Source organism: Copadichromis virginalis, linkage group LG10 (genome assembly GCF_057382275.1).
Source record: "Copadichromis virginalis isolate Kocher_CV1m ecotype Utaka linkage group LG10, C_Virginalis_male_GT1.1, whole genome shotgun sequence".
Classification (NCBI taxonomy): domain Eukaryota; kingdom Metazoa; phylum Chordata; class Actinopteri; order Cichliformes; family Cichlidae; genus Copadichromis; species Copadichromis virginalis.
Genome location: NC_140627.1, coordinates 25,720,267 through 25,781,214, shown reverse-complemented (window position 1 = coordinate 25,781,214; position 60,948 = coordinate 25,720,267). Strand labels below are relative to the sequence as shown.

General features: G+C 40.4%; 2 protein-coding genes across 4 annotated transcripts; one reads left to right on the top strand and one right to left on the bottom strand.

Moving 5' to 3' along the window:
- Positions 1-391: 391 nt before the first annotated feature.
- On the bottom strand, positions 392-13,778 carry faxdc2 (fatty acid hydroxylase domain containing 2). Its single transcript, XM_085470829.1, has 9 exons — positions 13,672-13,778; positions 12,619-12,662; positions 10,926-11,023; positions 10,302-10,405; positions 8,983-9,104; positions 6,145-6,350; positions 5,610-5,715; positions 3,351-3,517; positions 392-2,199 (listed from the first exon to the last, which is right to left on the bottom strand). The coding sequence occupies exons 1-9, from the start codon at positions 13,694-13,696 to the stop codon at positions 2,043-2,045; spliced, it is 1,029 nt and encodes a 342-aa protein (XP_085326955.1). The 5' UTR covers positions 13,697-13,778; the 3' UTR covers positions 392-2,042.
- Positions 13,779-21,250: 7,472 nt separating this feature from the next.
- On the top strand, positions 21,251-40,302 carry macroh2a1 (macroH2A.1 histone). 3 transcript variants are annotated; one of them, XM_085470830.1, is made up of 9 exons: positions 21,251-21,391; positions 22,651-22,851; positions 23,361-23,467; positions 23,567-23,758; positions 24,529-24,636; positions 28,095-28,194; positions 32,499-32,588; positions 37,555-37,729; positions 39,841-40,302. In XM_085470830.1, the coding sequence occupies exons 2-9, from the start codon at positions 22,680-22,682 to the stop codon at positions 40,004-40,006; spliced, it is 1,110 nt and encodes a 369-aa protein (XP_085326956.1). In that variant the 5' UTR covers positions 21,251-21,391; positions 22,651-22,679; the 3' UTR covers positions 40,007-40,302. The 3 variants fall into 3 exon arrangements, with proteins under 3 accessions (XP_085326956.1, XP_085326958.1, XP_085326957.1); XM_085470832.1 differs by lacking the exon at positions 28,095-28,194 and adding an exon at positions 30,356-30,446 and having other exon boundaries at positions 21,252-21,391; XM_085470831.1 differs by lacking the exon at positions 21,251-21,391 and adding an exon at positions 21,936-22,422.
- The last annotated feature ends 20,646 nt before the right edge of the window (positions 40,303-60,948 follow it).

Genomic DNA, 60,948 nt, shown 5'->3' with positions numbered 1-60,948 from the left:
TCTACAATTAGAATGTATGCAAAGTCTAAAAAAACTGAAGAAAATTCTTTGATTTTTGGGTTTGAACTCAACCAGAAGTTCATCAAATTCTAGTTAAAAGAAATTATAAAAAAAAATTGCACATGTGCAAATAGACATGTGGGAAGAAGTGTTTCCTGCTGACCTACTGAGTGCTTGTAGCTAATGTTTGCTCCAGTCATAACTTCAGTTTGAAACTGCATCAGACACCTGTGCCTGTCTTTCTTTTTTTTTTGGGGGGGGGGCCCAGAGGTGGATGTCACATTGTCCTGTCAGTGTTATGTTGTTCAGTTTCTTCCTCTTAAATTTAGAGTTGTATTTAAATGCAAAGTGAAGCTGTACTTGCTTTTTATTTTATTTTTTGCCCACCCTCCCCTTTAATCTTTTATCTTCAGGGAGATTTGGATCAGTTTCAGTTGAAACATCAAAGTGTTTACTGGAGAGGAGGAAAAAAATGAGCTATGAAATAATTCAGAAATGAAAACTCATTTCCCAAAGCCGGCAAAGCCTTTGATGTGATCATCACTCGTCTCGGGACATTTGAGGGGATTCAGGTGCTTTGGGAGTTTTCATCCATCTCTATCGGCATTGAACTGCTGCTGTCCATATAAACTCTAGGGGGCGCTGCCTGTTCAGCTGGTCAGAGTTCCCAGCTGTGCGGGATAAAAGATGGACGTATGGAAGGAAGAGAGGAAACTGAGCAAGATGTGATGTCGCTCAGAGGAATATGGCTGGTTATGATGGCTGGAGACTGGGAGGACAAAATTCCATAAAGCCATATGAATAAGAAATAACTGTATATGAACATCAATAGTTCATTACATTACAGTATCCTAGGCTTGTCATGAGGAAAAAAAAGATGAAAACGAGGAAAAAAGGAACAAAAAAATATATAAAATGGAAAAATGTAAAATACTTGAATGAGATCTTGTATTATAACATTTAATATTCATAATATCTGCTTTGTAGGCTGACGTGATTCGCTATTAGTGTTATTTGTAATTTGTAGTAATTATGCTTTTCCTTTAATAAAGAAAAAAACCCACAAAACGCACAAAAAAACCTCAAACACCAGGTGTCATGTGATCATTCCTATTGTCTATGAAACCCACAGAAAGACCACATGCTTTTTTTTTTTTAATACTTTAATATTAAACAGTTCTATCAGAACATTTGTTACATTTGTATTAATCACTTTTTTGGTAATCCAAAAAGACATTGATATTCTGAAAGTATAAGTGCCACAGATATGCAAAGGAATTGCTTGTCATTTGCCAAAGAATACAGATTCTCGTCTGTCCCAGTGGTCAGTGAACGCAACAGAAGAGTCTGAATGGGTGAAAGTGCTTTTACTAAACTTACAAAAAGTTAAAGAATTCATTAGAAATTAACGATTGCATTTAAAACTGCAATAAGATACATCAAACAGGAACATTCACATTTGTCTTGCATGCTCTTGCGGTGATAATATCGCCTCTTTTACATCCATCGAGGGAGCATTTGTTGTCCAAACCAAGTAATTGTAGTGGTTTCCTCAAACGGTTTAACAGTTGGGTACAAGTAAAAATGCATTCAGAACGAGTGCCAGCAAATAGTGAGACTGCAGAGTGCGGTCCACTCCTGTTTTCACCCCGTTAATCACAGAAAGACTTCAAATGTGCTGTAGCTTAAGTCACCGATGACTAATTCAGACTAAACTCAAAGATGTGAAATGAAGCAAATGTCAAGACAACGGACAAGAAAAAGGAAAAGCTTGTTTCCATCCTGACTTCTCTCTTTTTTTTTTTTTTTTATTGTTAAAAATTAACAGGTAACAGAGCTTAAAAGTAAAATCACATCTGTATGTTATAGTGCAATGACCACACACTAGCACATAAAAGTCAGGTGGGTGACTGCAGAGGCTCGGCAAACTTTGACAGTCAAACTTGACTGAAGATTCAAAATATAAAAAAAAAAAAAAATCAACGTTTTTAAGATCGATTGGGAATTACATATCCCCGCATAAGATTCGACCGTTGCAGTCCTCACTGGCCCTTCTTTTGTGTGTCAGGGATGCTCTCGTTCAGCGGGGTGAAGCTGGTGAGCAGAGTGTGGCGCTCGTACTGTTTGGTCTGACGGAACTTGCTGTCTGTGCTGTGGAGCCTGTCCAGGATGCCGAAAACGCCAAAACACTGATTGAACCTGAAAACCGAGACAAGTGAGGGCAACTGTTAGTTATCCACCAAGCAGAATTAGAAACAATTGCCCCAATAATAATAATTTTCAAATTCAGATTTAAGTTTTAAACAACTCAACTACAGGAAACTTATAAAAAGCTGAATAATAGTGGACTTCAGTTTGTCATCCTCACTGCACTGCACAATGAGTGCTGTTGTGTATCAAAGTGAAAACTCAGATACTAATTTGAAGCTTTTACATTCTGCTTTGTGAAGCAAACTCACATTTGCATAGAATTTATAAATGTGGGGAAACGCAGTAACATTTCTTCCTCCGGTCATCGCCTGGTCCTGCAGGACGTTTCTTCCTGTTAAAACGGAGTTTCTAGCTCCCACTGTCGCCAGGTGCTTGCTCTTAGGGTTTCAGCTGATTGTTGGGGAATTCTCTGTATTATTATATTATCTCTGCTTACAATATTACAGCTATAGAGTGCATGCCACAACAAATACTCTTGTGCATTTTCCTGTAATTTGGCATCTTCCCCAACTCAGTGTTACTCGTCTTCCTCTTGATGGGACATTTTCATTGATTTAATTGTCCAATGATAGTGGATTATTCCTACAGTGCTGTCCCACTAACTATTAAAAATCATTTCAGAGTCACACAGTCATACAAGCATAAACACCAAGATACTATATTTTTTACTTAATCTGGTGTCTTGCTTATGCCATATTAAGCCACATGGAAAGACTTCCCAGACTGTACATAATTACTTTCTCCTGTATGAGTAACACTGTGTACAAAGTGCAGTACATAACATTGCCTTTTCAAAGTTATACATTTATCAGCTTCATCTCGTCGAGGTAAAAGTTTTTGGAGTAGCTTCACCCGAGTCTTTGCACACGTGAAGGTTCTGTGTGCCTTCACGGGTCTTATCTAAACAAGATAACTGTACCAGCATCACCGCCTTCCCATCCGGTCGAGTTACTGTGAACTTTGACCTTTCGGATTTGCAAAGTCATCATTATTTCTCTCCAGCAGACTTTTGTGTGACATCCTGTTTGCGTCCAACTGAACATTTGCACCAGTTAAAGAAACTTTTAAGCAGCATTTCTAAGATATCACCTTCAAAACAACAGAACAGGACCTCTGTAAGACAGGACAGGTAAACTCACCTGAGGTGGTGGAAGTCATGGAACTCAGGAGAAGGCAGGAAAGGAAGGTGGTATCCGCAGTGGGAGATGGTGGTGCTGACCAGAGCTACGCAGTACCACATGGAGGTGGTGGATACGTGGGAGCCCAGAAGAACCGGCCCGCTTACCACCGGCAATAAGTTGGAGATCTAACAGCAGAGAACAATCCAGTACGTTTAACAGAAACACACTTACCCTTAGCAGAAGTAAAGTGCTGCGAGAGTTTGAGGTGTGAATTATCAATTCTTCTTTCTTTCTTTTATTCTTCTCTTGCATATTTAAAGATGAAATAGTCTCTGTGATTTACAGCAAATGTACACGTGTGATCTGTATCTGCACGTTTGATCCATTTTTGCTGTTTAACACAAATATCAACTACAGTGGCAATCACTGAGCCAGCAGGGATACTTCAGGGCAGAGGTGGGACCAAGTCATTGTTTTGCAAGTCTCAAGTAAGTCTCAAGTCTTTATCCTCAAGTCAAGTCTCAAGTAATGTCAGGCAAGTCAGAGTCGAGTCTCAAGTCACTGGTGTAAAAGTCCGAGTCAAGTCACAAGTCTGAAACTTTGAATTTCAAGTCCTTTCGAGTCTTTAAAAAAAAAGAAAAACGAAAAAATAATGTTGCAGTTATATGCTAAATGTAAATATTAGACCATGTAATTTTTAAATCTGTGTTTTTCTCAACACATGACAAAATAGTGAACTTAGAAAATATACACAAATTGTGAAATTGCACCTCTATAAAATGCAGCTCAATTAAACCTAGCTCCAAGAATAATTTTCACCGACAGTTCTGAGATAAGCTGCATGTTATTCTTGGATGCGGTTGTAGGACCGGCTTTAAAATCGCATGACAAAAATATCATACACATTAAAAAAAAACTGTATCACCAACGTAGCCTGGACAACATTTGCTAGTTAGATGAAGTCAGCTATCTCATCTTAGCATATTTATATGCATATTTATAATCATACGGTTCTTGGAGTGAGTGCATACACTCATGAAGTTTAGTAACTTCAGGTCACTGCAACAAGCCCAGGTACAGTTTACCGACGGATGGGTGCAGGACCTTGAAATGCACCGTGTAGAACGAAAGACCATCGTACATATCATAAATTTACCAGTCTCACAAATTGTCGTCATAAATACACATTCCTTAACTGTTTATTAATAGGACCTTTGAGCTCAACGGTAATTAATTAGTAGTGGAAATAATTTCTGGTAGCATCACAGAAATGTAGCAGTGACAATAATACTGTATGCTGTAATCGTACTGGGCAATTGGTGATACAAAAAACCTGTTTTATCCTGTGAATAAAAGTATATGTTTTTGTCAATGTACCATAATAACAGAAGCGAAACGCAATATTGTGTCAGGACAATTCACTATTTATGCACAATAAATAAAGGAGCATAGCGCGACCATTTCTGTTCAGCGCCAGACTTGCTTGTAACCTATATCACTAATTATGTCATGAAAATGACGTATTAACTACTAAAAAACACTGACCTTCGTGGAAATGCTTGGAGCAGACTAACCTGTGAGCTGGAGTGTTCTGGGACGTTATATTTGATCTTTGAATGGCTGCAATCCAGTCGCGTCTTTGTTACTTCGGAAACATGGCTCGAACAATTTCTCTTCAACGACGTAATCCGATAACAACCGATCTCTTTACCCGTCGGCTTCCCATGGCTGACATGCGTCATTGTAGTTAATAATACAACAGCTTCTTGACATTTTTTGTGTTTCTTTTTATCGCTGTATAACTGATTTCAATTGAAAACCTGCGTGCTCTAGTACCTCTTGCCACGAGTTCCCAGAATTCTTTGCGGTTCTACCCCTGAATGACGTCACATTTTCAATCTCTATATAATATGCATGTTAAATTTTATATTTGGGGTGAAATATCAAGTCTTTTCAAGTAAACCGGTTCAAGTCCAATTCAAGTCCCAAGTCTTAGAACATTTTTTCAAGTCAAGTCTAAAGTCATAAAATTAATGACTCGAGTCTGACTCGAGTCCAAGTCATGTGACTCGAGTCCACACCTCTGCTTCAGGGACTAATCCGCTCAGCTCTAACTGTGCTAAGAGTGCAGAGAGTTCTTTCAGGATCAGGTCTGACCAGATTCCTAAAGGTATAAATAAGAATCTGTTTTGTTTACGTGAGATAGTTCCTGCTTTGACACTCACAGGGGAAACGGTTCATTTCTTTTTGTTGAGTAGGAGAAAGAGGAAGGCTCACCACGTGCTCCAGAGGATGAGCGTAGATGGAGACAATACCAATGGGAGCGGTCCAATCGTGGTGCTGTTTGTGGTAATGCTTGTAGAGGCTGGGGTGGTGGAACAGCCTGAGGAAAATCAAACAAACAAAATGAACGCATAAAACGACTGCACCCTATCCTGCGTCAAGGTTTGTACTGTGCGCTGGCAAAGGCTCTGAGCTCACATAAGAAAAATCGGATTAACGCTGATAGACGATGTTGCAGGCTGCATTGCTTTATGTAGGGTGAGTCTACAAACAGTGTTTATACGGATCGCACCTAATGTCCATGTCCTGTCGCTAAAAATCTAACATGGTGAATTAAAACAGTATATAACTATAAAACAGAGTGACTGCACGCACATGAAAGAAACACAGATCAGCGTAGTGTTAACATCACAATCGCCTCCATCTCTGAAATGAGGAAGAAATGTCATCTACTGCCAACGATCCACTGATTGCATGTTTCATTTTGATGTGTCATGGGTGTTTAAAGTAAAAAATAAATGTTCTTTACCTGTGTGAATAGTAGAAGAAAATCTCCTCCAAGATGGCGAAGGCGGCCAGCTCCATCAGGGCCCAGTGAAAGGTGGGCAGCTCGGGGCCACAGGGGTTTCCTCTCCAGCTCATCAGGTAGTAAACAACCACAGTCATGGCCCCGGAGATTACCACGTGGTTGAAGAGGACACACTTCAAGGCTTGGCGCAGCTTAGCTGGATCCACCTGGAAGACAAATGAAGAGGTCAAAAGAGGTATCAAAACTATTCAAACTACCAAGCTTCCCTTTCCACTGACAAATGTAATTTACATGGCATGACACTGCGTTCATTTGAAAGACACTTTATTTCATAAAGAGAGGAAAACATTAAAAACTGAAAGCTTCTCTCTTTAAAAGGACGACCAATAACAAGGTCAGACCAGTTCTTTCTATTTGTATCTTTATCATGCATATTTAATCATCTTCACTTAATACTTGATATATATTCTTATTTCATGTCTTATCCTTTTCCATACTGTTGTTTCTGTTTATGCTGCAGAGTGTGTTATAAATAAGTCTTTATACTCATCTGACATCCCCTGTTAGGTACACCCGTCCAACCACATTAATGCACTTATCTAATCAGCCAATCACATGAAAGCGCCTCAGTGCATTTACACATTTATCCATGGTTCAGATGATCTGCAGAAGTTCATTCTCAGAAAGAGGAAGAAAGGCGACTGAAGTGACTTTGAATAAGGCATAACGTGTTTTGAAACCTGCCAATCTACTGGTTTCCAGAGAATGTGTGAAAAAGAGAAAATATCCATTAAGCAGCATTTCCTGGTATGAATTTCTACAGAAATGTGCAGATGGAAGGGTCACAATTCAGTGTAAACAGCATGAAAGCATGGATTCATCCCGCCTTGTATCAACGGTTCAGGCTGGTGGTGGTGGTGTAAAGCCCTAGACGACATTTTCTCAGCATGTTTAGAGTGCCTCGGTACCAAATCAGCAAGATGAGTAGTGTTGCCAACCATGCCCATCCCTTTATGGCCACACTGTACCAATCTTCCAATGGCTGCGTTCGGCAAGATAACACACATCACAAATGGCCTCCACACCAGATCTTAATAATAATCTTAAAAATCCAATAAAGCAGCTTTGGATATGTGATTGAACATGAGATTTTCATCATGGATGTGCATGAGTGATGCAATCATGTCAGCATGGACCAAAATCTCTGCAGACTGCTTCTAGCACCTTGTTGAATTGTTGTCATGATGAATTAAGGCCTTTCTGTTGGGGTCCAACCCAGTACTAGCAAGATGTACCTAATAAAGTGGTCTTTGAGTGGATATCTGTATCAGCTAATTTACCCTTTTACCTCCAACCTTTGGAACCCAGTTATAAACTCATGCCATGTCATAATGAACTTTCCAGAGTGTGAGAACAGTGTGTCTCTGAAGCTTACACTGACCTTTTGTACATCTGTGTGTTTTCCATAACATGCACGCACACACGCTCTCTGAACAGCAGACTTTGTTTCTGTGCAGACTCTTTATCGAATGCTCTTTGTTTTCTCTCTCAATGTTCTTTTATTTGACATCTTTTTCCCTTTACTTGAACCAGCTGCAGCAGATAGCTCCACGAGTGTGGCTCTCTTCCATTTAGAAAGGCCTTTTTTTCTCCCCACTGTTGCCAAGGGAAACATTGGTTCCCTATAATCTACAGGGTGTTTGCGTTATAGTATAAAGTCCCTTAAGATAACTATCATGCTGAATTAGCTGTTTACCTATAGTAGATTACATTGATTTTTTTATCATCTAGTGTAAATAGCTCCACAAAATGCTAATTTTAACATAAATAAATGTTCCTACACTTAGAGATAGTGTGACTATACATTCAAATTTACAGCTCTTCTCATTCACCAGTGACATGCACTTGTTATTTAGCAGTTTCTAAAGCAAATGTGTGATCACTACACATGGGCTCTGACACATTGATCAGATAATTTAGATAAACAGTTACATTACTTGATAAAGTCATATAATTTTATCATTCTTAACCAGTTATATTGCTTTTTAAAGTACACAAGCACTTTTACCCAATTTTATAATCTTGTTCCATTATAGCACATCCTGGTTTGTTTATGACCAGTAGATCCCAAGTTCAGACAGCTATTCTCGATCATTGACCTGCAGTATTTCTGCTCGGAGTCACAGAGAAACACTGTGACAGCAGCTTTTCGCAGATTACCTCATCATTAAAGATATAAAATTTAAGGGCCGCAGAAATATATGTCAAGCTGTAACAGCGGCAAATTCCACTGAGTACATGCAAATCAGAGGAGGAGGGATTTTTGAAGCGATAACACACTCTCTGATGGGAAAACGAGAGAAAATAGGGGGAAAACAATAAACTGGAAGTCTTTTTCATTTGGGTAAAGTGAGTCTCCAGTTTGTGCACTGGAAAAACAATCACTAACAAGGACACTTTTCACAGTAACCCCTGGTTATCAGTAATGCCCCTCTTTATCTCTGCGGTGTCTGACAACATCTGTTAATCAAACACAGTTAGAGGACTTTGGTCAGACGGGCATGTGGAGAGCCCCATCGTTTGCAGATGTTATCAACCACATCTGCACACACGCGCATGGTGTGGATCTTTAAGTAGAGCAGCGGCCTACAGCAGCATGCCCAATAGCAGGACTCAAAATTAAAATGTAATTGTTTTCATTTTTAAATCTCATATTCACTTAAAAAAAAAAGATATCATGTGATCATATCATAAGCTTGTACATTTTATGTAGATGGCATGAAAAAATAAAACAAGTAACAGTGCAGATAAAACAAAATAAAAAATAAAAAAGCTTACTGGGTTGTTCTTGTCCAACTGGATACGGTAGCGGGTGATGAAGGACGGTGTGCCAGTGATGTCCACCCACAGCAGGAGAGCATTTGACCCCCAAAAGGCCAGAGTGGGAACAAGCATGGTCCCTATGGAGATAAATAAGATAACTATTAGAGAACCTTTAACTCAACCGGGGCCTTCATTATGCGTTCATTTACGCACAACTCCAAACACATCAGGAGGAGATTTCAAGTTAAATCCATGGCAAAATCTTCCACAATGACATCATCACTGTGCACCCTGCTGTTTTTGTTTGTTTGCATTAAATTATATCACCAAAGGTGTTGCTCCAGCCGGTGAGGAGTGATTCAGTTTTGGAGTCGATCCAAAACTTAATCACTCGATCTGGAGATTTTTGGAATGATTCACTGAGATTATTATTTTCATTAATTAAAATTAATGGAAACATTCCCTTGATGATATCATTACACCCTAATCCAGGTCCAGATAGCTTTCTTAACAAGGGAATCAATTCATGCGTGGTGTGTGTTGAGTTTTTAGCTTTGATAGTATTTAGTTAATATCAAATCCAGTTCTTTGATATTCTGGATAACTGGTCTTTTTATTATTAATAATGGATTGCATTTATATGGCGCTTTTCGAGACCCTCAAAGCGCTTTACAATTCAACTATTCACTCTCACATTCACAAGCTACAGTTGTAGCCACAGCTGCCCTGGGGCAGACTGACAGAAGTGAGGCCGCCATATCACTTTTTTTTCGCATTATTAGCATCACCTCTGAGCAACACCAGTAGGTGAAGTGTCTTGCCCAAGGACACAACGAGCAGGGGATCGAACCGGCAACCTTCCAGTTACAAGATGAGCTTCCCAACCCCCTGAACCACGGTCGCCCAATTCTTATATTATAGTTGATAATGTTATTATAGTGATGTTATTATTATAGTGTGATGTTATGTGGACTGAAAACACTGAACTGAAAATACATACCCTACCTAGCACACATCCTATGTCCTACATACTCTAGATAACATCTGAATGAGGTAAACCACCTATTGTGCAAAAGCTGCTCGCTGTGAGACAGCAAGTGAGAAATCTGAACTAATGTGTTCTTAGTGCTCCACAAACATGATTTTTCCTCTGTGCTGGCTAATGTGACCTTATGTGTCCAAAATATAGGGGAAAAAATCTATGCATTGATGAAACCACCTAAATGATATGATACAAAAGGAGGTCATTTAAGTTATTTGCATGTTTAAAGCAGTCTGCAGTGCTTGCAAATCCACAGTCATTTGCAATGTTGCACTCTGGTTTTATTTCTTACCCAGGAAGAACAAAGAAGCGTCGTGGCCCTCGTATGCCACGTACAACTTGGTCCACAAGTTCTGCCAAAAATCTCCCGAAGCTCCCCAGAATCTCTGAAGGTGCCTGAAGGAGGAATTACAGCTCAGTTTTAAATTCACAAAACTGACTACGTGTTAAACAAACCTCTGTGGAAACTATTCGTTACACACTTGTCTACACATCTTGTGCTTGCATGCTCTCTCCTTTCCAGCAGCCCCTCCAAACAAAAATCTAACCACCAATAAAAACACCCAGGGATGGACAGTGTGTCAAACAACTGCAGCTACAACTAGTCCAGCAAAGACTCCAATCTGAATACTTGTACACATTACATAATTTCAGGTGATGAAATTTGTAATTTCATGTAATGCTGTGTTCTCGTTACACCCTTTACCAGCCTAACATGTACTGTCCTGTCCTCGTCTATCCAGTCCTGGCTCTGCACCATCCTGCTCTCACTCCTCCCATCCAGTTCTCATCTGTTGGGTCCAACTCCTTGTCATGTAGCGCCTGCCTCTTTCTACTATGCATAACGTAACAACCTGGCAATGCCACTCCTCCAGTTTATGTCAGGGCAAACTGTTGTTTTGCAAATGTGACATACCATGTCAGTGAGTTCCCGAACGCAGCCAAGAATAAGATCCCAGATCCAATGACAAACCCGGCTTTCTTCACAGAGTCCCACAGTCCTCCGGGGCCCTCCTGGGAGACAGAAAAAGAAACAGCGTTGTGTGAAGCCCTCTGTTGCTTCGGCGATGAGAATGCAATCTCATGATGTTTCGCTATATTAGCATTTCCTCACAGAAACCTCTCCTGATACAGAAATGTCTCAAAAACAACAGCGAGACTGTTACTGAAACCTCTATCTCGCCAGGAGGACGAGAACACTGTGGATCTGAGTGGTTCCTGTTGAGTGTGGGGTTTTCAGGAACTGCCTGAAGTTAATAACCCAGAATGCAAAGCAGCAGGAGGGGAAACAGTCAGACTCTGAAAACTCTCTCTGTGTATTTTACTTAGGCAATTACAGTACATTTATAGTGCATTTTCAATCATCATAAAGAGCATCTCAGTTAAAGGATAACACTATTTTACACCTGTTTAGAAAGGTCTAAATATAGCTGTTTACACAGAAAATGTGCACGATGACTCTGACAAAATGCATCTGCACTGAGAAATGCGGATCAGTTCACTCAGCAGGAAGTAAGCCCAAGGATTGATGTCACATTCACTAGACTCTCTAAAATGCCAGCTTTTCACCTCAGCTGCCCTCATCCAAGCCACGACAACAGAGAGAACAATGTCACACAAATGCCGTGCTGGTCTCACGCCTCAGCTGGTCGTTTTCAGAGATGCAATCATGATCATGAAGATGCAAATACACCCATGCTTCCTTGTGCACTTATTGTGACATTTTTGCTTACTACATTTATTACCCATATATTTTTTCTGAAAACTGAGTAACTAAGCTATCGTTTCCCTGTGAGCTACACTCATTTTGCTTTTCTGCTCCACGTGACAACAAAACCCGTCTCTACCGCTTCACTGATCAAAACACTCCTTTTCTCACGATCATACACACAATCCAGTATTTGCTTTTGTCTGTTTGCTGCCTCTATAGATTCAAAAATTAAAAAAAAAAAAAAAAAGGAACGTGCCTATCAGGTCAAGCCTGTTGTCAACAACATACAGCAAAGAGGGCAAGTCTCGGTGGAGTCACGGTTTAAAAACAGCAGTCAGATGGAAAGATTCTTAATTAGACACATCAGGCTGCAGCTATAAAAATAAAAATTAAACCTTTAAAGATGTGATTTAGAAAAATATGCACGAACAAGTAGTGTATGCAGAAAACTAATAGAATAAGCTAAAATTTGACTTGTATTTAGCCCACAGGGAAGGTGAGAAATCCAGATTAGATTTTTTTAAAAGGATTTGCCAAACATCAGCTTCTGTGTGTGCTTCAGCCCCGGGGGGGAATATAGAGATATGTAGGGCAACATGAGACAGGTTTCATTTGAAGCTTTGCACGCATCAAAGTATCTGCAGTTGTTTGGCAAAATTACATTACATAACATACACATAACAACGACCTCCCCAAAAACAGATGAGCAGTAATCCAGCAATTCACATCGGACAGCTAAGAGGGAAAAAAAAGTCATGTAATGTATAACGGATCGAGGGTTGTGCCTGTGTTGTCGATGACTCGCTGTATTGTGTTGCCGCCTTGTCCGTTTGTGAATCTTTTCAGTTGAGTGGTGATAACAGCAAGGTGTTTGGCTGCAAGGACGATCTGTTCTTACCTGTCGGCCGCTGCTTCCTCTGCTCTCCTCAGCTTCCCTCGCACCTGCAAACACAAAATTACATACAAGAGTTAAAACATGTAGATGCTACAGCAAATATTTAATTCAATTTCAATTCAGTTTTATTTACATAGTGCCAAATCACAACAACAGATACCTCAAGGCGCTTATTGTAAGGAACTATGATCTATCAGTAATTGCCAGGGAAGCACATTTTAAAATGAAGAAAAAATCAAACTATGATTCTGGAAGCAAAAACTCCTAAGGAAGTGTACCATCTCAAAATAACTAATTACAGAGCGAAAAGGTTTATTGGAAAAGTAAAGTGGTCTAACTCCAGCTGTCCTTCAAAATAAGACTCTTTGATAACAGGAGATTTTTTTTTATTACATTTTTGTGATTACATTTGAGAGATTAAGTTTCTCTTTGAAATGTTGTCATTTCTCAAAAACATTTACATTTTTGTCTCAAACTTCTTTGTATCTTTCCATTGTAGAGTAATCATCCGAGTGCATGTGCAAATTTGTACCACAGGAGGATTAAATATAATCCTATTATTAGAGTGTGGACGTTTTTAGTGAAATTCTTGGGGATCAGGCTGCCCTACATCCACTCGGCCCATCTCTTTTTGCAGTAACGGTGTAAAAGCACAAACATCCATCCAACTAATAATTACTTTCACAGCAATCATTCACAGACTTTTTTTTTTTAAATCACAGTTTAAATCACGAGCAAATTATGGTGACCTATATTATTATTATAACGCCATTATTCAACTAAAACTAACAGGCATGTAATCCTAAAAAGAAATATTAAAAAAAAATCGTTAATACAACTGAGATGATGCTCAGCTGTGCACCTTACAGGAGTGTAATACAGAGTTTATATATTGCGAGCTGAACTGCGTGTACCTGAACGCACCAGGTGCCTTTGCTTATGCGTCACTGGGCCTACAGGTGAGGAAAAAGACGGCTGTGCCCAGTTTTAGTAATGGCTTTTTCACGCTGATCAAACCTGACCTGACGTTAGCGCTTCAAGTCTGCGGTGACTTACCGCTGGCTGCTGTCTCCACCGACATGTCTGCCCGCTGCTCACAGTCCCGCACCGGCCGCTGCTGTTCAGCAGCTCTGGAAAGAAGCAGTTTATTTACAACAGCCAGCGACTTCTCACTGGCTGACTCCCGGTCAGCTGACCCAAGCCCGGAAAACGAGACTTCTTCCTGCTCGGTGTGTTTTTTTTCTGCGGTCCACGTGAGATCCAGGTGAAGGTTGAAACCACAGCGGAGTCCGGTCAGTGCTGTGATCCAATGCATTAGATAGCTGTCTCATTAAGTGAATACCGCTGTCAGAGTCCTTGGATATTTTATTTTCGTACTTTGTTCAACACGATAAAATTGTCGTCTTTAGGAAATCGTTTTTCATTTGGATTCGCCGAGAAAAACAGAAACCAACCACCAGATTAATCATTAATGATAATAACTGTTCACTGCAGGATCATTTATCTTTATTGCACTTTATTATTAGCAGCTTGTCATAAACCACATCATTTATTCTCATTTCCTCAGTTAAATGTGCAAAAAATGCCAAAGAACACAGTTTAACCGAGCTAAAAATATATTTCTGCACAAGGTTGTTCCCAAACAATTATTAGCTGAAACGCTAATATGCATTTTTCAGCATGGTGTGCGATGTGTCCTCAAAACAAGGAAACTCAAAGAATAGAGGACAAAAAAAGAAATGGCAAGCCTCCAAAAACTATTTACAGCAAACGAACAGCATCTGAAAGTCATGTCCTTAAGAAACAGGAAAAGCTCAAAGCCCACAGGACCTGAGAGATGCATCTGGAATTTCATTTGATCTATCTACTGTTCACTGAAGCCCAGATTTTAAAACAACATGCAATACCATCTGGAAGGCATCTGACTGTCAGCAGCTTCAATTTTCACCATAGTCTGCAGTGATCCCAAACACACGTCCAGTAGAGTAAAAGCATACCCAGATAGAAAAACACACACTGGGACACCAACAGTCATGGATTGGCCTCCCCAGAGCCCGGACCTGAACCTTAACCTGAACAGTGAGATCATCTTAACAGAGAACAGAACAAAAGGCAGCCAAGATCCAAAAAAAGAGCTTTTAATGAATAGGCTGGCAATTAGCTTTCAACAAAAAAATAAAATGAAATAAAATAACTAAATGTGTAAGATCCCCCCCCAAAATGGAAAAAACTGAACTTGACCTAAACCCTTAAAAAATTAATATTAACAAGAACAAAAACAATAATAATTTGAAAAAATAAAGAGCACATATTTTTCTTCCATTTGTCTTCTTAGTTCGAACTCTGTAGACGACCATGACCAAGATGACTGAGAAACTGCAGGGGCATGGGAGCACATGATTTAAAAAAAAAGCATAAAAAACAAACAAACATTTCATTAATGCAAGAAAACTCCAACCATTTAAAACCAGTGCAGCCACGTTCACGCTCACACAGCTCAGTGAACGCAGACCTGGGACTCTTTCAGCTGTGCTTTCAAACTGAATTAAAATCTTCAACTCTTCATTCAGAGCCATGCTCTTTCCTAACAGCGCCAGCAGGCAGTTCCAGTTGACATTCTAGTGGAGATGCTTAAATTTCCAAAGGAGATTTTAGGAAAATGTGTCTGAAGTTCTATACATCAAAAGCGTATTTGATAGAATGGTGCATAAATATTAAATATATTCACATATGGTATGGCTGTGTTTTACTGTAGAAAGCATCTCCTAATAGGTTAGTGGTATGTCTGAAAATGCTGTACTACACTATGGGTCTGTATGCTGTACACATTGTGCTTTCCCTACTGTAAACTGTGAGTTGCTGATCCTAATGTGCTTCACCATTGGTTGTGTAAAATGGTCAGAGGGCCGGTGAGACGTTAGTCTGTGGTGGCTGTGGTCGTACCTTTGCTCCACCCCTCGCCTGAACAACAATAAAGCTATAATGCACAGATAACAGGTAAGGCTTTGCACCGACGGCACCTGTAACTATCCCTTTTGTTTCTTCCAATTATAGTTAAAATATCCTAAAGGCAAAGTATATTGTTATCTAATCACTCAAAGTATTGCTTTAACTCTGAAAGTCCAACCTTCAGTTTGGAAGGACAGTTCTGTGCAACAGTCTTTCTGGCATTTGTGTGATGGTGTGATGAATCTTTCTTGCATTTTGAAGGTCTTTCAAAGGTTTCAAAGGTCCAGTAGAGTAAAAGCATACCTGGTTTCTGTGGACTGTGGCTGCTTTTTCAATCCAATTCTTATATCAGTGTTTTTTAAGACTTATCGCTTAAAACAAAACAAACAAAAAAACTCAAGGGATGAACCAGTGTTATAGCTGGACATAATAACAAATTAGTCAAGAACCCATCTTAAATTTTATCTTTAGACATTTTGTTACTATATGATTTGGTTGTATTTTCTTTAGTTGAACCTATGAAAAATACCAACGGTAACACAGTTTGACAGGAATAAAATAGTGGTTTTGTACCAATAGGGTGATTTCCAAACAACTATTAGCTGAAACTGGACAAGTGGAGTGCAAAAAAAGGGAAAAGACAGACCTAAAAAAACTATCTGGAATAGATAAACAGTATCTGAAAAATGGAGAAAAAAATCCTGCAAAGGCCCTAAATATGACCTGAGAGATGCAGCTGACCCTCCAGTAGATCCATCTAAATCTACAATGAAGCCTTAGTAGACCAGAAATGGTCTAAGTGTGATGTGATGGTGGCTTTCAAGAAGCCATTTTTAAGAAAGGGAAACAGTGAGAAAAGGCTGAGGTATGGCAAATCACAAAAGAGCCAGACTAAAAATCAGTGGTAGCAGGTCTGACGGTGTGATGAATCAAAATGTAACATTTTTGGATCAACACATCAACATGTACGGAGGAGGTCGGGAGAAAGTTACAAGAGTAATCTGTCCCACAGGACGGCTTTGGAAAATGTGATGAAAGGCATAAACTTTAGACCTTTAACTGTATTTTCACAAGTTTTACAGCTTTTGCTACTAATAAAGATCTCCCACGTGATCATTTACATGGCACCAAAGTAATTATGAATGAGATAAACAATTACTTATATATTTCAGGTTTTTACAATGATTCCACAGTAACATAAATAAATAAATGCATAAATAAATAGATAATACATTTTCTGTGAATGACTGTGACTGGGTAGGCTGGTGATGAGCTACCAGAGCTTTTTCTGCAGTTTTAAACATTTATTCATCACAATTTAGGTCCAAAGAGCCATGTTGTTAGATTTCTTTCATTGCTTTATCATTTAGAAAAAAATGAGGCCTCCTGTTAATATTGACATTACAAAATTGGCATGACAGTGATCCCAAACACACTGCCAGTGTAGAAAAACCAAAAACACACAATGGAACGCTATCAGTCATGGATTGGCCTCCCCAGAGCCCGAACCTCAACATTATTGAAGCAGCTGATAGAGAATAGAACACGAGGCAGCCAAGAACCAAAGAAGAGCTTTGGATGTCCTTTAAGAAGCCCGGAGAACTGTTCCTAAACACTACATAAAGAAATTACAAGAAAGCGGCCTAACAAATGTCAGATGGTGACGAAGAATAAAGGTACTAAATATTTACTTTCAAGCTCGTTGCAAAGCTCTCTGTATATGCATTTCCATGTATATGTGCACTCTTTTCAATAAATCTCTAAATCTTTTTAAATTTTCTAGCAAAATATGAACAAATGAGGGGTGGTCAAACTTCACAATGCTGTACTTCCATGTACAACACTGCAGCTTTACAGAGATGACATGAATGTCTACAGGATGCACGTGCATGCACTTTCCCCTATTTTCCGTGCTGTAACTGCTCGTGCAGTTATCATTTAATACTCCCTTATCAAGAAGATATTCAGATTTGTCAGCAACATGTGGCTCCTTTTATTATCACCAATCATTGTGAAACAGGCAATCGGCACACTGTAAAAAATATATGCTTTAAACACTTCTGCGGATCAAATGTAGAAAATGTGGAAAGAGAGGTGACGCTCTTCTTACATCCCGGAGGAGCTTCTCTCATCTGTAGTCTGAAGATTTATTGCTGTTTTATTCTTCTATTGGCTATGATTCTAAATTGTTTAATTAATGCATTTATGACACATTTTATGATATCCTGTACTGATGAAATTGGCAACTGCATTAATTCCTTTGGATGACTCCGTTCCTGTATTACATGACACATTGTGCTATATCAGCAGTGTAGTCTTTTAGTATTTTACTGTTGATATCAGTTAGCCAGAACTAAATGAAAGTCTCGGCAGATTTAATTTTTTAATTAATTTATTATTTATTTGTATTATCAGCCTACACTTTCAGATCCAGACTCAGACCCTCCAGGAGGGGGCGACACATTTCCACTCACTCTACTCCAACCTTCATGGTGTAACCAAATTTTATTCAAGCCATAGGATCTGATTTAATAAATATAAATTTACAGTGCATTTTTAAAAAAATTATAATATTAGTTATTATATTATGTTTTCTGTTATTTCTGTCTTTCTTTTGGTTGGGAATCACAGGAAAGAGGAGACATGATCCTCAGTACTTTTCTATTATATTACACACAAATAACTTAATTGGTTTATCAGAAAACTGAAGTATGCATCACAAGTTTAGGTCAAATAGTTTCACTGTAAATGCTGCATAGCAGACTTTGACGGATCAATAGATTTGTTGTAAAACTCATCTTAAGTCTGATTTAGATTTTTATGCACTAAATGAGATCTAGTCAGTCCGATTTCATCTGGTCCCTGCAGCGTATTTTCACGCTGATACAAATTTACTACACAGCTCAGGTCTGACCTCTGGTGAGAAACTGTGCGCACTGCATCAGTATGGTGCACACATCCATCGGATGTGAGTCCTGCACAGCCTTGACTGTCTTTGAATGTCCTTCAGCTTTTTTTGTTTGTTTATTTTTGTGTTAAATCTCCCTTTTTCAGGTTTGATTTGCACATATACAGTTTTTAACAGTCATGAAGTATTAGATGATTTCTGGTACCTGCCTACCTGCCTAACTACTTACATAAACAGCTGATAAACCTTTGGAAGAAGGGTGGTCAGCAGCATTATCTGTTTGTTTTTATGGTTTTTTCTATGCTTTTCCTGCAGCTTAAATATTTTATTCAGATCACATGGATGGTGGTGGGATTCCACCGTTGGAGTATTAATGCTTTAATAAATGCCATATTTTATTTGGGACTTCTGCCGACAGATTAGCTGCATAACTTTCTCAGCACCAGGAGATGCAAGGAAGATTTAGCTCATACTTGTTGATGACATGTGTTTTATCTTTGGTCTTTGACTTTGATCAGTGTAACTTTGTGCTGAACATTGGGGGGGGGGGGGTCAAAATCTGTGTCTAAAAAAATAAATAAATCTGGGTAAATTCCAGGTGATTAAACATGCAACTGTTTTGCTGGTAATAACTGAAATGAGTAAAGAAAATCAACAGCCTATTTACACAAGATAATTCATAATTTTCTTGGGGAGACAAATGATGAAGCCCATAAGTCTATTAACTGAGCTTCCTCCTTCTGCTGCTTACATTTCTGACAAAGTGGACCAATGAGCTAATCTTTTCTCTCCGTACAGACAGAATCTCAGACTATCCTGTGAGCAAACATTCTGTGGCACTGTGCTGAGCACTGCACCACATCATTGGCTTTGCACACCCGTCTGGTTAGAGCAGCAGTGATGCTAAAATCCAGTGGAGATCTGCAAGTAATATTTAGATACACGTTAGGATTATACAGTTAAAAGTCCATGTAGATCAACTGATATATGTAGCAAATCAGCGCTATATTTTTTCTATATCATCTCTTCTGTCATTATGTAGCATGTGCACATATGTATTGTATTCCTGGACCTACCTTATTACTACAGGCCTCTGGACTGTGCTTAAATTGTAAACTGTATAAGCCTCTGTTGTGTTTTCATATCACACACTGCACACCGGTGTATTTTAAATCAAACACTCAATATGTGATCGAAGTGCAGACTTTAACATTTAAACAAAGGTTTGCATTGACTGTTTTGCAACCACAGCCCTTTTCATTCATACTGGCACAAATATGTGAAAGCAAGGGTGATATGCAGAGCAATAGGAACGACATGGTATGATGGCTCATAACATGAAGATATGGGAAAGAGCTGATGATCAGTAAGCAGCAGTCTGGCTTCACGCAGAGAAAGGGCACTACAGATGTGATGTTTCCTTTGAGAGTGTTGGTGCACTGTGTCTGTGGATAAAGAAAGACCTAGTGGGGTGCCAAGAGAGAAAATGTGATACTGTATGAGGAAGCCAGCAATGGCAGAGAAGTGTGTGAGGATGGTGGAGGATATATATGAGGATGGCTAGACATTGTGCAATAGGAGTAACAGATGGGTTCAGGGTGAAGATAGGATTACATCAGGGATCGGCTTTAAACTCCTTCTTGTTCGCAGTGGTGACAGGCAGGTGAACAGGAGAGTGCAGGCAGGGTGGCGTGGGTGGAGACGAGAGTCAGAGGTGATTTGTGACAGAAGGATGGCAGCAAGAGGGAAAGAGAAAGTAGGGAGACCTGTTATGATTCATGGCTTGGAGACAGTGTCACTGACAAAAAGACAGGAGGCCGAGCTGGAGATGGCAGAGTTAAGGTTTTCATTGGGAGTCATAGTTGAGCAGTTTGGAGACAAAGTTAGAGGCAGGGCTGAGGTGGTTTGGACATGTGGCGAGGAAGGATAGTGGATACACTGGACAAAGGATGGAAAAGAGGAAGACCACAGAGAAGATTCATGGATGCAGAGGGTTGGTGTGACAGTTTCTGTATTTATTAACTAAAAAGCTACTCTATTGGATGACTGACTTTGGCCATTATTCGGTTATCCTGCTACTTCTATCAGAAATCTCCTTATCAATAAACTCTACATGTTTGTTTCCACTGGCAGCCATGCATGCCACTACCATAAAATTGCATCCACCACGTTTGACAGATGATGTGATATGCTTCAGATCAGGAGCAGTTTTTCTCCTGCTCCATGCTTTTCTCTTTCCACCATTCTGGTACAAGTTAACCTGGGTTTCATCTCTCCAAATATATATATTTTTTCTACAACTATGTAAGCTTGATTTAAAATCCACTGTGATGGTGGAAATTTAACTGCCCAAAGGGTTATGAATCCAACAGTACACCAGATTTAAGACTATTGGGGAAATCATTATTAAAAGAAATTAGGTAAACAAGTAAAAGCTAGCTGAAACGTCCAAGAATGATGTCCATGTGGGACACTTATTATAAATTCATAAGGTAGGGTCTTTAAAGGATGTTCAAATAAGTTATTAAAAGATAAACATATTGTAGTCTGATGTAGACGAAAAATATTTGTACCCCTGAAAATAATCAAGGTAGCCTATATTGGATTAATTGGTGTACAGTGAAAGAATCAGCTTAAATCTGCTTAATATTATTATCGATATGCGCGGGAAACGTCCAGTATTTCCACTCAAACCACGTGTTTTTTGACAAAAGTAAAAAGGTGTAAAGGGTTAAGGATAATCTCAGCAGCAGATTCAGATTCAGCAGCTTTGCTCTCTGCTCTCAGCAGTCGCGCTCTGCGAGCAGCGCTGGCTCGCTCCGATATTTCAACTCGCTGTGGATTGTGGGAGACGGGGACACTGCCCAGGCTTGTTACCGGAGACCGAGAGGAAAATTTTTCCGCTCCTCTCTCGCATTTGTAAGTAATCCGCCAGCTTCGCGCACAGCCGTGTCAGCTCTGGTGTTGGCGTTTCGTGTCGATCGAGCCGGTCTCCGTTACCCCGGCTGAGACGTTAACGTTGCCATTTCGTGCTTTTTTTTTCCCTGGCATGGAGGCCGATAGGGAGACCGTGTTGCTGGGGCTGACGGGCAGGAAGGGGAGGGAAGGAGCGGGCAGCTGCCGCCACTCTCGGGTGGAAATAACCCCGGTAGAGCCCGCTGACCCGAGCATTAAAATCGTCCTCGGGTCGTCTGACAGCTCGGTATTTGGCGTTAGTCACGCGCACGGACTGTGGGGGAATTAAACGCACGCGCGCTAGGCATCCGGCGGGCTGTTGACACGCGGAAATAGCTGTCAGTGGCGGTTCAGCCCACCTTACACCTGGTCAGAGTAGAAAAATGCCGCAGATGTTGCGGGAAAAAGCTGAAGAGCCGCGGGAAACGGGGGCTTGGACACTGTATCGCGCGCGGAGTGTTTGCGTTGGGAGAAGGGGTTTTTTTGGGGAGGGGTGGCGTGGCCTGTGCTGTGGGCTAATTGATTACCACACAGCTAATTGGTGTCTGCATCTGGTGCAGCAGCATTGATTTCGCTCGCAGTAATCTTTACGTTTCGTAAAGCGGCGGGGTGACTTGCGAAGTTTTTATTGCCTTACCGCGTGCGTATCACGTTTACGTTTGATGAGCGACCTCTCTCGAGATGTCTGGACCGTAAAATGTCACATTTGGGTTGCGCAATTTCCCCATGGTGACATAAAATGAAAGGCTTATTTGGGTCCTCTGCAGTTTCTCATCAAATGGTCAAAAGAGTAGGAGTCCCGAGGGAAAGCGGCATACTGTGTGTACTAAAAAACACCCCCCCCCTTCTTTAAGAAGCACCCATGACATCAAACTCATTTATGTCTGGAATTTAATGGCTGTTCCACCCAGTCCTTGTTATCTGTGTATTTATTTATAATTTTTACTTTGTAAATCCAAGAAAGGGGCTCCAATCACAGGAAAGTTAAAGCAGGGGTACGTTTTCCTATCAAAGGATTACTCTGTTTATTGGCAGATTGCTTAATAGAGTACTGGGTCTGGTCCACAATGTTTGCAGCAATTTAAGAAGCTGATAAAGATAAATCTTTTTGATATTTGGCTATGGGTATTGGTCTTTTTGTCATGCACAAATTATTGTTTGTAATAAAGGAGATCAGTGTTGTTCAGATTTGTCAATGGATCGTGGCTGATGTGCCCGTGCAGAGCCTGACGCTGGTAGCAGTGACAGCATCATGTCCAGCCGAGGAGGAAAGAAGAAGTCGACCAAGACCTCGCGGTCCACCAAGGCCGGGGTCATCTTCCCCGTGGGGCGTATGCTGCGCTACATCAAGAGGGGATTGCCTAAATACCGCATCGGGGTGGGAGCTCCTGTCTACCTGGCTGCTGTCCTCGAGTATCTTACTGGTGAGATTTATTTTGCAATGGAAGAGAGTGGTTAAATATTAACAGACAGCAACACAAGGACTGACTCCAGAATCAAGACAATAGAACTACCAAATGACTACTTTAAAATCATTTTAGGGGTATGTAAGGGCACTTTAAGAAAGAAAAATCCCTGTGACGAAGCATGCTTTGTTATTTACATATTTGTAAATCTATTGGATAGCAATAGATGGATATCCAATAGAATGCAAAGTGCTGCAGATTAGCTGCTATTAGCGATGGTGATGCTAGAGGATACTGATGAGGAAGCACTGGAAATCTGTTTATTGAGGGATTTCACAGTTCAGAGATCACCCATGTTTGTCCTGATGTTTGCTTCAAATGACATTCGGAGGCACATTTACTCTTTGAAGACCTCATGAAAGTTAATCAGGTTCACTCATACATTCAGCATTCAGGACACAAAGCTGTTTTTTTTAAAGCACCCTTGATTATTTTTTCTTCTTTTTCTTTTAAAAAAATCCATGTAGCTGAGATTCTGGAGTTGGCAGGTAACGCGGCCAGAGACAATAAAAAAGGCCGTGTGACACCACGACACATCCTGCTGGCCATCGCCAACGATGAGGAGCTGAACCAGGTGAGCTGCTCTATAAATAATGATCCTAACTTCCAGGTGGTGCAGGGCATCATGGACATTGTCTTGGTTTGTCTAATTTCACATTTGCAACTGTTTCAGTTGCTAAAAGGCGTGACCATTGCAGCAGGTGGAGTCCTGCCCAACATCCATCCAGAGCTGCTGGCCAAGAAGAGAGGCGCCAAGGGGAAACTGGAGACGCCTGTCTCACCTGCCCCCGAGAAGAAACCCAAGTCGGTCAAGAAAACGACAGCTAAGAAACTGAGTGGGAAAAAGGCAGGAGGCAAGGCTAAGGTATGCCTTAATGTGAACAAGACTGATGTCTTTAAGAGCGACTGTGACTGAATTTAACTGTTTGAAGTGTATCATTAGTCGTTACTGCGCTTAATTGTCGGGCATGTCTCAAAATCAGTCCAGACTATTGGGTTTTTTTTTTTTGTTTTTTTTTTTAAAAAGCATCCATACTGACCATAGTGGCAGATGCTAGACACTCCACTGCTGATTGCAGGGAAGCTATTCCTGTCCAAAGTGCTTGCAGCTCTCCTGCTGATAGCTGTGGAGCTGCACCACTTCACAAACACACGTTTGACCCATTGTGGCTGTAAGAGAGGAAATACACCCTCTTTACACAAACCAAGCAAATTGAGACTAATCAAATTTGGAAAGACAAGTAGGAGCAGAAAACCCCCAGCCTTCAACAAAACATACACAATGTTTAAGCAAACCTTTTTGCCCCAGTTATGTCTGGAGTGGATTTAACACTTCTGGAGCTTAAGTTTGGAACAAAATAATTTGCATTCAGGTAACATCAGGAAATTATTATTAAAAATTGAGATTTCATCCTTTTCCACATTGTAGGAAAATAAAACGGGAACTAATGGCACTGCAGGATTTACTGTTTTAACTTTCAGAAATATATGCAACTGAAGGCACAAAACTGAGGCAAGATATTATTAAAAACTGCAGCTTTAACACAGAGGCAGTAGCTGACCTTTGACCCTCCCATGGTGGGGGCATTATTGCTGCAGTGTCACATGTCAACATGTATTCTGTGTCCTCAACAGAAACAGGGTGAGGTGAGCAAGGCGGCGTCAGCAGACAGCACTACAGAGGGATCTCCATCTGACAGCTTCACCGTGCTCTCCACCAAGAGCCTTTTCCTGGGTCAAAAGGTCAGTCCTCTGTCAATTCAGACATGCACTAACCTCAACACAGGTCACCGCTAATTATACAGAGTCGAGTTCAAGTTTTAGATGGTGATTCATGAGGCTTACGAAGAAAGTCTACACAAATCTTTTATAGATGCAGTAAAACATACGTAGAGCCATACGTTGGATATTAAAGGCTGGTGAGGGTTTTAAGGGGACTCTAAAAAGCAATGCTGAGGTCAGCGTTTAATAACTTTTCATTTAAAGGATGGACAGCTTGAGATAATGTTTTTCTTATTTCAGTTGTGAGTTTTCTTCTGTTTTCAATGTGACCTGTGTTTCTTTAGCAACCAAATGCTCTGTGTGTACAACTCAAATCAGATAAGAAGCAGAAAAGAATCCTTCATGCGCTGCCACAGGGTCTCTCAGGCTCTTGGTAGACTCAATAGACTACAAACTGTTGCCTCCATATTACATCCGACTGTTTTTATTCAGTCTTTTATCTGTGCTGCTCCCTCATGACTGAACTAGATCTAACACGGGAAATCTGACAAAGATGATTTGATAACATCGAAGCCATTCAGTTGGTGTCTTAAAAGGAAGTTTAAGTTTCTGTTTAATATAAGTTTCCTCACACTGAACATTGTGATAGTTTTGTTGTAACTCACGTGAAGGTCTAATAGGCTTAAATTGGAGTATAGATAGATAGTTAGATAGATAAAGATATGAATGACAGAGATATTTTGTGATCCGTTAGCTCCCATTGCTTTGGTCCTGCTGAGCATTAAAAACTGCTTTTTAACCCTTTGGCTGAGCTGAAACCTGAAAGTAAGTTTGCAACAAGTCATAATCAGAATTCCTTCAAAAGATTTTTTTTTTTCCAGAATATACTTCAAGAGCATAAGACTGTCATCAGATCAGATGCTCATGAAAATCACTGGAGGTTTAAAAAAAACACACAAAAGGCACTGAAGTGACACTGTATTAGAGAATGAATGACTCAAGAATGATGCAAGAAGTGCCACCGGTTCCCTTTTTATTAATTTCACACATTGAGAATTGAAGATAACTGCTGATTTAATATGAATCTGACCCTTATTCTTACCCTTTGTGCTAACTTTTTTTTCTTTGATGTGTAGACAAATATTTGAATGAACAGCATTCCTGTTTGTCAACACCAGTCTGACTTTTTTCACCTTTCACTAAATGTTTTGGTACTTTATCACAAATTAAACACACATTAGTAATGACATAACAACATCTGGACACTTTACTTGTATTAGACAGTAGTAGCAGTTAGACCACCACCACACAGAATCACCGATATGAGGCAGGGTGGATCCATGCTTTAGTTTTTAGGCCTAATGTCACAGCAGAAATCAGGACTTATGAGACCAGGCAATGTTTTTCTAGATTCATGTTGTCCAGTTTTGGTGAGCCAGTTCAAACTGAAGCTTCAGTTTCCTGTTTGTAGCTGACAGGAGGGGCACCTGGTGTGGTCTTCTGCTGCTGTAGCCCATCTACTTCAAGGTTTGATGTGTTGTGCATTCAGAGATGCTCTTCTGCGTACCCTAAGTTGTAACAAAAGGGTGTATCTGAGTTACTGTTGCCTTTGTATCAGCTTAAAGCAGTCTTCTCTGACCTGGCTCACTTGATATTTCTTCTTTTTTGGCTATTCTCTGTAAATCCTTGTGCAGGAAAATCCTGGTAGACCTGGAAGTCAGCCACGCCATATTCAGTACCCCTTTTAAATCAGCTGTCTTTCAACCATTCTGATGCTCAGTTTGAATGTCGGCAGGTCATTTTGACCATATCTACATGTGCAGAACAGGTTTACCCAACAAAGTGTCCACTAAGTGTACTCATTTTTATTTTGCAAATTCTTGAATCATAAAATATGTTCTTACACTGTTTTAATGCAAAAAAAATAAAAAATAAAACGCATTGGGAGAAGTAATTTACTTTAAGGTTTCACCTCAGGCCTCAGTCACACAGACTTGGAACCAGTCAGCAACAATCTGGCAACAACCGGTTGCGAAGGAAAAATGCGCCAGGGAGTTGCTTCTCTGTCCCGGTGTGACCGAGGGTTTAGCTTTCACCTGGCAGTTGGCAGCTCTGCATGCTTTGTTCTGCCCTGCGTATGTTGATGCTAATATGTCATTTCATTCTAATTAACTTGACATTTTCTTGCTAGTGAATTAGAATTGATTCTGCCCTGATTTAGCTGCCGTCTTCTGCTACCGCTGGTACTTTAAAAGCATAATGACTCTTGGCACCGTGCTTGTGAATCTTTTATGAGCTGTAACAAAGAACAATGAAGTGCTTGCATTCCTTGATGATGCATGTAGTGTACTGTAGTGTTTTAGTGAAGGATTAAAAAAAATGATTAGATGCTGAAAATATTAAAAGCTTTCAGCTTTTCATTTGCGGATTGGAAATATTATACTCGGCAGCAGCAGAGTATTAGTGCTTGATTGTGTAGCTGACCAAAGATTACAGCAGCAGTTATCATCAGTGGATGATAATTAATCAGATGAATGCAATAAACCTCCCACTGACTATGATAATGAAGTCATTAATAGAAAATCTAGTCTTTTATTCTGTGTGTTTTTTAAGATTCAATTGTTGTAACTGCTATCGTTCTTTCTGATCTTCTTGGCTTCTGTTTTTCTTTTGGCACAATCTGGGCGTTTATCATCAACTCTGACTTTCAAATGCTTGTTGCTGAAATATAGTGTCTGGGGAATAGCAGATGACTATTGAATCTTAAGCTGAGAGGTGCTTTTACTGGATGTCTGTTTGAAATGATAAACATTCAGAGGAATACCTTGACATTTTCAATTCTTTTTCTTGAAACTGTTGGTCCTGCTGCCATGAAATAAAACTTTAAAATCAAGTCAACAAAGAAGCAAATTTATCTTTTCCAGTTAATGCAGCAGGATTCTCCTTTGTACTCTACAAAGATTATTGCAGGACATGTAGGAGTTGGAAACCTTGTGGGACACCACGGGACATCCTACTAATATAAGCTTGTTTTAAAATGCGTTCAATAAAAAGAAGTCATTGCATTTAGATGTAGAATACCATAGGCTGCATCCCCTCTGGACAATATACAGTTGCAAATGAAAGCACTTTATCATGTCATTTAAAGGACCAGTGTGCTTATAGTTGGCTTTCAACTAGATACGGTAACATTCAGCTTTAAAGTAGTGTTTAATAAATGCATATAAGGTTTGCAAACTAAAGCTTTTTCAGGGAGTTTTCAGGTGTTTTCTTGCATGCCCTGTGCAAAATTGGCTTTGAATCTAAATTTAGGAAACAAAGTGCACTGTGTCCATTTCTGTAATTCACCAGAAAGTCAAGGTATCCCTACTGAGCTGCAGTGTTACTCTGGTTTTAATGGCTTTGCTTCCTGACCTCTTCCTTCTTGTCCACCTCCTCCTTGGCATGCCTGCTCCCCCCCTTTGCTCTCCGCCTCGCAGCTCAACCTCATCCACAGCGAGGTCAGTAACTTGGCTGGCTTTGACGTGGAGGGGGTCATCAACCCCACCAATGCTGAACTTGAACTTAAAGATGATCTAGGTGAGCTCCTCAACTCCCTGCCCTCCTTCCTTCACCCCCTCTCGTCCGCGTGGGCTTAGATATTCAAAATCATTGAAGGTTCAACAGTACAGCTTCTTCTAACTTAAATCCTTACTGGGTTAAAAAATATCAAAGTTTCAAGCTTCTTAGAGGGCCTTTTTCCACCCGTTCCATTCTTTCACACTGTGAGCAGCTCGGTTCAGATGGTGGACAGTGGAAGAGATATTTTAGGTTTCGGTTTAACAGAAGGTGAAAATCAGGTTTTTAAAATGCAATTTGTAGCACAACCAGTCTGTAGTTTCGACATTAATTGTATTAAACTGTGATTTCTAATCAGCAGGTATTTGAGATGCATTTTTATCTACATTTTCTGTTCCTTAAGACATTTCTATGCTGACGCTACTGCAAAAAGGCTTTAGTTATGTTCACCCATGGCCATTGGGGGAAAATCAGAAAAGATTTTTATCATTGTTTCCTCTGGGTTGATTGCTTTGAGGTGGCAGGTGGTCCTCTGCAGCAGTTGCACTGTTCAGCTGTCATTCAAAGACAGAGGTTCTTTAGTGCTGTAGCTCTCCAAAAAGGTGATTCTGTTCATCTGGACGTAGCGTTTTGTGGGTGAATCCAAGTGACTTTAGGATGAATGACGAAACGTTTCTCCCACAAAACGCTACGTCCAGATGAACAGAATCAACTTTTTGGAGATTTCCTTCCCTGGATGATTGAGAATGCATCGAGACGTTTAGTGCTGTAGCTAAAACTTCCCTGCCATAAGATTTGTATGACATCAACTGTTCGTCTTTGGTTTGGGGCAAATTAATACTTCAATAGTTTGTTTTTCTGCTGACATTAGGTCAACAGTTTCAGAGAAACTTAAGTAACACTGCCTCTTTTCTGCTACATGGAGAAAATGGTTTCTCCTGTGTCTCCCTCATACATGCACTAAAGAGAACTGTGGGGTAAACTAGCATTTAAAAGTAGATACACTCACAATGCACTGAAATGAAACAAGTGCACACAAATTGTGGAAATAAAATTAATAATCTAATTTTGTTTATTGGTTTCATGGGGAGACACACCGTTTGTGGCAGCAGTCTGAAAACACTGAAGTAATGAAATTTTCTAAATTATATGTAAATGAAATATAACATTATAATTGTATAATGTTCTATTTAATAGAAATAGAAGATCAGATATATTAAAGCTTAGTAAACGCCAAATGTTAGATTAGATCTTTTTTGGGGTGTGGGTTTAAATAACTGCGTCTTGTTTTTATTTATGCTTATAATCTATTTGGTTAATGCTCCTGTAAACGTTCCTTAGTAGACTTATTCGATGCTTGCTGGATGGTCAGCTCCTTGGAAGTAACAGAACTGCTCACAGTGTGAATAAACTATGAGATGCTTTGATTCTTAAAGTAGCCGTTCCTGCTCTTTGACTCGTGAATATAAGAGCAGAAAGGTGGAAATTTTCCTTCAAATCAATAGAAAAGCATGGATAAAATGCCGCTTCTAGGAGAAGAAAGCGATTTCTGTGGAGACTTTCAAGGATTTTCTCAAAGCTCCTCAGAGCAGCGATCCTGCTTGCTCCTCCTGTTGTGTAAATGTGTTGCGGTTCATTCCAGGTTGTCCTCCTTTCAAAGGGCTGCAGGACCTTTTGTAATGCTTGAAGATCAGTGTAGTGCACTGAAGTAGAGCGAGAGAAAACCCGACACGAGCCTCATTTAGGCGCTCACTTCAGCCTGACTGTGAGGTTGTTCACCTGGAGTGCGATCATAACATTCAGGACTCGGGATGACACAGTTGGACGGAATAAATTCTGCTGCTGGAAAACTGTAGGAATAAAAATATTTTGGGGTGTGGTTATATGCCCTGACGATTACACGCTTTTGGATTATTTACTCTATTCTTGTTTTATTTTAAGCAAATCTAGCCAACTGTGCAGTCCTGCTTCCTGATTACATACTGTAACATGACCTACCATTCCCTCAGTTGCCTCCTTGTTCCCTGTGATGTCCTCAGCCAATAAGGAGCGTGCTCACTTTCTCTTTTCTTCTTCTCTTTCATTCATTTATTTCTTTTCTTTTTGCCATCTTATTGCTCCTGGTCACTCACTGTGTTTTTTACCACCATGTTTGTTTGCCTGTCGTTGTTGTTGTCTGTAGTTGCAAGTTGTCCAAGCCGACATTTCCATCGTGGAGAGCGACGCTGTCGTTCACCCGACCAACTCCTCCCTCTATACAGGTGGTGAAGTAGGTAAAGGAACCACTGACACTGCAGACACCACGACTGCCTGTCTGCTCTCCCTCTGCATATCCAGATGGTCAGCGCTGCAGTCTGTGGGCAAACATCACAGCAGCAGCACAGTTTTTATTCTTTAATGAAGCGCTTTTTAGACCACGACCAAGGTCCCTGCTGTTCTTACTGTAAAAGCATAACCACAGAATATATGATCAGAATTGCTCGATGGTTAAAAATTGAAAAGGGAGGAAAAACCATCCTTCATTATCAGTGAAAAATTAACTTGCAGAGGCTTGAAAAGTGCAAGTAAAGGCTTTAAGATTAGTGCAATGAGGTACTTGTGGGTAACTGCCAAGATCTGAAAGTTGGCCGCCAAAAAAATGTTCTGCATTCACACGCGATGTTTTCCACAAACCGAAGCCAGTAGGCAAACAAAATGTGGACACTCAACTCAATTGGTTCATGTAAATTTTGGTTTTCATCTCGACTCAGAATGTTTCGAAACTGGTTCCCGCTCGTTCTCATTCGCAAAGCAGTGTAACTGTAGTTAGCTGGGTGACCTCGAACTCCCACGTCAGCACCAGGGGTCGAAGCGCTGACACTGTGTGAGGTTTATATGTGGATGAAAAGCTGGACTGCCACATACTTCTGTGACAGCTTTTCAGAGATGTATCTGGAGCGTAGTGTGTTATAAGCTTTTTGTAAGCGTGTTCAACAAGCTTTCAGAGTCATATCATATCTTCTGCCTAAATTATTCCTCCTGCTTTGTGAGTCTGGCTCCTTGCCACAAAATCTTAAATCAGACTGCATTAAACGTTCATGGTCTCTGCTAACTTTCAAATCTTTGCCAGTTTATTATCACATCATCCAGGTATTATTTCCAGCTGGCCTGCAGAATGTGTAACAATGAACCTGGGTAGCGCATATTTTTGTGCTGTGCTCTCTCCAACAACCTTTCGTAGTTATTCCCACCAAAGACAATGTACACAATGTTTATGCTTCTCCTAGTGATTCTCTTAGTCCAAGCATCAAGTAATGCATACACACACTTTCTCAGTGTGATCCTAACACAGTGCTGCTGCTTGTTGTTGCTTTGTTCCACTCGACTGAAACGCAGACAGTCTGGGACTCGCTTCATTTCCTGTGACATTTAACCTCTCTGACTGTGCTGTCAGTTCAGACGGTTAGAAAGAGAGAAAATGTCTAAGACGCTGTTTCCTGAAGCTTCATATTAAAACCCGTCAGGGTTGATTTGTGGCAATTTGGATTAATGACTGAACAAATATTAACTAGCTCTTTACCTACGAGGACCATCACCCTTTGTCTGCTTTTCTTGTAATGACTGTTAAATGATTTCAGGGGCTTTTCTTTAAAATGCTGACTTTTACTCTTACTTCCAGACCTTGATTTTTACCCCCCCCCTGCCTGTTTTTAATATTGTTGCAGCCAGAGCATTCATTTGTCTGCTTCTGGTGACGTTAAATTGCCTCCCCTCTTCTCTCTTTAGCTCTGAGTGCATTTTAAAGTGGTATAAATGTCATCAGTGAGACATGAATACACATGAAATCAAGTATCCTAGTTAAACTTAAATTGCTAGGACTATTTTACTTTAAGTCCATTCATCAGTGCTGCAAAGCTTTTACATTGTTAACTATAATATTCGCTCACCCACTTTTTTTGTTGCTATTTTGAGAGTGAAAGAAAATACTCTCCTCACTGTATATAAGCCACTATGGAAGGACAGAGGGAAGTAATTACAGACTGAAGCTTTAATACATTAGTTTAACTCTCAGAATGAGTCATTCTGAAAATGGCAGCTTTGAATCCTTACACTTCATTTATGAGACTTTCCCAGACTCTTAAAATTAAAGTAACAGGAACATGTATGTTTGATTATAAATGTGAGTGCAGAGATTCAGAGAGAGGCCGGGGGAAATGATTGACAGCATCATTGTGTCTGCCTGCCTGTCTGTCTGCATGATCACCAGTCAGCTCTCTTCTTGCTTGCTGTTTTTCTCGCTGCAGTATGTGAGGATGCATTCACCTCAGTCCTCTCTCCCCTCGCAGGCTCTGCTCTGGAGAAAAAGGGGGGTAAAGAGTTCGCCGATGCAGTGCAAGAGCTGAAGAAGAAAAACGGCCCTCTGGAGGTGGCTGGTGGTAAGTGCACAGAGGATTATTTTTATTTATATTTTAGACACAGAAAGTAGAGGTTATATCAGGAGGCCTGAAAGATCTCGCTCGGACTTGGCTGTGGTACTGTAAATAAGACATTAAATCATTCTATCACCATTATTTTAACACCACATACAGATAAACATGTGGAAATGATAAAAATTTGGCAGAATGTTTTTGTTTTGTTTTTTTTCTTTCAAATAAACGCTGGTGTATTTTAGTGATATAAAAAGATAAATCGCCATAAACACAGGGGTATAAAAACCTGCTACATGATGCTAGGCTGGCAACACAGGTGAACTGAAACATCATCGTCACTGAGTAAGAGGAGTATCAGCTGAACAAGGGGAAATGATATATTTTACTTAGAAATAAATACAAGATCCAAATCCAGAAATTTAAAACTAAATGCCTGCTCAATGATGGAATATCCAGATAATCCTAGTGAGTTGTTTTTTTGTTTTTTAATAATTTTTTTAGACATTTTCAGGCTCGATAAATCCTCTGAAGAGTGACAAGAACTCCTATAATTTCTGGTAATGATTATGAGACCATGTGATGAGCGAGCAGGTTCAGAGTTTAGTTTTCTTTGGAGTCTGAAAAAGTTGCTGATTGGATGAGGTCTACTGCTTTAACCTGCCTACACTAACCTTATCCTCCAATCACATCAGAGTGCTCCTCTCACTGTCTTCTTGTTACTGGCTTGTACAGTAACAAATAAGCATGTGCTTCTTTAAACTTTTAAACTACTCGATTAAAAATTAGAGGAACACTTTTTAATAAGGCTGTGGCATCAAGTCATTTAAAAATCTGGGCTATTGATCTGGTCAGATAAATGGCAGAGAGGTTTGTTGCTGTTTTGGTGTTAACAAGAAATTAACTACAGGTGCACCACCTGTGGGCAGGCGAGGACATGGACACCCAAATTTGTGAATGCAATAACTTGAGAACAAAGCAATGTAGGAATTTTAAATTCCTACCATAGGTGCTGCCACTAGTGTTAGTGTCACTACTGATATCATGAGGTGATACCTGGACCCTACAGAGGTGGCACAAGTAGTCCAACTCCTGATACATCAAAGGGTGCCTTTTCCAGAAGGTTTGCTGCACCTCCCAGCACAGAGAAGCAACAGAGAACGTTGTGCTGCCTGTAACATTCAGCATGACTGGTTTGCTGACGGGTCAATGATAGTCGAGGGACGCACAGGCTTCTACGGGCTAGGCGACGGCACCCTGACTGCTGTTAGGGGACCTATCCGATGCTGTCAGATTGCACCTCAGACTGTCCGGCTCCAGATCCCCCAGGACTGTATCCATGACATTGTCTCGTTAGAAGCACGCCCTGATGTTGTCAAACATGCAAACAAACACGTGGGTCCATCTCCATGTCTGTAGAAGTCAGTGATTGGTCCATCCATACAGTAAAATTGACTAACCTGCCAAAATATTTTTTTTCACTTTGATTTTCGGTGTGTCTTTGAACTCAGGCCCCTGTAGGTTGACAATTTTGATTTCCATAATCAAAGTGGCATCCACTTATTCACTGAACACACACAGTTCATGATGTCAGTTGAGAAATCCAGCATGATTATTCAGTTATTTTCTTTACCCTGACGTCTTGTGTGTTTTCAAAGTCTTCCTTTTATTTAGGAATAAACAATCTCTGGCTTTCACACACACTGTGATGAAAAACCAAAACTGTCCATAAAATAAAAATGAATTTTGCCACCTCACAGGATTAGCTTAACATTTTAAGTGCTCAATAACAACTCCCACCTTTTCGTTCTCACTTCTTTTCGAAGTGTATTGTAACTGTTCCTGGGTCCTTTTTAACAATGTTAACAAGTTTATTGTAATTTGGTATCCAGAAACATTCTTGATCAGTGTTGTTTCTAGATTTTTTTTGTAAAAATTTTTTTTTATCTTTTTAATGAAACATTTGGTTTGCTGGAAAGGAAGTATGAGCGTAACACTAAGATGCGCTGAAACTGCCTCTTTTTAAAAATTACTTTAACATTCACACACTGCATCAGATTTTTCCACACTTTGATCTGATTACATGATTGAAAGGGGTTGGAAAAGTGCATATTGATCCACTCGAGCACCACCCAGCTCGTATGACAGTGATGTCAGCGTGTCTCATAAATCTCTCATCTAGCACACCATGCAGAGCAGGGCAGGGTCTTTTTGGCCTTCCAGCTTAAGAAAATGACACTGCAGCCAGGATTAGCTCTTTGGACATGGAAGCCTAGATTTTACACACTTGGACTAATTTATTCTTTACTTAAAAGCTCAGTGTTGAACTTGAAACCGTGAATCCAGGAACTTTTTTTTTTCCTTTTGGTCATGACTGTGATCAAAGACATTTAGCACTGGCACATCGCATCTGTTCTTGGCGACTTTAGTCTGCAGCTACAGGGATTGGCCTTCAGAGAGCAATATTATTTTAGTCCTTAAAGATTATTTTATCTTTCAGTCTGTTCGCTCTTAGTGCCTCTCTTATTCTTTCTCCATCTGTCTCTGGTTCTTTCGCTTTATCTCTCTCATTATTCATCACTCACACTCACTTTTTCAAATGCTGCCCACCTTCAGCCAAGTTCGCTCAGTATCCTAATCCTGCTTTCTATGCGGAGCTCGTAAATAGATAACCAGGTGACTGAACACCAAGCCAGCAGCGCCTGACGGGGATTCTGGGATCGGCCCTGTGGTCACGCTGACCACACCTGCCTCAGGACAGCTGTCCAAAAGGTCCTCAGTGATGTCTTTTACCAACATTTTTGTCTCTCTGCAAGCAAAGTTTCACATTTTAAGTCCAGGCAGGTACTAAAGTGAATTATTCAACCCCAGGTTATTCATTTAGTTTAATATTCTGAAATTACGAGTGATTTTTAGGTGGTAATTTCTAAAATTACTGCTGCTGCCTGCATAATAACATAAAAGAAAACGTTAGCTGAGTAAGTAAAAGCTAATTGTTTTATTTATACAGCAAAGCTCAGAGTGCATGAAATTTCCCTTCATTAGTTTTCTGCGAAGCCTGACTTGCTCTGCTGATTATAGAAGATTTTTTAAATGAGCAGCCAAGATTCTGAATTTTGGATTGAATAAACAGCAAAACTGATAATTTTACTGATTTACAGTTAGCTCATTAAATCTGTAACATTTACTGTTCTTAGAGGATAAATCGATTCATTTGTAATACTCTGCACGAAAAGCAGCAGTGGGTTTATCTATTAACAAGAAGCCAAAACTCGATATGGCTTAATCATCAGTGCCATAAAGCTCCATTGTTGTCCAGCACTATAAAATTGCAGGAATTAACCACACTCTTGCACATGTTCCTGCGTGACTAATGAAGGAACTTGCCACTGCACTTTATTCACAATTAGTCCCACAAACACCATCCTGCTGCTCTAGATGGCCCCATGCAACCCTAAGGCTGGATGGGTCATCCCAGTCCAGCAGAGATGAAACAAATAAGGTCTGAGGGTAAATAAAAAGGTGTTTATGTAATAAAAATATTTAGTGTTTTGTTTTTTGTAATATATGTCAGATGACAGTACATAATGCCAGTCATGTTTCCAGTGGATGCATATAATAATCAACAAAGTTTCATACAGAACTGATGGATGGATTTTGTCTGTAAAATTGAACAAAAATTTAGTTTCATCTTTTCAGGAACCATTTGAATTTTCTCTCTAGCACAAAATGGTTGAGGGATAAGCTAATGTGAAGTGCACGTGGTAAAAGCACATTCTTCTCTCCGAAACATCTGAATTTTGTCTCTAGGAGAAATTAAGACTGACAGACCTGGGGTCAATAAAGGGTTAACATGAGTATCAAAATTTAAATGCACAATATGATTAGCCTGGCCATCGACCAGCAGCTGGCACTGGGTATATATATATTTTTTTTGTTTGTTTGGTTTTTTTTTTAGCCTGTAAATGGCAGTATCAGACCCACAGGTACATGCTGGGTTCCTGAAGGTTCTTGTCTCTTGCAGCAATGTGATGGTGTTCATATTTCAGTGGCAGATTGATTAAAAGACAGCGATCATTAGCGTAACCAGATAAGTTCCTTGCACCTAGATGCAGAAAATCCACATAAGTGTTGCAGGGCTGGATTTCATCATCGTTTGATCGGCAGGTTATGCGCAGTGCACAAACACCACCACACACACTTCCTCCCACCCAAACCATAAAACAAATTGGACTCGGCAGGCAGTCATGAAAACCATAATCATCATCGTCCTTCAACTTTACCTCACAACCAGATCACACATGCGGCGTGACTGGCTCTCGCTCAGCTGTGTGAAGTCTCTCCGTCCTCTCTGAGCCATCTGGAAATGAACTCGTCCTCAGCGTTGACTTCGGTCCAGTCACACATTCGCTGTGGGCTAATAAACTCTGACTGGAGGCTTTTGCACTTCACAGAATCAGAGGCTTTGGCTGAGTTACACTTTTTACAGCTGCTGGTTTTGAGGGAAGACTAAGCTAATTGTTAAACAACAGAGTACAGGCTTCTCTCATTTTTCTTTCTCTTACTTTCACTTCATTCCTTTTTCTTCCCCGTCTTTGCTGTTCTACTTTTCTTTTCCCCCCTTCTTCTCTGCTGTCTGGAGGAACAGCCCACCTCACTGAAATATCCTGGAGATTTTGGAGATTTTCCACTAAGCAGTGATCTTTTAGCACCTTTGGCCTCCAAACAACTTGTAGGTTTTTATTTCTGACAAAACTGAGTGAAAGAAGCTGTGACATTTGACTGTTCTGACTAAATGAATCTCGGGCTGTGTTTCAAAAAACTCATAATTGCAACAAGACTAAAAATGTTGGCATTTTGTGCAAGCATAGTATTTATCCTTACTTGTTTCCCAGTTCTTCTCCGTCTGGTGTCTCGATTTCCTCTCCTCTTTCCTTCATAGTGATTAACCATTCTTTCCTCCCCCTTCTCTCAGCCGTGTTGACCGCTGGCTTTGGCCTGCCTGCTAAGTACGTTATCCACTGTAACAGTCCAGGCTGGGGCTCCGACAAGTGCGAGGAGATGCTGGACAAGACGGTGAAGAACTGCCTCGCTCTGGCAGATGAGAAGAAACTGAAGTCTGTGGCCTTTCCCTCCATCGGGAGTGGAAGGTAAGAAAACACGCAGATGAAAGACGCCTGTAAAAACAAGACACTCTTAGAAAATGTAATGTTATCTGGTCCACATCCTGTATATCACCAGTATGCAGTATGATTATCCACTTAAGGACATTTTTACTTTTACTTTTTTTTTTTTTTGGTCTAAAGCTAAAAGTGTTTTTTTTTTTTTTTTTTTTTTTTTAAAAAGGGGGATAATATGAACACTTTGGAAACCCAAAAAACTGTACTGAGTTCTCCTGAAATAACATTCCAGCTGGGAGAAACGTCTCAGATCTCCTTTGAGTAGCATTCTTGGATCTTCGGCTATAGAAAATATTGTTCATGCTCATGTTTATGTGCGTACCCATACAGTTTTCCTTCTTTTATTTTGTAACTTAAAATGGGGATTGAGACGAATTCTTTGGCAACAGAGGTGAACACATCCAGCTTGATCCCATAGAAAGCACTGAGAGCAGCACAATGAGGTCATAGACTGTATGTAAAAGATGGAGATGACCAACATGACATCCTGACTGTACGTGATGTTGCATTTTAAGCGTTTTTTTTCCCTATAAGGCTGAAACCAAACCCGCTTCTAGTGCCAATCTTCATTTTAGATTTACATACTTGATATTAATTACTCAGAATTACTTTACTGAATATTTGACAATGGTTCAAAGTTCAAACAAAGGTTTGATTGAAAAGGTAACTCTGCATGTTGTAGCATCAAAATTAAGCAATAAAGCAACATTTTCCAAAGTAAAATGCTATGTGGCTTTACATTAGTCAACTTAACACACATTCACATCTGTCTGAGGAGAAATTGGCAAAATTTTTGGTGATCTGCAAACATCTTATGTCTTTACACACTTGTTGTTTTCTTAAACTCTATAAAAGATGAACAGGCCTGCAGAAGTTGACTCCTGCATAGCAATCAGATTGCTTTTTCTGGTCTAAAGCCACATCTTTGCATTTTCATAGAAATAAATGATATTTAATTTTAATGAAGAAATGATAATTATGGCCTCATTTAGAGGAGACTGAGATAAAATAGGTTGTGATTTAATCCAGAGTGTATTCCTTGACCAGTTGCCTATTGGTAGCATGAAATCCTTTGCAAACCTCTGCGATTTCTTTGGTGGTAGTAGTTTACATGGAATATGCTGACTTGTTTGCAACTCAGTCTTTATTTAGCAGGAGTGAAACTCTGAAAAGTGTGGCCCAGGCTGTTCACCTTTTAAAGTAAAAGCTGTGCCTTTTGAAATATGTTTGCCGTAGTAAGGCTGCTGAACGTGAACGTCTTCCAAGTTTCACTATGGCTGGGAATTTAAATTGGCGGATGTTTGCAGACAAGTCGTCATTTTTCCTGCAAACTACAGACAACTGCAGCAATCTGCTAAAGCAATCACATGGAGGTTTTTTTGGTGCTGCACCTTCTTTGCAACAGATTTAACTCAGCTTCACGCAAAAACCTTCAGCATGTACTCCAAACTAGTCAACGTTTATTTTAACCTCGTCGGATGGTCGCACAGTTTAGGCCTGTGTTACTGAGGTCTAAACAAGATAGTTAGCATGAGCTTTAGTTAACCCACACCACCCACTCATCCAAATGTGGCTGCATTCAGTATCTAAAGACCAAAATGCCAACAAGACGACAATTTCAAGACCAGTGGATGATGTTATACTGGCTACGTCTGACTTTTTTAGCTAACGATGTGTAATTAGCCTGCTAAACTTTTTAGCACTTTTACTTTTGTTCTCATTAGCATTTAGCTTGAAACCTTTTTTTTCTCATTTCTTATCTTGATAATCAGAAGCTCAGATTTGATCTTCCCAACCTTTGTTAAGCCACTGGTTGGAAACCAGCGCATAACGGTGGGCAGCCAAAGTTCAGGTTCATGAGGTTTGAACAGCTATAGGAAAAACTTTACCTCGCCATTCACCCTTTTACAGCTTAAAATTGGTGCCTGAGTTGAAAGCAGTAAAACTTGGTTCCAAATTCAATCTATAATATGTGCCTAGTAAATAACTACCTTCATGTGTATCCTTACCACTAACATAATGACAATCTCTGCAGTGTGTGAGACCACATTTCACCAAGTGTGTGCGAACTCTCCCATCAGGAATGGTTTCCCGAAGCAGACGGCAGCCCAGCTGATCCTCAAGGCCATCTCCAGTTATTTTGTGGCCACCATGTCTTCCACCATCAAGACCGTCTACTTCGTGCTGTTTGACAGCGAGAGCATCGGGATCTACGTGCAAGAAATGGCGAAGCTGGAGACGAGCTAAAAGTACGGAATATTCCCCTCCTTGTTTTTACCTGCAAGGAAAGAAGGTGGCGTTTACTAGTGATCGATTAATTTTGAAGAGAAGAAAAAAAGAAAATTTTTTCTTAAGGCTGGGAACTTGTTTTTGCATTAAGTTTGTAAAATTCCTATATTGTTTTTAATTTCCTATTTACTTGTCATCACTGGCATTTAAATGTAGACGTGCACTGTTCATTCTGCGGTCTTTTAACACACAGTGCCACACAAAACAGATTGAACAAGTGAGAACACTCACTCTAAGATTTAATTTTCAGAACATATACGGTTTAAAAAGATGCTATGAGACATTGCTACACCTCAAGTACAAAAGGCTTCCAGAGAAGGCCGATAAATACGGGTTAATGCATGTAAACACAGTACAGTCAATAAAAACAGCTACCCTCATTCTTTCGTGCTTAGTAACACAGGACACTTAATCGTGTGTTGTATTTTTTTGGGTATTAAGTCTACATTTTTGGATAATTTCTGTTGGTATCGCACTGTGTAATGAAAAGCGTAAAGAAAAGTTCCGTTTGGTTTGGTCTTTACGAGATCGGTGTTAAAGACTAAAGGAGTGAGTTTTGTTTTTGTGTTGTGTGTTGCAAATTCCTCTTTTTTTTTTTTTTTTTTTTTTTGCCTTTGATTCCACAGGCAAAAGATGCTTTCGCAGTGTGCTGCAGATGCCTTCAATTTCCAAAAAAAACCTCAATTGGAAAGAGTTTATTGATATGTCTTGACCCTACTTGCACCTGGAAAAATGTACATTTACATTGAATAAGTGGAGATTGGAGGTCTTTGCAGAGCAACAATAGGTTATATTGTGTGTTCCTATAAGTGTTTATATAGATGGAGTATTTGTGAAATGTTATAGTAAAATAATGAACTGTAACATAGATTTTTATTTTCTATTTTAATTTTCTGACCGATTCTAAGTGGCAAGGTATTTGGAAGGAAAAAAAAATGTAGAAGTGTGTTTGTCTTTGTTAAGCCATAAAACATACAGTATGTACTCATTCAGAGGCTGTCTTGCTGTTGCTTTTGGTTTTTGGTTCTTTCCATTCAGCCACCACCAGATGGCGCCCTATAATCACAAATTGGACTTTCCATCTCAGCCATTTTCTTGTGCAGCAGCAGACCTCTTCACACAGACAGCGGTTGATTTGAGGTTGGATTTGAATTGGGACTATTTGAACGTACATGAGGAACCGGACTGTTTTGCTGCATTTAGACTTTTCAACAGTCTAACTTTTTATGGGAAAAAAAAAAAAGTAAGGTGCTTTCTAATAATTGCTACAATTGATGATTGCAAAAGGTCTGTACACACTCCGGTAATAAAATACCTTCAAAAATTCTGAGATCATTTTGTGTTTCATGCAGATCTGTGGGATGCTGCCAGTAACCGTGAGCTTCATGATTAAAAATGCATGTGTGAGCGTGAAGTTTAATTGAAATAGAAGCCTTTGTTGTCCCCTTTGGAAAAGAGTGTGTGTATGCTGGATGTAGTAATAAATCCCTCTCCACTGTTTTAAAGTGAGCATAATTGTAAGTGTTGCAGAACAAATGGCAAAAAGATGACACGCTACATTTATTTGATTTGACTGAGAGCCACAGCGAAAGCCTCACGAATCTCAGCTCATTGAGCATATGCGTGTCTGTGTTCAGGAGGCCCAAACGAGTTTTTTTTACTGGAAGAAATCCTGAGTAGTTTTCATTTCTCTTTTAATTTAATTTAGGGTCACACGTTTAAGATTGGTTCAAGTTGTGCATGAATCCAAAAGACTTAAAGCAACTGTTTTTGGTTAGGATGAGTTTGTCATCGTTGCTTAACTTTTACTTCCCTACAGATTTTTTCACATGAGCTTCTCGCATATCTCCCATTTTCATCAGTGTAAAATGGAACATAAGGAGGCAAATGTTAAAATAATAATCGTAGAAAACCCAAACTTTTCCAGTTACTTATTGCAATTCAAGTTGTTCGAGTCCAATCAATAGCTTAAAATGGTACAAAGGTATGGTTAAAAAAAAAAAAGTTAAGGTTACTCAAAACTGAAAGATAATGTACATTTCAGAATTATACAAAAAGGCCTTTTTCAGGGAACACAATTTAAAGCTGGAGGTTAATCAAGCCTTGACAGCTGGTGCTACCAATTCTTACAGGTGTTCCAACTTCTCTGGATTACTTATAACCCCCTCTGTCTGCATGAAAGCAGTGTTGGAAAACACTGCGGTAACATACCCCCGTGAGCATCAGTTGCACCACATTGTACTGCAGAAAGTAGTGTGTTGCTACAAAAATGGTAAGAAAAGGGCAAATAACAATGGAGGAGAGACAGACCATCGTAACACTTAAAAATGTCGATCTTTCCTACAGAGAAATTTGAAGGAAAGTCGAGGTGTCTGTGAGTACAGCTTCCTTCACCGTTAAAAGGCACTCAGAAAATGGGGTAAACTGTCACAGGAGGAGGTCTGGCAGACCCAAAGCCACGACTGAATCAGAGGACAAGTTTCTGAGAGTTAACAGCTTGCATGATAGGTGACTCACAGGACAACAGCTTTAAGCACAGCTTAATAGTGTTCGTGGTAATCAGGTCTCAGTTTCAACTGTGAAGAGAAGACTTCGAGCTGCATGTTTGACAGGACGAGTTGCAGCAAGAAAGCCACTGCTAAGATGTCAGAATAAGACAAATGAAACACTGCCACTGGACTGCTGAAGACTGGAAGAGGTATTATGAACTGAGGAATCTAAATTTGAAATTGTTACGCAGGATCTTTGCACGCTGTTGAGTAGGTGAAAGGATGGCTCCACAGTGTGTGGCATCCACTGTCAAACATGGACGAGGATGTATGATGGATCCAGGGTCGGTGACTTGAATAGACTGAGAGGCACTCTGAACCAAACTACTACTAGAGGGCTACCACAGCATCCTGCAACGCCATCCAATTCCATCTGATATGCACCTAATTGATCAGGGGTTCATCCTACTGCAGGATAATGACCCAGAACATACGTCTAAGCTTTGCCAGAACTACCTCAGGAAAAAAGAACAAGATGGTAAGCTTGAAAACATGGAGTGGCCAGAACAGTCTCCAGACTTAAACCCCATCGTTCATCATTGGGATGAACTGGACAGAAGAGTGAAAGCAAAGCGACCTACAAGTGCCACACATTCAGATCATCTACCTCCATCTCACCCTACACCTACCATCCCCTTCTATCACACTAACCCTCTCCATGTCCTCCTTCACTACATCCATGGACCTTCTCTGTAGTCGTCTTCTTCCCCTATCCCTGCTCTTCATTGCCCTGCATGTCCAAACCATCTTAGCTCAACCTGAGCTGGCCCTCTGAAATACTCATTTGGTATTTTGAGCAAAAAGCCTCTATGCATAATTATGATGCACCATCATTTTTAAAGTAGTGTGTGTTTTCTGCCGACTCATTCAACAAGTACAAAACATTTGGAGTCATTTAGAGTTGTGTTACTTGGCACGTGGTGAACAGGTTTAATATTCACTCTACTTTTTAAACTCATTTTTTCTCATCTGTTTTTCTCATCTCCTGACTCTACTGCTCAAGGTCTCTTCCTATTAAAGAGGAGAGTTTGTTTACAGGGGACTGTCATATAGTTGATGTTCTCACTCTTATATTAAAAGCTCTTTATAACAAATTCATTAAAACGCCTTGAGATGACTGTTATTTTAATCTGGTGCTATATAAATAAAATTTCAATTAAATTCAATTAAATTGAAGTTATGTTCTCAACTGATTTCAGCCACCAGGTGCTATCTTGTCTCTAGCTTGTTTGGTGTTGGGCATGTAGAGCAGGTAAAATCAAAAATTAGCTGAAAGATGAAAATAAGGAAACTGGGATATTGTACCACCATGTGATCCATTGTTGATCTACAAATGTTGCTGGTACAGTAGTAATAATATATTTGCAACATAAAATTCATTAAAATTGCTGGTAAAAAATTGTGGTATGTCTCAGTCATACTATAGTGAAAACAAGACGACAACTTCCTTGTACCTAGGAAAAATCGGTGGTTGCTCAGTGATCGCACTGAGTGTTTTTCACAGTGACTCCAAGTGGTTGCAGTGACCAACTGGTTGCCCAGAGTTTGAGCGTGCAACACCCCCAACAATTGTGGCCAGACTGGGAATGGCTGCAATCACTCTCAGACAGATTGGTTAGGGTTTGGAAATAATTTGGGTCTACGTGATAAACACAGACAGATTGCCAACACAGTGTAATCAATCTGAGTCAGTATGGGCTGAGCAGCTTGTCTGTGATGTGTGTCTTTGCAATACGGGACTCAACAACTGGTGGTTTTCTGGTTATATTCCTGCATGAAAGCAACGTTGCAGATTGTCTATGAGTTTAAAGTTGAATCGATAGTTTCTATAGTAACTGTTTCACTATTTGTGAAGGAATCTCTGAATTTCAAATCTGTGAGCCTCAGGCTGGAGTCTGAATGTCAATAGTTAATGTTAATTTTGGTATGCTAAACAGCAAAAGATTTGTGATTTTAGCTGGTTTATCTCAGTTAATGGCTGTATTATCGCAAACAGACTGCATATAAATGCCAACTTGACTCCATTCTGTTGCAAATTCAGTTTTATTGCAATTGTAACTCTGTTTTGATGCCCAAGTTGCTTTGAAGACAGCAGCTGATGGTGATTGACTACAGACCTGGTACCTGTCACTAAAGCAACCTTGTCATAGGCAACATTGCTCACAGTTGCAGTAATTTGGTTGCGCTGGCGTGTCCAACCACTGGCTTCCCTCGTATGATTATACCATTAGGCCTCAATGGCATAGGCCTGGAGACCAGTTGGTGGCAGTCTGGCAACCACAGGAAAAATTGGCATTCCCCGATTGAATGGTTGCTGTCCCAAGGTAAAGCTGGCTGACGTGAGGCATACGGTTCTGTACCGAAAACCGCTGTGTGATTGCTTTGGAAGACACAGACTGGTCTACCAACACTTACCAATGGTTCTATAAGCAGAGAAACTGTAAGAGAAAAAAGATGTGACACAAAATTGACACAAAGGTCAAAATTGTGCCTCAGTGCTTCAGCCAACACATGTCAACACATTACATTAGGCGAGCGTCCTCTGTGTCAAGTTTATGTCATGCTTTTCAACCTCATCTGTATATTATCTGTGAATCAGACTTCTCAAACCAACTGTATACTTGTGTCCCCCCTCTTATTTACATTTAAATCAGGCTAAGTTTAATAGTTTTTGGATCATTTCAGTCATTTTAATGTCGGTCTTATTTACTGAGGAAAATTGCTCCAACAAAATCAAACAGGCTGTCTTTTTTCAGTGATTTTCCCAGCTCTCAGTAATCATATTGTTACTTCAGATAGAAATGATGAAGAAAAACTGTAAAAACAGTTACACTAAACCTGAAGTCTTTGAAGGTATAAAAAAACATGAAATAAACATTCTATATTTGGTGCACCATGCAGGAAAAGGTGAGCCGGCTGGTTATTGGATAGAGCCCAGGCCTTGGTCCTGTCCTGGGGCTACATGCTGGTAGGGAACAGGGAAGACCATGGAAGTCAGATGGGGGTCAGTTTCCCAGCCATCCAGGGAGGCCGGGACCTGAGACCTCCTCTGAGGGCGCCCATCTGATGCCTAATCCCCAGGAAATACAGGCAGGTTTCAACCCCCTTCCAACCCCTCCCATCTCTTTTCCTCCATCTCACCATCCATCCCTCCATCCAACCCCGCTTCAGCTCGCAGGCAGAAAAGCCCCATAAATTCAAAGCATCTGTACGGGCAAGGGCCAATCCGATGGTCGCCTTTCCCAGAGCCCGCGCAGATGAAATTTTATTCTTTGCACGAAAAAATTACAGGGGGAGGGGGGGGAAGGAAAAACAGAAAATAAAGTAAAGCAAACAGTGAGGAAAGATCAAGGAGTAGAAAGATGAGGGGTAAGAGGCTGGTCATCAGAGATCTGCCCCGCTTTTCATTGTATTCATAAGACGAGAGCAATATTATGTTCTTTATAGCCATGAGTCCTGACTGGAGCCTAATAACAGCAACAGTCTGGTTCCAACTGCTACTGGTTTTGGACATCGAAGTGTACGTGTTGGCACCGAGATGAGTTGAACACAAGAAAGAGTCATTAATAGAGGGTCAAAGAAAAGGCTAACAAGTGTGTTAAAGGTGTTATCACTTTGATTATTTCATAAAACTGAAATCAAAGAGGAAGAAAATGTTATATTTCTATTCTTTTAATAAAAACAGTTTCCATTAATTGGCCACTTTCGGACTCTGCAAATTGCAGGATGTTCTAAAAAGCTAACATATGTAGCTTACAACACAAACACCCCTACATACAGATCATTCAGTGGCATAAAAAACATAAAACCTCCAAATAAAGAACTTCATCAGCAGCATTTATTGGTAAACTACTCTGGCTTCTTTCTGATGTCATTGTCACTATCTTCTACAGTTTTTTACATTTCAGCTGCAACCTCCTGCTCCCCCCCCCCAAAATGAAACAAAACTGTACATTAACATAAACTTAAAGAAAAATTATTATGACTATTTTTAAAAAGCATGTTCAGTTTGGTCACTTTTCCAGTGTAAATACACAGCTTACGTTTTCATGGTGCCTCTCAGAGCTCCAAGGACATTTTGAAAAAACCTGTGTACCAGACTGCTTCTCATGTTTGAATAAGTTAATAAAAACCTCCTAAACCCTCTGCGGTGCAACTGGTTTTTAAGTCGAGCAGGAAATAAAGCCTCTGTGAAGTATATTTGTGAGCATGGTTGGTGTTTTGTGCTTCTCTGAGACGGTTTAACAGTAGCCTTTGGTTGTTTTTTGGTCAAGCTGGGGTTTCATGTGGTCGAGGACAAAAGCACGGCAAGAAATTTGATAATTTCCAAGAACTCAAGAGATGGATTTACACATGAGCAAAAAAATATTGCATCTGACCTCATGTGACCCAAGTGGGTTATTTTGGGAAAACCATGGAATCTGGGCTTAAAGCAGACCTAACAAAAGACTCACTTTGAATCACTTCCTGTATACTGTAAATTTTAAACTCTTTGGAGGAGCGGATGGTCCCAGTTTGACCACATAAAGACAACAGGAATTGTGTCCAAAAATGACAAACTTTAGTGTCTAAAGAGCTCTATTTTCACATACTTTCTTCTACTCCCTGGCATCATAGCAACAGGGGTGAATTTCATCTAAGATAAAACTAAACTTTGGTTTCTAACAGTTACGGTAGTTTTAAAATAAAAAGTTGTTTTAATACAATAAGGTTGTAGACCATGTAAAACATTAGCTGAATCGTCCAGCAAGAATTTGTGTCCAATCATGTGAAAAACCCCATGTACACACCATGACTGATTAGTTTGCAGAACCACTTTCAGCAGCAATAACTTGACATAATCGTTTTCTGTATGACTTTATGAGCCTGTCACATCATTGTGAAGGAATCTTGGCTAAATTTTCTTTCTTTTTAATGTTGCTTCAGTTCATTCAGTTCTCTTAAGCTCCTTCGATCTGAACCTTGATTGGGACATCGGAGCGCTATGATTTTTTTCCTTTGCAGTCTTTTTGTTGTAGATTTGCTGCTGTGCTTGGGATCGTCGTTTTTTTTGCATGACCAAGTTTTGGTCAAGCTTTAGCTGTTTGTCAAACGACCTCACATTTGACTCTAGAATACTTTGGTATACAGACGGCTCAGTGAGAGCTAGGTGCCCAAATAATCACCTGTCCATTGCTTTGCTTGACAGCTGGTATAAGGTGTTTGTGCTGATAGGCTTTGCTTGGCTTTGACAAAAGGTGGGGCACTGTGCTTTATGGCCAAACATCTCCACTTTGGTCATGTTGTCCAAAGGACATTGCTTCAGAGGTCTTGTGGTTTGTTCAGATGTTTGTTTGTTTCTTGCATTTTCTCTGAGTGCTGGACAGTTTGACCTTAGAGTCAGAATTTGCTGGGAAGACTGTAGAATTGTATTAACACACAGCATAACCTCCTTTATGGAGGTGCTCACACTTGTTTGATGATCTGATTTGATTAGCAGCTGTAAAGATGTTTTCACAGGACTGCACAGAGTCCTTTTTTTTTTTTTTACTGAATATTTAGCAGTATTTGAGTTAAGCATTTGTTTGCTAAACATCCAAAATGTGAAAGTAATTGCAGTTTTGGGGGGTTATAACATGTGACTGCTTTTACTTCTGCATTTTGAAAAAACCCCACTCACTTTACAAAATGTTGATATTGGCTGAAATGCAAAACAAGTATCATTGCCAACCTCTTTAAAGGCCAATTTTGCTTGTTTCACATGATAGTTTTCTAAATTTGTTGTTTTTCTTGCGCTAGCCCCGTCGGTTTGAAGTGAGCTGCGATCTTTGGGGAAATGGCAGATGTTAGCAATACTGGAATCAGAAGCTGATGGCAGTTGCTGCTGTTTTCTTTTGCCGCCAGGAAAATGCCACCATCAGTCAAATGTGATCAAATCACACCCACACAGTCCTGGAGACGCTGTCCAGCTCTTCTTCTTCTTCTCCTCTATCTAACATACTGCTACAATCTTTCAATATTTAAAAAGTCTCTTTAAACTACACTTAAGGCTACTTCAACTCTATATTTAGTTAAACTGAGCTGTATCGTGTTACACTAAACTCTGTGCTTTTCCTTATCTAGCTTTCTATTCAGAAATAGCCTGTATATATATATACTGTATTAGTATCACATTTAGCTGAAGTTGTTCAGTACTGAATTGCTACAACTATAATAGTATGGTTAAGACTTAAGGATTTATTATGGCAAACACTGGTTCATGTCACAGGCGAGATATGCGCAGTATTATATGAAGTACACTGCCAGACAGGACTAGAGCCAAGCTTTCATTCAACATGACAGTTTTTATATTCATGCTTTCTGTCCACAGAGTCTAGCTTTAACATAGCTGAGATTTAATTTATTAACACTAAACTCTGGTGCGGGTTAGATAAATAAAACACCCAGTTTTCTTGGTTGAGGAAAAGCTTGGGAAAAGGTGAAAGGTGTGGGTCTGTAACCGGGTGAAAATGCTCGCATCCGGAACGAAAGCTGAATGCATCACACATACTTGCGTTCCAGTTTTGTGTGTTTTGTGTTGCAACAGAGCAATAGCAGCAAATTCAATTGTGAGGTAGAGAAACGTCCTCATGTTTTTGCCTTACTTTATAAAAATCTTGTGTGGGTACTCAACTGGATTTAAAATATGCCGCGCTGAATGATCAGGCTGGTATTTCAACAGTTTACTAAAAGGGAGGCTATGCCGAACTCCTGTGACCTACTGTGAGCCTGTGTCCCTTAATCCCATGATCCGCAACCATTAAACAGGGCTAAAGAAGGGATCGCCAACATCTACCAAACATTAGGAGGGAGTGCCATCCTTCCACACATGGTGTCACCTTCAGTACACACAAACAAGTCGATGTGTTTCTCAGTCTGCAGCCTACGATTGTCGGGAAAGAAATTAGTTTGGACAAGCAAGGCTGCTGCCTCTGATGCTTGTCTGCCACCTCGAAAGGGTTAAGTTGGATCCCAGACTGGCCACATCACACTGTTGGACCATTTAGTGCAGGAAACCTGATAGTTTGGTTCCTTTTGATGGCCTGATTCCCAGGCTTAAGAGAATAAATTAAATGCAATCCCAGCCTAGGCCTCAGCTGCAGCAGCAGGGCATACTGATTTAGGATTTTCATCTGGGGAGCTTTTCCTTCTCTTCCTGCTCTCCTTGTCCACAACCCCTCCTCCTCCATCAATCTCCACCTCAGTCAGAAAAATGGTAAATACATTTTAAAATATGGCTTTTTGTGAAAAGCTTCAGTGCAGCTGTCAGTCACTGCAAAGAGTTTAAGAAGGTGAACAGAGGTATGACTGCACAGAGGACAGTGACGGAGATGTGTCCCCAAGTGGCTCAAGAGTCTGAGATTCCAGATATTCAGTCTTTATCCCCAGTGTCTTGTTCCAGGTTGAGGGGCTTTAGTAGAGCCGCCAGTCTTATGGACAAAGGGGAACAGGCCGGTTTTATACGTTTATTCTACCGCTGTGAGTCAATGTCACCCATGACTCTGAACAGCAGAGCAACACGGGGGCTTTGAAGGATGATAAAACAAGAAAAAATAACAGTGGTTGAGATGAGATTTTTAAAACTGCATAAGCTAATATTATAGTGTTTACATCCAGCTGGATTAGAAAGTTTTAACCCTAGTAATAGCATTAATGTGTGTAATGTTAATGCATATTTGTTGGTAAAATATTATGAATCAAGTAAGTGTAGTCTAAGTAACACAACACAATTCTGTGTCTGCTTATATGTTTTCTATTTAGATCTGTGGAGGCTGCAGCTTACTGCAGAACATCACTACGTCCCGTTATCTGCAAGGAAGAGTAAATATAGAAGAGGGTATAAAAGCTCTGGCTGACCATACCTGCTGTAATCATCTGTTTTTATCTTTGATATCAAGTAATTCATTTATTGCTTTAATCCATCTATATTTTGTCCTTTATATCTGTGAACCGTGAAACATTATTTCCTCAACAGAGTATCACATGCTGACTGACGGCAGCAATAATCCTCGGTTCTTTTGTCAAAAGGGACAAAACTCCCAAAGAGCTGCAGTTTTACAGCTGTGATACTGCATTATGTCAAAGAGAGGGGAAAGAAGTACTCATTTAAATTAAATTTTATTTATATAGCATCAAATCACAACAATGGTCACCTCGAGGGGCTTGATATCGTAAGGTAAAGACCCAACAATAATGCATAGAAAACAATCAACAAGTGGGAACCAAAAACCCTCTTTTAACAGGAAGAAACCTCCAGCAGAACCAGGCTCAGGGAGGGGCATCAGTTATGAGGGGAGGAAGACAAAACACACATTGTGGAAGAAAGTCAGCGATTAATGATAACTAAAGATTAAAGGCAGAGTGGTGTATAAACAGATAGAGAGTGAAGTGTTGAGTGAAGATGAAACACTTGGTGCATTATAGGAAGTCCCAGCAGTCTAGGCCCAGCTCTAACTGTAAGCTTTATCAAAAAGGAGAGTTTTAAGTCTAATCTTAAAAGTAGAGAGGGTGTCTGTGTCCTGAATTCAAACTGGGAGCTGGTTCCACAGAAGCGAGTCCTGAAAGCTGAAGGCTCTTCCTCTCATATGGTCCTAAAAAGACATGTTTGAGACACACTGCAGTCACATACGTGACTTTCTATACATCCATTACTCCAGGATGTTTTTATGTTAAGAAAAGCAAATCTTTTGCCTGTATTCAGATCTGTGTCTGTCTCTGTGAATGAGACCGACAAGAAAGCTGAATCAAAAACTAGCTTTGGGGTGAGGAATTACAGCGCAGCCCAAGGCATCCATGTTGAATTACAAATTTAAACGAGTCATCAAAAGCCAGCCTAATATGAACGTGTGGACGGAGACGTAGAGTAGGGCTGGCTCTCGGGTTCTTTCTCGCCTTCCTTCTTGCTTATTCCATCCGTCAGCGGCAGACAAACAGACTGTGTGCTGTTCTTGTGTGATACATGAGCAGCTGTGGGTGGCCGCTGTGATGTCTTCATCCACCGTTTGGTGAGCAGTCAAACCGGAACAGAATTTCATTATAGTGGAATAAAGCGAAACCAGTTTTGTCCACCGAGGACATGAAGCCTCTGGGTTTTAGTGCAAAGAATGCTGACCTTGTAGCTCCACTTTCAGTGTTGCTCTGTTGTTTAAAGGGACAGCTTTATAACTTTAGGTTCAATTAAATGCCTTTACTAACTTATTTCGAAGAAAACAAAATGTGCAATAACCTCAGTAAAAATCTTCTGTTTAAGAATTGCGGCTGGATCTTTCAAAATAAACTCTGCTTCACGTTGACATTTGATAACAATCTGAGGATCATAAACTTTATCACTGGCTTAAACGTTAACACACAGCTAGGACAAATCTGTTACCATCATGAGGCTTTCTCTTTACTGCCAGGCAAATTAGCTTAACCTTTCAGTTTTAGCACTAGTCTGAGAAGGACACGCTAATGACGGGGCAATCAGATGTACTCTACAATTTGAACATATTAAACATAATTTCTGAACATTTTTAACATAGTAAAGAACAAATAGTTCCTTCTTAATACCATGCTGGGTTTTTAACAAGACCAAACTATTAATAAGAACTTCAGCACTCACCATGACGTATATAATGCATTTATTACGGCGTGGTAGTGGAAAAAACTGACCTGTTTCAGCCTGTGGCTTACCTCAGGTCTGAGGAAATTGCGAGCGTTGAAGTTATAATCAATATTTTGGTATTTTATTGGCTACACACTCATTAGATTGTTTAATTGCTTGGAGTTGGGCATGCGTTTTTTTTCTCCAAGACCAGCCAGCTGACCAATGCCAGATTAACATGAAGGATGAAACATTGCTGTGCAATTTGCAACATGTTGTTAGTAACTAAAAGGTATTAGTTACTATTTAGCACTACAGGAAAGACCTTGTGGGCATGAAAAGCATCACAAGTCCTGAGTTCAAATAAAGACTTTAGCTGCACAAGCTGCAACAGTGTCCAAAAGTTCATCCTCTGGGGAGCAAGAATGTCAAAAAACACAAGTCTGGCCACCAAAACCTTCTGGGGGCCATGGATATTCTGGGCTTGGTTATATTGCAGTATAATCAGGCAGAAAATGCTAACATGCTGATAATTTGTTGCTTGGTGCAGTGATGCAAACGTGTTCTCCAGTAGCATGATGTGATTAGCGAGAGTGATGCTGCGCTGAAAATGCAGTGGAAATATTTTTAGAACCTGACGTTTTATGGGTTCTGTTTGTTGAGCGGTTTTAGGCAAAGAGCAAATGAGCGATCACTTTTGAATGGGCTTTCGTTGTGTGTAGGTAAAGGGCTCATTTATTAAGCAAAAGGGGAATTGTATCTGCCAAAATGTAATCTCATCTTGATCTTGATAGTTTGACAAGTGAGAGATGGACAGAACTGAAGTCTTGGGTCTGACAGATCCTGTCTACACTGGGAGTCGACCCCTCAAAAAATTGTATATACTGCCCTCAGTAGCTAAGTCAGCAGGCTAGCCAGTAGGTTTAGGTGCAAGAAGCTTGCCCATTCAACTTAGTGCTTGAGGGGGCAGCAAAAACCTGTTGTTCACCCTGCTATTCACTGTTTGATTAGAAATAATCAAATAAGCATATCAAATAAGTTTGATATGATTGTTCACAGTTCACTGCTTAAGAACTAATCTTACATTTTCTGTAAATTAGTATTTAGTTCTTTTACTATACATTTGCAGAAAAAAAGGATCTTCATTAATATACAAATAATTTACATTAGTTGTACATTTACATACATGCCAGCTTCAAAAGGTCGAACTGAATGAGAATCATTCCAATAGCTAATGAGATACAGTACAGTATGGTGTGTGTGTGTGTGTGTGTGTGTGTGTGTGTGTGTGTGTGTGTGTGTGTGTGTGTGTGTGTGTGTGTGTGTGTGAGACTGCCATCTCCATCTTACTCTAGTGATTAATGAAAAAGCATTGCTGCAGAATCATAGATAAGGTGTTTACATGACAGACAAACATGACAGTGAATTTCTCCTGGGAACAGAACCGCAGGGTCAGGTAATGCATTGCTGGTCAGTTGTAAATAGCTTTTATTGGTCTTTCCAGGGTCTTTAGGGTCATACAGAGGTTATTCACCACTCAACCATCTCCACACACATATTCTCACACGACATATATGCTGACGGGACACACACACAGGCGCACAGGCTCTATCTCTTTGTCTGCGGGGTTAATCTGAGGGCCAGATCAAAGGGTCAGGTCCAGAGATAAACTCCGGCCCCGGAGGTTCCAGCTTTCTTCTCTGCGTATATCTGCAAATCATTAAGCTCAGTGTGATTCACTGCAGTTCGAGCGGTGGGATTCTGGGCCAGATAGAGGAGGATTTGTTAGAGCCACTGCTATTGAGCCCACTGCCACTCATGCTGACGTTATTCTGTCGCTCAGCTTTGTGCCCCTGCATGTTCTGAACCAGACGTGCTCAAGACACCCGCAGAGATAAAAGAGTCTTCACCCCTGACAGGAGGGGATCTTGATGTAAACACACCACGCAAATTATACTCTCTCATGGCTTTGTACGAGGGCCCTCCAAGGAGGAATCCTTTTCAAAAGGCCAAATATTCAGCCAGTCGAATGTCTGGAGGCTTTATTGGGCAGAAAATTTTCAATGGGAAGCAAAGGGCTCTGCTTGTTCCTGCTTGACTTGGAATACTCTTCTAACAATGTAGACAGGGGAGGTTGAATGGGTACATGTGTCATCGCTGCTGACACGCTAAATGAAGGGTATCAAAGCATGGGGGTTTGGCATGAAGGGAGGGCCAGAATGAAGAGGGGGGGAAGGAGGCAAAGAGGAGAGGTGCAGGAGAGAAAGCCAAGAAAGAACTGGAGAGGAGAAAAGTGAATGGAGGCTGGGAGGCACCAACAGCTGGGCAGCTTTTCAACAAAGCAGGCCACAAAACACATGCAGCTGCCATTATGATTTTTAAAAAGAGGACTCGCCGCTCTGGCCTCTTTGGTCTCCACATTTCTTCATCACTGCGATGCTTGTGTGGAGGAGGATGCTGGCCTTCGGCTACCTAGGATCCCAACCTTCTTCAGAACAGCAAGAGGGCTCTCACCTCGGTGCTTTGACACCTTCAGAAACAGACAGGTGACACCAGGCCTCCCCTCCCCACCCAAGATGAAGAGGATAGAGAAGGGTGGAGGTAAGATGAGGGTTCACCTCGGGGCGAGCTTTAGCACCATGACTCATGCTTAGCTCCGTGTTGGTGGAAGTGTTGCTTTACCTGTGTCTTAGTGTATATATGATGTATACCTGTCTGTATTCATGCATGCACATGTGGAAGCCTGCACACTTTGAATACACAGGGAGGTGAGTGTGCGTTCGGTGCGTCCGACTGCTCATTCCTGCGATGCAGCACGGTGTGTAACTGGGAGTGAACACAGTGGGAAAAACTGACAGAAAAGTTCTTATACTCAATTAATGCCATAATTGATCATTAAAAGACAAAGAAAATGCATCAGAACTCCTAACTCACACATTTTCTTGCTGACTTTTGTAAAAATCAACAAAGTAAAATCAGCAGAAATCACTGTAAGTGTACACACCAACCAAAAAACTAAATGATATTGTAATTAATGAGCTATAAGTCAAGTGAGCCTAAAATATATGTACGTGCTAACAAAAGCACTACATAAGCAGTATTTTCTTATTAAATTTCCTTTTAATAACAAAGGGATTTAAAAATAATATTTATTCAGTTGTGCTCAAGTGACTTGAAATAATTTTTAAAATAGAACAAAGCCAACATTAAAGGTTTATCTCTTCCAGCTAGAATATTGTCAGAGAGCTGGAGACCATTTGCAGATTTGCATCTATCAGCATTTGGTTGGTGTTAGGCTGGTGTTAATTTCAAACACTGGGTGTGACCCTAAATCCACTGAAGCTGGTCTCAGCCACGCAGGCCCACTGACGCCACTTTCTTCAGCCAACTGATTTCCTGAATCTCCCGAGGCCAGAAGAAAGATGGCAACAGATGGAGGCATGGTGAGAATTGTGGACAATAGCGTGTTAGCTTTTCACATGCATCACTAGCAGCGAGAACACTTTAATATGGAGTCAACTGTCAAGTGTGTAACTTTTTTAATTATAAAGCAAAAGAAGAAAATGTGTCCCAAAGCATTACATTTTTAAATACTGTCAAAAATAAAATGCCTAGGGATTGTTATTGGACCTCAGATGAACTAGTTTTTCAGTGTCTTCCCAATCAGGAAAAATAGAAGTTTGCACCATTCCCTAAAGATCTCTATGTGCAATATCAGGAAAGAGTGTGTGTGACCCAAATACAAAAATAAATCAGATAAAGATTTTGACACGTTTGCACAAATTTAAGACGTCAGACATCACACATAAATTCATACAAGCAAAATGTTTCAATCCTAAACATCCTGCCTATCAATCTTGCACACACTCACATGGATACATCGGGGACAAATTGGAGTTCAGTGTCTTCGACATGCAGACTGGAGGAGCCAGGGCTCGATCTACCAACCTTCCTGCTGTTATCTGGCCGCTGTTGCCTCATAACAAGAAGTTTCTGGGTTTGAGCTCTCCTGAGGTCTTTGTTTTCCCTGTGTCACCTGGTGTTTGTTTTTTCTTCTTCTCCTGTTTCTATGCTATCTCCCCGAAAGTCCAAAGACACGCATGTTAGGTTAATTGGTAATTCTAAACTGGCTGTAGGTGAAATAAATAAGTAGATATTGTCACCAATGCTTGAAGACGAGTCTCTATGCTACATGATACAATAGAAAGATAAGTTCCCCCCCGTCAACGGTTCAACGACACCTTTGAGGGGACTGCACCTATCTACGGTTACAGCAATGTAGTTCATTTTCTGAGTGTGTGCTGTAAACTGTAGTTTATTTTTATTTTATTAATTAATTAGTTTATTTTTCAACAGGTGTCTGGATGGTATAAATATATTCATAATTCTTTAGAGGTAAAGAGCAACCGGTCATTATGTGGTTTGAATGGCAGGTAGAATAAAAAGCTACTTCTAGCTCCTCCTTATTCACAGAGGGTTGTCACGGTAAGGACAAATATCTCATTTGGCCGTTTTCCTTTAGACGGATGCACTTCCTGATGGAACCCAAAACAGATACAATCACGTTTGTATCTAAAAACACCTGTCTACAAATCAAAGAACAACCGCTTGTGATCACACAGCAGGCGATGGCTGCTCCTTATACCATTGTAAAAACCACAAAACTATGTGAACACTATTGAAAAAAAAATTACTTGGATCAAAGCGGCTTTGGATTTATTTTCACATGGTTCAAATGAAATTGTCAACAAGATCTGTAATGAGCTTAATCTCCATCTAAAGCAGTTACATCTGGCATCTACAAACAGATATCCAAGAATACTGGCACTAACAGACAACAGCACGTGCACAGATGGAAAATGCAAGTGTAGACATCATAGCTTACACGATCATCCCTCAGGTATCAGTAGGAAACTGTCTGTTTTCGATTTTCCTTTTGGTTTTAGGCCAGTGTTTAAAGATTTTTGTGATTTTTTTTTCCTTTTCTGAATCACTTCTTTTATAAAACATAGCTGGTATAATCATGAACTGCACCAGAACTTCATGGGCACTGTTTCTATCATCTACAACATCATAAATATGCTATTTCTGAAATAGCATATATGAACATTTCCACATAAAATTTCCATTTCATTAGGATTTCAGAGCAATGATGTCCACCCAATCCAAAGCTGATGACACTGGATCACTATTTATGGCCAAGTGTTGCATTCCCATGGCCACTCCAGGTCACATAGCTACACAACACAATTTGTAAGTTGCAATAACAGTTTATAGCTCTACCTATCTGATCTCCAGATCCACATCTTTTGCCAAACAGAATTTCACAATTTCAAAGAAAGTAATTTGCACTAAAATTGAATAAAAACATCCTGTGCCAGTGACCCACGTCTCCATCACAATACACAATCGTGTTTCCAAACACAGAGACAAAACAGACAATCAACCAGTGCCAATCACAAATCTCCAGAGACTGTGCCACAACAAACCGTAACCGAGACATCAGGAAGGATTTACTGCCAATCATTTGACTCAACCACACGATGGATGATTTTCACGCATCTACACTTTGATTATCAGTTTAGATAGAAGGGAGAAGTGCAAATGAGGGGCCATTAGATCAAAATAATGAGTTGAAAAACACAGCCACTCATTATTTTGGCCCTGCTTTGAATCAGGTTAGGGTCCCAGTATACATTACCTTGGCAAAACCCAGCGTAAACCCTGATAAGATGAAATTATTATTAATAATAATCATAATTATTTATTTATTTGTTTATTTTTCAACAGATGTCTGGATGGTATAAATATATTCATTATTTCTCAGAGTTAAGGAGCAATAGTTATATTTGTAATAATTTACCTTAATGCTTTACAGAATCTGGAACCGGTCATTATGTGGTTTGAACGACAGGTAGAATAAAAAGCTACTTCTAGCTCCTCCTTATTCACAGAGGGTTGTCACGGCAGGGACACATACTTCATTTGGCCGTTTTTTAAGCCGGATGCACTTCCTGATGGAACCCAAAACAGATACATCACGTTTGTATCTAAAAACACCTGTCTACAAATCAAAGAACAACCGCTTGTGATCACACAACAAATCGTAACCGAGACATCAGGGAGGATTTACTGACAATCACTTGACTCGACCACACGATGGATGATTTTCACGCAAGCCGCGCCAAACACTGCTTCTTACATATCTGCACTACGGATCTGTGCGAAAAATAATCATAAATAATAAATGACCCAGAGGGTACAAAATATTTTTACAGCACAGAACATCTAAGGATTAGTCAGGACGTGTCAGCTCATTGATTCTTAGATGTCCTGGGATGCATTTGGTTTCACATAAACGACCACCATGACACATAATGGCAGTGAGTAGTGTTGAATTTGGAGGAATTAAATCATCCCAGCGAGTACAAGTCTGTATCTGACTGAAAAAAGAAATGAAATAAATACAAATGCCACACATTTTCTTAACTGTTCATTTGATTACAGTCTTGGGGAGGCTACAGTCTAAAGACTCAGAAAGCTTTGAAGCAGGTGAAGAGGCTAAAAAACACAAGCGCACGCTGCATGCAGTCAAATTAAAATCTTGGAGGCCAAAAATACACACGCCTTAACAGATTTTAGCCTCTTTAATGCAATTGAAAAATGTCATATATCATAATGTATTTCTACATATACATGGCTTATTTAATATAATGAGTAACTTAAATTTCTGGCCACTTTTTAAGGCCTAATTTGTCAACAAAAAAAGAAGTTGAGACTGAGATATCTTCAAATGTGTTTGATCGCATAATGTTTTTCATCCTTCTGCTCTGAGATGTCAGGGGCTGCAACTTAGACTCTACAAACCAATTATGTTAGTAATTGTATCAAAAGAAAACCCTCCAACATCTATGGTGCAAACCTGTGCCATAGATATCTCAGCCCCTTTACACAACATGTACCACTGTGAGATAAGAAAACGACCCTGGAGACAGATTATGTCTGAGAAAATCTTTTCAGGGAAGATGGACAGGTGGAGCCAACCTGGTGGTCTTCAGCCTGGATGCTTTACGAGACACTCTGAATCACAAAGACTTTGGTCTGGGCATGAAAAGTGCATGTTTAGATGCATGTACCTCTGTGTTTATTGTCACACAGGTGTTTTGAGTCTTTATATATTTATATGCTGGGTTTTCATGCTTTTTCAGGCCACACATGTACACCTTTATCTGTGTGTTTTGGGTGTCAGGGTCTCGACACTTTAAGCTTCTGCTTTTTGTACCTTCAGGATCTGAGGCCTTAACCCATCCTATGCACACACAGCATGCACACAGACACACACACCACAGAGGGTGTACAGGAGTCAAACAGCAGCCCTGGGTGTCATCTATCACCTCTCAGAGTTCAAAGTCCAGCAGGACAATGGAGCTCAATTAGGAGCTTACAGGGGGATCTGGGCCTTTTGCTGCCAGGTTAACAAATACTGACAGGGGAGCACACTCGAAATCTCTCTGTGCCTGTATTTCTTTCATTTAATGCCTGCCTTTCTGTCTGCTTTCTATTATATAAGCAGTATATTAAATGCCCGACCAGAGAGGAGAGGACATTAGACCACTGTTACAGCACGATCAGCTATCGGGGGCATCGCCTATCGTGCGGTGCCCCGCGCTTCACTCGGACTTTCTGACCACGTCATGATCCACCTAATCCCCGCGTACAGACAGAGGCTGAAGCTCTCCAAACCTGTCGTGAGGACCAAAAAACTGTGGAGCAACGAGGCTGTGGAGGAGCTTCGCACGTGTTTGGAGTCTACAGACTGGGACACACTGAAGGCTGCTTCTAACAGCTTGGACGAGTTTACGGACACTGTCACCTCCTATATCCACTTCTGTGAGGACAGCATTGTGCCATCACGCACCAGGGTGAGTTATAACAATGACAAACCCTGGTTTACTCCTAAACTCAAAAAGCTGTGGCTGGAAAAGAGAAAGGCGTTCAGAAGCGGAGACAGGGACTGCTACAGAGAGGCCAAGTACAGGTTCACTAAAGAAGTGGACATTGCCAAACATCAGCACTCTGAGAAGATGCAGCAGCAGATCTCAGAGAATGACTCGGCCTCTGTGTGGAAAGGTTTTAGGAATATCACAAACTACAAGCCTAAAACCCCCCACTCCACTGATGACTTGCTCTTGGCCAACACCCTTAACGACTTTTACTGCCGTTTTGACGAGCCATCAGGCAGCCTTCACACCTCCAACGGCCCCAACAATAGAGACACTTTGGACACTAATTCCCCCACCTCTCCCCCCTCCATAGAGCCACCACCACCTTCAAACTGTTCACCTACAACACCCCCCTCCTCACCCCACACAAAAGAGGATTTCACACCACCTCCTCCCACCACAACTCTTCATATTCATGAAGCAGGTGTGAGGAAGAAGTTTAAGAATCTGAATGCTCGGAAAGCTCCCGGCCCAGACGGTGTGTCTCCTGCCACCCTCAGACACTGTGCAAACGAGCTGGCCCCAGTGTTTTCTGGCATTTTCAACTCCTCACTGCAGGCATGTCATGTGCCCGCCTGCTTCAAGTCCTCTACCATAATCCCTGTCCCCAAGAAACCTAAGATCACTGGACTAAATGACTACAGACCCGTGGCTCTGACATCTGTGGTCATGAAGTCTTTTGAGCGCCTGGTTCTCTCCCATCTCAGGACCCTCACGGCCCTCCTCCTGGACCCCCTGCAGTTTGCA

Bases quoted from the DNA above. Each gene is read 5' to 3' on its own strand.
- macroh2a1 (XM_085470830.1), top strand. From the start codon at position 22,680: ATGTCCAGCCGAGGAGGAAAGAAGAAGTCGACCAAGACCTCGCGGTCC. The intron at 23,759-24,528 runs GTATGCCTTAAT...TGTCCTCAACAG, and splicing joins AGGCAGGAGGCAAGGCTAAG to AAACAGGGTGAGGTGAGCAA. The intron at 28,195-32,498 runs GTGAGCTCCTCA...CTCCCCTCGCAG, and splicing joins TGAACTTAAAGATGATCTAG to GCTCTGCTCTGGAGAAAAAG.
- faxdc2 (XM_085470829.1), bottom strand. From the start codon at position 13,696: ATGTCGGTGGAGACAGCAGCCAGCG. The intron at 6,351-8,982 runs GTAAGCTTTTTT...TTTGTCTTCCAG, and splicing joins AGTTGGACAAGAACAACCCA to GTGGATCCAGCTAAGCTGCG. The intron at 5,716-6,144 runs GTAAAGAACATT...GATTTTCCTCAG, and splicing joins TTCTTCTACTATTCACACAG to GCTGTTCCACCACCCCAGCC.